At 41.7% G+C, this 58,174-nt stretch overlaps 3 protein-coding genes and 1 long non-coding RNA gene across 7 annotated transcripts; 2 read left to right on the top strand and 2 right to left on the bottom strand.

Annotated features, from left to right (window-relative positions):
- Positions 1 to 13,336: 13,336 nt before the first annotated feature.
- GCR1 (G-protein-coupled receptor 1) lies at positions 13,337 to 17,715 on the top strand. 4 transcript variants are annotated; one of them, XM_078588659.1, is made up of 11 exons: positions 13,423 to 13,559; positions 13,691 to 13,812; positions 14,686 to 14,737; positions 14,901 to 14,932; positions 15,360 to 15,529; positions 15,853 to 15,947; positions 16,438 to 16,539; positions 16,646 to 16,702; positions 16,888 to 17,031; positions 17,145 to 17,215; positions 17,399 to 17,715. In XM_078588659.1, exons 4-11 carry the CDS (start codon positions 14,904 to 14,906, stop codon positions 17,505 to 17,507), a joined length of 777 nt encoding a protein of 258 aa, XP_078444785.1. In that variant the 5' UTR covers positions 13,423 to 13,559; positions 13,691 to 13,812; positions 14,686 to 14,737; positions 14,901 to 14,903; the 3' UTR covers positions 17,508 to 17,715. The 4 variants fall into 4 exon arrangements, with proteins under 4 accessions (XP_078444782.1, XP_078444784.1, XP_078444785.1 ...); XM_078588658.1 differs by lacking the exon at positions 14,686 to 14,737 and having other exon boundaries at positions 13,420 to 13,559; positions 13,714 to 13,812; XM_078588657.1 differs by lacking the exon at positions 14,686 to 14,737.
- Positions 17,716 to 19,259: 1,544 nt separating this feature from the next.
- LOC144713687 (subtilisin-like protease SBT1.8) lies at positions 19,260 to 23,442 on the top strand. Its single transcript, XM_078588353.1, has 2 exons — positions 19,260 to 20,896; positions 22,566 to 23,442. Exons 1-2 carry the CDS (start codon positions 19,291 to 19,293, stop codon positions 23,225 to 23,227), a joined length of 2,268 nt encoding a protein of 755 aa, XP_078444479.1. The 5' UTR covers positions 19,260 to 19,290; the 3' UTR covers positions 23,228 to 23,442.
- Positions 23,443 to 23,983: 541 nt separating this feature from the next.
- LOC144713686 (Subtilase family protein) lies at positions 23,984 to 26,479 on the bottom strand. The gene has a single exon (XM_078588352.1). The coding sequence runs from the start codon at positions 26,439 to 26,441 to the stop codon at positions 24,102 to 24,104; it is 2,340 nt and encodes a 779-aa protein (XP_078444478.1). The 5' UTR covers positions 26,442 to 26,479; the 3' UTR covers positions 23,984 to 24,101.
- A 28,930-nt stretch (positions 26,480 to 55,409) lies between these two features.
- LOC144713721 (uncharacterized) lies at positions 55,410 to 57,558 on the bottom strand. Its single transcript, XR_013584132.1, has 2 exons — positions 56,374 to 57,558; positions 55,410 to 56,295 (listed from the first exon to the last, which is right to left on the bottom strand). It is a non-coding gene; the product is annotated as an uncharacterized LOC144713721 (long non-coding RNA).
- Positions 57,559 to 58,174: the final 616 nt, after the last annotated feature.

A 58,174-nucleotide genomic window follows, 5' to 3' on the forward strand; every position in this document is an offset into this window, starting at 1 on the left:
CTAAACGACAATAGCTTTGTAATACCATTAATGGTTGGTTCTTTGTATTATTTATAAATATTAATGAATCATGGGAAGCAATATATTTTAACTTATATGAAACAAATTAGAGAAAAATTTTAACTAGGCAAAGTAAAATTCCTGATTCACATGTATATGTGAATGAGTGAAGCTCTACCACGCCAGAGATTTTGATTCTGTGTTACAGATAAATCAATAGAATATGTGCTTTTTCAACAGTTAATATTTTTAGCTAGGAAACTTATGGAGATCAATTCAACAAAAAAGAACCTTGAGATCCCTTTTTTAAAAATGTGCGAAGGACATGAATTCTAAGACCTCATACACTGTTCTTAAATCTCACAAACAAGGCAGTTGTTTGATATTTATGTAACCAGATAAATCAAGGTAATATAAAGTGAAGATATGAGGTAAACAATGGTCTCAATATTCTTTAAGAAGGTAGCCCTCTTTTTCAATGACTGTACAACGACCAGAAATTATGACTGGATTGAACCATTAGATGGGATTTTTCAGGACCCACGTAAAGAAAAAATGGTGGTAAAATATTTCCACTCGATACAAGAAGGGTAATATTAATAAATTTAAAATGGATTTTAACATTATCTGCCAAACTAATAAGAAAACTAATAGAAGCGATTTTACTACTATTTTTCTTGCAGAATAACCATAGGTTCCATCGACAAATCCATAAATTGTTTTCCTTTCATTTCCATGCACAATAATTTATTATTAATTTAATGCTCAGAATAAGCAGAGGTTTTATCAACAAATCCATCAATGACTATAGCTCCATTTGTTTCTTAATTTCTATGTACCATAATTCTCTCTTGAAGGAAGATGTACTTTAAGAACCATAAAATTATTGTTACTGGTGATTCAAATGAGTTGACAGCTTATTTTATCTTAACACTCCTCAATACATGACATAGTTTTTTCATAAAGATGTTTTTTTTGTAAAACATTTTTCTACAGATACGAAGCGCATATCAGCATAATCCAATTTATTAACAAACTTTCTAGGCTAATCCAAGTTATTGATGATTGTTGCGCGTATCAAAATTGTTGAGTTGAATGAGCCATTAAATCTGTTTAATTGGGCTCTAATTAAAACACAAAGTCTCAACTTTTAGATCTTTGCAGGAAGACTTACAGAAAATATCACAATAAAAATTTTAATTTTAAGTTTGACGATTCTTTTCCAAATCTGTTTTACAAAAACTGACAGAAGGAGTAGGGTATATTCATAAGCAATGACTATTTTGCAATTCAATTTAGTGTCTTCAACACATATAAAGGAGTATAGTTTTATACTTCTATTATTTTCCCTACACATGAAAATCAACTGGTAATTAAGCACCATGTGCTTAGAATAACGACAAGCATAAGTAGCCATACAAATTATAACAATTTAAATAGAAGAAAGAGACACAAAAACATGATTGGATGACATGAGGGAAGAAAACAAATAGAATTGGACCAATTTGTAAGAAGAAATCCAACCAGAGTTCACGGAATAAGGGTCAGACTAGAGGAAAAATAAAAGAATCTAACCAATCTTATGGAAAAATGGTGAGATAAGGAGAGTGCTCGGAGGATTCAAAAAAAAGTTTATAAAATAAGCAAACAGATAAGAAGAAAAAACTACGTAAACTTACCCTGATCCTTATCCTGAAGTCGAGGTGAAGCAAGACCTGGCCAGCTTACAGCACCGCCGGTCGGGGGAGCGGAATTCGATGATGAGAATGGGGGAAGGGGGCCAGCAGCAGTGCAATGGAGGGTGTGGAGGGGGGTAGGGCCAGGGAGAGAAAGTAGTATTGACCTGACACAGAAGGCAGGGATCCACAGCCCCACAGGGAGACGAAGTAGTCAATACCATGACCTATTTTTTCATCTCGAACGGGGGACGGGACGAGTAAAACTCAGATGGGACAGATCGGGTTGAGTCAATATGGGGATGAAAAGTATTAACCATGGACAAAGCCTTGGATGGGACGAGTCGGACAAAGCTCAAAAATATGGTATGTCAAACGGGATGATCTTCATCCCGTCCGCTATCCATGTCCTGGATGATCCAGACCTATAGTTGTTGGGCTCCAAGAAGCATCAAATTTCCCCACCAAATACCTAAGTACAGTGTACGGCCCTCTCGAATATCGTGGCTCAATTCATCTGGCTGTGTTCCCTGCCAAATCAACATCACTTTCTCCTCTATGGGCATCCATTTAATAGTGAGAGAATATCCAAATAATGTTGCAATAGTTAAAGAGGGATCAAGGCCATGTCAGTATCGTCATCGACCAATACGATTTTAAATAGCAGTAGACTAGTAAGAATCGAACACATATCTATACTCTTTATGAGAAATAGTCAGTCAGGATTGAATATAATAAAACATAGACAGGAAAAATCTAGTGGATAGGATTAAATCTAGATAAGCTAACATAACCATTACATAATCCAATGGTTAATATTAAATCTATCAGGTAGTTATAAATCTCGATTTATGAATATCTTTTACTAGCCATTAATATTAATATATGACATATAAATGCAAACCCATCTGTTATTAATGAGATTAAAGTGGATAACAACAATCTTCCTCATTACTATGTTTGGCTCTTGTCACCTCTCCTTTTCATTTATCTCTATTCTTCTTCTTTTTCTTCTTCTTCTACTACTTCTACTTTTCCTGAGAGATCTTTTCAATAATGAGGTATCCTAGTGGCAGATAATAAAATTATGAGGCAAATTATTGATGAGATCGATAAAGATCAACAAGGGAGAGCACGATCCTGAGCCTCTAGACATGTTGTTGTGAAAGGTTTGGGCGCCATGTATGATTGTGTCCAGCATGGAGTTGTGGACTAGAAATGTACCTAGGCACACGATGCTAACAGAAAAGATCTCCATCTCTATGAATCAAAGCTCACACCTGTGTGTATAATCTATCAAGACAAGATGTGCCCTTTATGGATCAGCGACCTGGAGGACCAAGTAACCACTATATCTAGAGAGCCCAAAGTTGAACGCAGTCAAACATAGTCAAATCTTAGGTATAGTTATCCAAAGTTAATGAGAAACCATCGCTAATAGAGCACATAACTCCCACTTATAATATTTGTTTGGTCCAAAATGGTTAAAAACAATGTGGTCAATGACAGCCAATATCCCTCACAATGAGTTCTGAAACATGTAAAGATCCTTGATTGAAATTTAGATTAGTTATTCCCAGCTCAATCCCAACCCTTTACATAGCTAACCCCAATATTTTCCAACACGATTATTTGCATATGTAGTTCTTTCATGTAACACATAGATTGAAGAGCATAGTTTCTATACCACATCAGCTCCCTCTGCAAGTTGAAACTGTACTTGATACTTCTTTGATGGGTCACATGTTAATAAAACGCCCAACACTTTCTGAAATCCATGGCATTCAGGTAATAGCAATGATCAAATTTTGATGAATTTTGATTTTAGTATTTTATTTCGCACCTTTGTGACCATCAAAATAACATTTGATCAATTGAGGTGAACAAATATTCAACTCAGGGGTGAAATATTGATGGCCTCTTATATTCATACATGATGACTTTATCCATTGAAGTAGACAGAGTATAAGTTCTCTTGGTATTCATATTCATGAGAGTATATGGTTCTTACCTTTTTTACTGTGTGGAAAATGGTTCTAGCCTACCATTTTTTATTGGCTAATGTACTATAATCGCTTATATTGTAACCCTAGTTGTTTAAATTTTGTTTCTATTTGACTTTATTTGATAAATTCTATTAGAAATTCAGTGATCAATTTTCTAATTAACAATTTTTAGGAATTTTTTGTTAAATAAAATATGTTGAAAATAGATACCATATTTAATTAAATATTTTATTATGATGGAATGGAATTTTTTAATGATATGAATTTTTTTTATTATTTCATCAATGCATTGAATATAAAAGAAAGATCAAAGTTTTAAATGAATTTCAATTTTTAAATATAATCTCATGTACTTTTGCAAGTGTTCTTGATAAATATTGTGCATGTGATGGGTCTTCTTCATTATTTACAATTTCAGAGGTTCCACCTGATGATATGCGATCCAGGCTACTTGGAGGATAAGTGTGGTTTCCTTCTGAATAGGTACATGTGGTTATCCGAGGGGTCAAATTTAAGATTGATAAACTCAAAGATTGGGGTTTCCACACGTCATTGGTACTTTTGAGTTTAGTAAATGAAAATATAAACCTGTATTCACATAAGTGAATCTAGGTAGTGATTAGTACAGATCGCCTCCATAGGGAACGATATTCAAGGATGTAATATTCTTTAAATAGTGATTAAGGAGATTAGGGGATATTCATAAAAAATATGAGTAGAGAGTGATGAACCCAAAATTAGGCATGAAGTTCAACATTTTTAAGGTAATGTTTGCATCATTTTACTCATATTGTCTTGATTTTGATATGCATTCATATTCAATGCACTAAAGAGGCCATTTTAATTAAAAAACTAGTTTTAATATAATTTTTACATAACTTTGAGGCCCGATAACTTTCATTGAAAGTATGTTCCAAAAAATTTACTTTTAATGGGTTTAATTATTCTCACCAGTATATTATTTTACATTATGTATGGATAAAGTTAAATATAAAGTACTAATTAAAAGATAAGAGAGCGAGAACAAAGAAAAAAGGGGTTATAGTGAAGCACCAATGGCTAGGCCAGGTGAAAAAGCATTCAAAATAGCCGTCAGCCGGCAAGCATTAAAAACTCAAGCCCAGCCTCAGTAGGAAAATGCCACCATGCAAGCAGAGGCACATAGTGACAACACTGCAAGGAGCACACAAAATGCCACCACAGAACACCCAAGAAAGCCCAAAGGGAAGGCCAGCACAGATGTCAGCCCATGCAACCACGCGGAAGGGAGATTAATAACTTTGTGTGTATTCATTAATAACCCCTTTTATTCATGACATCCAAGTTCATGGATTAATATCACACATTTCATAAGTTTATTTTCAATAATAAATCATATACTTGCGAGAATTCACTTTTATCATGTTATCCTTATTGTTATATAATTTTAGTAGTTTTAATTTTTTTCTAAAATCATATGCATCAAGAAATCAATTTTACACGTCACAGTTTTTTATCATATTTATTGTTGTGCTTTATGAATTTAAATCACTTTTATCGGTATTAATTCCATGTATCCACATGTCACGTATGTTTTTGCCCAATTTAACCTATGATGGGACAGATCAATGATTTGAAAATTCATCAGCGTGGAATCGTGATATACAATGTCACTATGAGACAATCATAGGAGGGATGACATTAATTTTAGTGGCCCAAGACACACGTGAGAGCTAGAAAATCAGAGGTTTAAAATCACAATAAATGTGATGTAACACATGAATGATAAGCCAAGAATATGGGTGAATTATCCAAATAAAATCCCTTATTGTTGTCAATTTTAGCTTATACAATAAAATTTATAAAACCCTAAGTTAAGATGTGTAGTGCTATATTTAATTATTATCCAAGGGAAGCTGGTAAGCAATTCAATTACGTATCCAATTGAGTTATCTGGCCCTAATTACGGTTAATTTAATCTTCAATCAAGATCAAATTACCCTAATTATATGAAGAATTTAGAAAGAAGGGTAGAAAAGATGGGAAGAACAGAAAAATTTGGGATCTCTAAATTGACTTATTTGATCCAATAAAAAGGATCACAGGAGTCAAGTATCGGGGTTAAGAAGGAAATTTAATGTGAATTTGTTCTTTTGAGGGACTTGGCCATCCAAAATAACTCATTAATTTTACCATACTTATCTATTCTTACATAGAAATCAATCCATTTTTTATTCTTAGTGTGAAAATGGAACAGTTAGCTTAACTCAATAATCGCTCATGTCAATCCTATAAAGGGCTTGTACATGCCGCTCAAGCCAAGAGATTTAGAATTTCAGACAAAGATAAACAAGAGCAATCAGAAATTTCACTAACAAATAATCCAAATTACACTAAAATTCAAATCCAAATCCAATGAAATAAAAAATACCAAATGCAGTTGATACAGGCTGCTTCTCCTCTCTGTCTTGCAGTGTGAAAGAGCCCCTTCTAGAATGACCTCATCAACTTGAATTTCTGTTTTTATGCTTAGGTTAAATGGCAATAATTACCATTTACCCCCAATAATTAATTAATATTTAACCATTTATGTAGGCTTGATCTGAATGATCCAACTGTACAAATAGAAAACAAAAGTCAAGATGAGCAAGCCCATAAATTTTGAGCTCAATCTGACTTTCAGGTTAAGAGTAATTAATAAATGAATATTGGTTAATCTTAGCAATTGGATTAATATATCAATTTTTTAATTACACTTTGAATTATATGCAATTCCGTGTCTCTTCCTGATTGGCTGGAGAAATTTTAGACTCATTTTGGTGGGTTCTTTCTCGGCGCCCCACGTACCCCCCGGCGTGAAATAAGAGAAAATATAAAATGAACGAAATACATATCAATTTGCACTTACATGTGCGCTTTTACCTGCGACAACCAATCCGGTCGCCCCACATCAACTCCCCTGCATGCGTCTGTGTATGTGCCACATGAGTGGTGCACTGACCACCCTCAAGACACATCTCTACAAGCTGATAAGTCCAAATTTTGGGGTTTTATGTCATTGTTTTAATTCAGACTTAACAATAAAAAATTTTATGAAAATCTCCACTTAAATACTCTTAAATTAATATAGGGCAAGTGGGTCGATCCACAGCGAGTCAGAAATTTAATTTCAGAATTTTTACCAAACTTGGAATGAAGAAAACGAGTTTGCAATACACTTTCTCAGATTTTTTCTAGATTTTTAATTAATTTATACAATTTCATATGATTCAAATTGAAGCAGAGATACAAATAAAAACTCTAGAAATAGTATACAGTAATTTTACTATTTTTTATTAACAACATAAATAAAAAATAAATATTTTTAAAATTTTATGGAATTTAAGTTACACCAAAAACCACTTGAAATATGAAAAATGAGAGTTAGAGATTTTCGAATTTTTTTAGATGTTAAAATCACTGAAAATCAATTATATGAATTTATGGAAATTTCATATTTTTTGGAATTTTTAAATGCATAAAACATTTTTTCCTATTTTCCTGATTTTTCCTATTTTAAATAATTTTCAAATGCTAAAAAATAGAGAAATTACCTGCACCGGCGATCGTCGGCGGGCGTCGGAGCGGCGGCTGCGGCAGCAGACCGGTGGGCCTGGTCTGGCTTGTTTGTCTTTCTCTGTGCTGACCTACACGGGCCTTGTCTGGCCCGTTTAGACAACCTATTGGGTCAGCCCAATGGGGTCAGCACAATTGGGTGAGCTCAATTGGGCTTGGCCTAATGTGGTCAGGACTTGGCCAATTTGGCTAAGTCTTGAACAGGTACTCCTGTGCCCTGTGTTCGTGCGCTCTGCCTGTATGCGGAGTGGCGGGCAGAGGGGTATCCCTGCGGCATAAGCTCCGCACGATAGCGCACGAAAATGGGGGGAAAATTGAGTTTTTAAAAGGATAAAACTGACTTTTGAATGGGATTTTTTGGGTTTTGAAATGGAAATTATGGGGAATCTAGAAAGAGATAGGAATTTATTTTAGAGAGATAAATAAATGAGTTTAGATAGGGGAAATGACTGAAATGAAGAGATAGAGAGAGAAAATGAAGAGAGATTGTAGAAGGAGCTTGAGAGGGAATTTGAAGGTGCAAATGAAGGAGATTTTTTATGAAATTTTGAGGAGGTGAACTAGGGATATGGATGAAGGTCTACAGAGATATAGGGAAATATTTTAAAGAGATAAATAAATGGTTTAGAGAGAGAAAAGGTCAAAATGAGGAGATAGAGAGAAAATGAAGAAGAGGGTAGAGAGAGTTTGAGATGGAATTTGAAGGTGGAAATGTAGGATATTTTTTATGAAATTTTGAGGGGAGGAACTTGGGATATGGATGAAAGTATAGGGAGATAAAGGGCTAATTCTAGAGAAGCAAGTAGGGAAAATGAGTGTTTAGAGTGAGAAAGTGATGGATTTTAAGGGTAAATGGATAGATAATGATGGGAAAAGGGAAATCTAACTTCCTAAAATCTCAATGCAAGACTAATGAGCCCTCAATTCTTCATCTCAAGTCTGTATCATTAAAATCTTCTAGGATCAAACGTTTATCAATGCACACAAGAGTTGAGATTGAGTGAAAACTTCAATAACCTTATATCAAGCATGTTGAGCAACTTGGATTCTAAAATATGCCTTGTCCTGCTGTCCAGCCACTTTCTGGAACACTTCCAGAATGAGGTGAAATGAGGGAGGAAAATATTATTAATACATTTGAAGAATTACTCAAATACCCCTATGGATATTTTCTATTTTATTTTCTTTCCATTTTTGTCTCTTTTTCTCCTGGGGTTGAGACCTTCCCCTTTTGATCTTCAACTTCTTCCTTTGGAATGATTTTGAGAGCCCAATGGGTAGGACAGGTCATGTCCCATATCCTTCATATTTCTCTTTTGAAGGCCCACAACACCCTTTTCTCCTTTCAAGCCCCTTGAGAATCACTAAACTCTCAAAAATTCTCCAACTCTTTAAGAATTACCATCTTCTCATTCTTGTAAATTTATGCATATGTGAGACTATAGAATACTCATCAGTACAAAAACTACTTGACTTCAAAGAAGTCAAGGATTTTAGTAAAAAATAATCATAATGTGCAAAAATTAGAATTTATAGCTAGTGCATAAATATTTAGTTAATTCAAGTGATAACATGATAAATTCTAAATTAATAATACCAAAAACATCTAAAATATATGGAAATATACGTGCATTTATCATGTTATCACTAGCCATATTAAAGCTGTCAGATTCCCTTTTGGCGATCAAGATCTTGCCATGGAATCACTAATGGAATTTTGTGACATTTTGCGTCAAAGTCCCTGCTTTTATTCACGCCCACAAACTGGCGCCACCCAAAAGTAATTGTAAATATGGCACTCCACTTACTCTCTCCTCCATATTTTCCTAAAAACTATAGAAAATTCATATTAATTCAATCAGACCTTGCAACTATTTTTATACGATATTTATGCCTGCAATCACGCGACCGAGAGATGTTTTAAGGACATATTTGCAACCAAATTTAAAAATGGTCCCTCAGACTTGGTGTTTGTCCAACTGATATCCCTCTGATATCTGATATCGGACAACCGATATCCAATATCCGATATCGGCAATAAAATTGGGACGATGCCTGATATTGGATATCAGATATCAGTCGATATCCGTCTTTGAAGTGTGGAGGAATATCGGTGACAGAAACCGGTGATCCACGAACTAGACGGATCTCGGATATCGTATATCGGTTACCGATATCTGGATATCAGTTTCGATATCCGGATATCGGTAACTGGTAATCGGATATTTTTTCCGAATTTCTCGCAATCCCATATGGTAGATTTCTAAATTTTTTTAAGGTTTAAAGTCGGTCCTGTCGTTTTTCATATAAGACCCTGTATTACGTTGCGCACGCAAACAGATGCTGCATGTGACATTATTAGAGCAATGCCCCTCTGACTTTATATTATCCAAATTTGAGTAGGAGATCTTGTCCGCCATCCATGAAGGTGCCAAACAAAATTTTGTATTTTTGATTCAAAACTTCAAATCAAAGGAGATTCGAAAGTTTCAAATCAAAAATACATGAAATAATGTTTTAGATGTTGGATACCGGCATTCGATATCCAACATCGAAAACCGATGTTGTCATCTTCCCCCTAAGACGGAGGCGGATGATGACATCAAGATGGATATCGATATTGGATATCTTCACTATAGCAACCGATATCCGATATCGATATCCAAAATCCGAATATCGAAAAAAGCAGATACTGGAAATTCCCTTTCCGGTATCCAATACAGCTTCCGTCCTGGTACCGTCATCTGATACCGGTATCGGGACGGGCGACCACTACTCTGACTTTCCAAATTACTTTGAACTCCTATTTTTGTTATAATTGTATTCTTTTTCTATTTCAAAAGTTATTTCTTCCTCGAATAAATTCCCAAAGAATTGATAAAAATCTAGAAAATTTAGTAATTTATCCCCACATTAATGAACATTAAAATTAATTTTTAAACCTCAAATTTCCATTTGAATAGAGTTATTCCAAGCTTAAATAAATTTCATAAGTTAACTGAAAATTAGGATAAAATCAGAATTCACTTGGAATATTAATTAACATGCAAATATATGATAGCAACCCTATTTTAAACTCTTTAAATGGATAAAAGTGTAGTAATGATTTGAACTAAGCACAGAATTTAGGATTTTATCAATGGACACATGACATAGTGAAAATATCCCAAGACTTTCATTGAGATAAATTCATGCACACATTACTAATTTTTTTTTGGAAACTCATTAGGGGGCTTAAAAGCTTAAAAGATATTGATGACTCTATGTTGCTGAAATTAGTGGCATAAGGTGCCAAACTCTTTTTTTTTAATTAGTGTTCTTTATTTTTCTCAAAGGAATTATTTGGTAGCAATTAGATGCAGTTTTTATGCCAATAACGAATCACATATCCCATGTTTCAAAATCATCGACAATAACCATCAAGACATATAGAGGAATTAAATTAGATCAAACAAGAGGGTTTGAAACCAAATTTTGACAGCTTCTTTATATCTTTCTTGTCTATTAATCTATAGGACATACATATATATTGTGTGTGTGTGTCCTAGTATTATGTAAAAACATTTTGGATTTTGCCCCTAAGATTGGTGATTTAGAAGGACATAAATTTATTTCATAACTTCATTATTCATATTGGTTTCAAAAATGTGTACCATCAGGATAATATAAACGTTTTTAAACTAACGGATATCTATGAATCATTAATACATTTTTTAACCATAAAAATCCATAAATTATTTTAGATTTTTTCCTTATTATATCTGATAGTCAGCCCATTGCTCTTTGGCATCATACCGTTAATCATATTCGTAGATCTTAACAATCCTGATCTTTACAAGAAAATCAGGATACTCTAGATTATCTATCTTCACTTCATCTGCTCACCTATTTCACTCTTATACCTAAATATATCCATCTTCATGGAAACTAAATTCCAGACTGATATATCATCCTTTTTTGTGTTTTGACCCATTTATTCACTCTATACATTTTACTTAGTGATTCAATAAATTGTATTGCATGTCTAAGGCCTAAAAAAGGACTGTTGGATTCTAGAGGCCTTGATTTAGATGAACACAAGGATTCCATGTAGCGGAAGACATAACATAATCATAATGGCATCAACAAAAATATTGAAACACATCATCTATGCATGGATTGCATCTGTGATTTCTTGGCTCTTGGTGAGAAACAAGCTGAGCTGCTCATGTGTATCATCTCTAGAGGTATCCACATTGTTCATGACATGTTTAATCTCCTCCTTTGCCTTGACGAATTTTGTTGACCCTCAATCGTCTTTGTTACATCGTCCCAATTGCATTAGGATTCAAGTGGAGGTGTAGGGAGAAGGGAGAAGAAGGGAAGCCTCCTGAACAATTCTGACCTGGGTGAATTTTGTTCAAGGCCTTCCCCTATTTATACTAAGTGGGTATTTTTCATAAAAACCCCCAAAACATAAGAGTAACTTCTAAGTCCAAATGACCATTTGCTTGTGACCCTCTAGGCCCATGCATCAGTCTAGTTAATGACTCTAGTTCCCTAATAAACTTTGTTGGCCTTATAAATTAATTAACTATATCATCATATAAGTTAATTAATCTCACATCAATTTAACCAAATTGATAGGTTATGGTCAACTATCAAACCCTAATTGATCATTTGAGTTAGTACTAATGTGTTTGCAATTCATTAGAGAACTCTTCTTTGATATTTCACTACCTTGGCCAAGGAATTCATGGCATCGTCTTACTTGAGTTGTCTCCTCTTACATTGAGGGTGGACGATCTTTTCTTGACCGCGCAATCGTCTTCATGAACTTCATGGTGCACCCGAACTAAGACTATTTAGAATCCTATGATTGGAGACTTGTAGATCAATGTCAAAGTGCAACTGTCTCTCCACAATATATCTTTGGTGTCTCAGGTCTAAGGACCACTTACGCAACTTTGACACAAATCAACATGATTGAAAGTTCTTTTTTAACATGATTGAGAGTTGGTATAACAAACTTTAGGGATTCGTACGAATCAATTAATTGAACTCTTTCCACTAAAGAGCAACCAGCTCAACCACCCGAATACTTTAATGACGGGTCTGTCACGAGCCCATTGACTTGACCCATTGTCTCCATATTAATGGATGTGGGACCAGCCATACTCATCGTATGAGTGCTGCTATATAGTGTTATTCTATCTAGATACTTCAATGTCCTTCTCAAGTATATGTAGTATAGGAATATTTAGAACACATGCTTAAAGAGTAATGAACTCCATGTTATGATCTATTCATAATTAACTAAGTTCGATTGTGTATTCATGGACTTCATTATAAGCATTACACATGCACCGTTATGAATATATTCTACTAATGAACATGGAATGAGATATGGAATATGCGATTAGCTTGCCAGCCACATATATTTCCATTAAGGACATAATCAATCATCATTTTTGGATTTATCAGGCGCTTAAGCATTCCATCTTCTAAACATAGCACTAAGATTTTGAACTTTATCGAACTGCTAAGTTATTAAAATCTATAACTTAACATATATGAATATTAATTATTTTTTATATTTATGAAAAACTGAAAACTTGAGTAGCCGTCAACAAAGTTTTATTCGATGAAAATCTTCGCAAATCATTTTATAATCAAAGATGACATTTTGATGTAACATAAAAAATTTTTGCTAAATAGAATCATAGATTTTTATTAAATAAATGTGGAGGTCCATACAACTCTATATTCAAGTTCAAGCAAATTGATCTCCCCAAAAATCAAATGAATAACTCCTATTCTAGAAAAATAATCAGAGAACTTCAAGCCAGTTTCCAAATCATATGCCTAATGGTGGTTTGAAATATCCATAGTAAAAATGAGGGGACCAGTTCAGGATGTGTTAATTCTAGAACAGTTGAATGAATATGAAAAAGGACCAAGCAGGAGTTGTAAGAAAATTCTTATTGGGCCAACAAATACGATAGATTTGAGGCCCATCTAAAACGACTACAACTGGCGAGCGTACTATAAATAGCGCGTGAGAACGAGACCTGAAGGTTCTGAAAGCATTCAAGAAGCGGGGTGAAGTGGGGAGAGATTCGAGCAGATCTCTTGCAGAGGAGCAATGGCGGCTGCCTCGGTAGACCGCAGATTTCTCTCAGCGGTGAACGTGAGCGCGTCGTCGTTGTCCCTCGTTGGCTCGGCATTCGTCGTGCTCTGCTACCTTCTTTTTAAAGAACTCCGGAAATTCTCCTTCACGTTAATCTTCTTCCTCGCTCTCTCGGTGAGTTGTGCACAGCACTGCATTTTTTTTTTTTTTTGATTCTCAGTTGGAGTTCAACCTGCTCTTCAAAGGGCGTGCAGATCGTCAGTAAATTTGGAAGAAAAATGATAAATTGAATGTAATGTTTTCAGCATCGTCTTGAAAATTAACTCAGGAAATAGTTGCTTCAAGAAGAATTTTGATCTCGCGTTGGATGGTCGTTTCGGGGACGAAGTGTCGATATGTGGAAACTTCCTTTTTGCGTTCATGAAAGGTGAGGTTAGTGGGTATCTGAATACCTGCTTGATTACCGTAGAATGAAACATATGTGTGGGATAATGAAATCCCAAAGTCGGTTCTTTGGTGATGTGAGACACATGTTCAGCAGAAGTTAAGGCTCTGTCTTCAACTTCTGCAAAAGCTATGAATGTAGGGGATTGTTTGGTAGCATTGCAATTTCCAAGACACTAAGGGAATCACCCAAATAAATTCCATACCTGTCTCTGGTACCGCATTCCGCATTTAGACGAAAGGATAAAAAGGAGAATCAATCGATTTTCTGATTTTTCCTGAGATATTCATTCACTCTACGTTTAAATCAATCATCTGATCCTGAGTGATTCAAATTTATTCTCTCGTTGGACTGTAGGTCCCAAGTGGAATGAACCAATTTCGATTTCTTTCCTTGATTTTTCATCTCTACAAATGTTCTTTCTTAAAATTCGTCTGAAACTTCGTCCCATCCAATCATTTGGGTGTAAAATCAAGTATTTAATTCAATTAGGGTCTATTGTCTCTTTTGCGCCCGTCTTAATTGATGATAGTCGGCGCAACTGTGTTCTTTAGATTGGAATCCATTGAGTGATTTCTCTAATTTAGAGAGGCGTGATCTCAGCCAATATGTTATTTTGATATTTTTATGTTTATTTTTTACGAAATTTCGCTGGTGATCCATAACTTTTGCATGTTCTTTTGACTGGGATTAACCAAAGCTACTATTTTCTTGGAAAAAATAGTAGCTTTGGTAAAATAGTTGAGAATGAATTAAGCAACAATATATTTTTGGTATAAAAGTAACCAAAGCTATTATTTTACCAAAAATATAGTGTTGGTTAATTTAGTTTCTAATCTGCTCATTCTTTTGCAGAGTGATTCCCAGATTTTAGATCGTTGATTTTTAAGACCTTCTACTTCATCTGGTGGCAAATCTTACTCTTAAACTCTCATTCATGACAATTTTCATTATTATGCCTGATTTATTTTGACTTCTACTGTTTCTGCTCCTTTAATTTGTGCGTTCTATTTTTTGAAGCAAAGTTTATATTGTTAATCCGCTCTAATTTCCGTCTGTTTCTTGTGCAGGATATGCTCTACAGTTTCTTCACCATTGTCGGGTATGCCTTATGTTGTTGAAGTTTAATGATGGTTGTCGATAATTTGAGGTTAATCTTGCATTAAAATACTGAAAAATAAATATGATTTAACGTTTGTCATTTGTTAAAATTCTCGTTTTGTAATCAAACTTCCACTGTTTTGCGGAATAAGCCAGAACTTAACCAACTTCTCATAAAATGTCAAATACTGGCATTTTTTTTCTCACTGCTCGACCCCACATGGCGGCCCAGGTTGACCCAACACATCCAATAAACTTATGTTCTTACTATTCTAATTTGGTTAGCGTTTTAATAAGAGATATCGAATATTAGAGACTGATAATTTTATTCGGTAAGCAAGCATTGTATGATGCTTTCAATGGCCTTTGATGTTCAAATCACATCCTTGAAGTTTTAGGAGGTTAATTAGGGTTTTATCCTGTTTCAGGGATCCTTCAAATGGGTTCTTTTGCTATGCCCAGGACTACAGTGCGCATTTCTTCTGCGTAGCTTCTTTCCTGTGGACAACAACTATTGCTTTTACTCTTCACCGCACAGTTGTCAGACATAAAACTGACGTGGAAGATTTGGGATCATTTTTCCACTTGTATGTCTGGGGTACGCATTTTCTTAAGAAATTCTTTGGAATATTTTTTCACTCTCAAGCGTCATGAAACATGATACGACACAAGTAGCCTGATAGGGCATTGATTATCGCTGGATTTATTCTACTGTTATTCCCCATTTTGTCTGCATAAAAGGAAATATCTTGTCTAGATGATCATGGTGTTTTTAGTTGTAAGGTAATGTTGTTGACTACTTTAAGCGACACTGCTATTCCAAGTGTCTAACTTCCGTATTTGATTCTCTTGTAGGATAACATTCTTTATTCATAATTAATTTTTTTTTAAGTTGCCTAATTCGATTACTTATTTGCCTAGGCACATCTCTCGCTATGACTGTCATTCGGTCCATAGGCAATGATTACGGGCGCTTTGGAACCTGGTGTTTGACTGAAACGGCCCGCAGAGAGAAGGTATTAGTACCCTTTTCCTGATATTCGTACATTTAAGAATCCCTTGAAATCTTAGTACCGTTTTGCTGTGCTTTTTCTTGAAATTCTGCGGTGACTTAATTGCAACTCATTATCTCATTTTGCCAGCATTACAGGCTGTGGAGACTCTTGATGATTTCGTTTATCCAATGAAATTACAGAATTCTTAATTTTTTATCGATTATGTAGATCATATCTCATTTCTCTAAGTTCGTAAATCCTTCTGCAGCACAATCGTGAGGGCTCGTTGGTTAATATCATCTGCATATTTACAATGAGCCTTCACTAAACTTATTTCCAATGACGTCTAGACTAGCTCATGTTGCATATCAATTTGTCTGAAAATTCTGCTATTTTCTTTCTTGAAGTAAAATCTCTGAAAATTATCAAGCTTAACCCATGCCATAATATAGTTCAAAAGCGTTCATCTTGACCCGCTAACTCATGTTTCTTTGCATTAATCCTACTGCAGGCAATTCACTTTTTAACATTTTATATTCCGCTTTGGGGTGCAATTTTGTACAACGGAATCACTTACTTCCAAGTGATTCGTACCCTTAAGAATGTGACAAGGGTAAGGTGCAGTAATGTTATTCCTCGGACTTATGATTAATTTTAAGTCGGTCCATTAATCAGTTCCTGATTTATTTAAACTACTGTTGATTCTTTTTTTCTGGTAGCTTGCTGTTGGGATGTCCGATCAATCTTATCAACTCGGCTCGCGGTCTGACATGAAGGTCTGGGGTGCAACTTTCTATAAACTTTTATATGAAGAGATTTCATCATTACTAGAATTAAAAGTTTATTTACGTAATTTTTCTCATCCTTGTTTCGAACTAAAAGACCTTGTTTCGAACTAAAAAAAAACTTTTATTTTTGCATCATTTTTCTCATCCTTTATCTTTTTTTTCTCTACTCATAGGCATTACACCGGTGGGGCTATTATCCTTTGATATTGATCGGATCATGGGCATTCGGTACAATTAACCGTGTGCATGATTTCATCAACCCGGGCAACAAGCTCTTTTGGCTTTCGTTCTTGGATGTCGGCTCGTCTGCGCTCATGGTACTATTGGCTAAAAAATAATTACGTAAAAAAGATGAAGATGGTCTATTTTAATTTATGAACTGATGTATGCGCTCTTTTTGAAAAAAAAAAATTGTGTGGTTTTATTCCAGGGCCTGTTCAACTCGATTGCTTACGGACTCAACTCCTCTGTTCGACGTGCCCTTGCAGAACGGTTCCAGCTGTAAGTGAACGCTGTACTTCTTAATTCCATCGAAAATATTGCTCATGAAAGTAGAAATATCAGAACCGTATATTTTCCGTAATTTAGCTCATTGGATGGTATTATATTCTAAAGTATTTAAACGTTAATAAGGAATATATCGATATTTTATTTGGCTATGGTCTGAAGAAATTTGGTCAACAGATGCTTCCAAGGGAACTGCTCACCTCTGTGGTTATCGAATCTGCTCAGCCGTCGAAGTCAACAGCAGGTCAGTGAGTTGACATCGCTGAAATCCGAAGCTCAGCCGTGAGGTCAACGATGTGCCCCCCATTGTAAAAACAGTAAACGAAAAGTCAATGCCAACGGAAGAGATCGTGACCGTCAAAGTCGTGATCTTTGATTATTTTTCGTGGTCCCCCTCGTTGACCGTGTAGGTAGTGGCTGCTGGTTGTGGGGTCTGAGCATTGCCCATTTTATTAATGTATGTTGTAATTCTAAATATTCCATTTTAGTGTCAACGCCTCTCTCACCATCTTGCGGTTCCTAAATTCGTGCATGCCTTACTGCGGGTTAAGAGAGAGAGATAGAGACAGAGATAGACAGAGAAACTTATAAAGATAGACACAGAGAGGCAGAGGGAGAGAGAGAGAGAGCCAGAGAGAGCTATGGACAGAAAGAGAGAATGAGAGAGAGATCGACAGAAAGAGAGAAAGGCACAGAGAGAGATACATAGACAAGGAGAGAGATTGACATAGAGATATATAGACAAAAAGAGAGAAAGAGAGAGAGATTGACTGAGAGATGGAGGGAGAGAAAGACAGAGAGAGAGAGACTGAGAGGGAGGCAGAGAGAGAGAGAGGGAGAGAGAGACTGAGAGGGAGGCAGAGAGAGAGATAGACAGAAAACAGAGAAAGAGAAAGAAAGAGAGAGAGAGAGAGAGAGAAAACAGAGAGAGATAGAGAAAGAAAGAGAGACAGACAGAGAGATAGAGAAAGAAAGAGAGACAGAGAGAGAGACAGACAGAGAGAGATAGAGAAAGAAAGAGAGACAGAGAGAGAAAAACAGAGACAGACAGAGAGAGATAGAGAAAGAAAGAGTGACAGAGAGAGAAAAAAAGACAGAAGAGACACAGACAGAGAGAGAGAAAAAACAAAGAGACAGAGAGACAGACACACAGAGAAAAACAAAGAGACAGAGAGATAGACAGAGAGAGAAAAACAAAAAGACAGATAGACACAGAGAGAGAAAAACAAAAAGAGAGACAAACAGAGAGAGATACAGACAGACAGAAAGAGAGAGAGAGAGAGAGAGAGAGAGAGAGGGGAGAGAGAGAGAGGGGAGAGAGAGAGAGAGAGAGAGAGAGAGAGAGAGAGGCAAATAGAGAGAAAGGGGCAAGAGAGAGAGACTGTGAGAGTCAAATGGACGGCATGACAGAAGGAAATAGGCAATAGGGAAGTAGAGAGAGAGATAGTCATCCGGATGAGAGAAAAAAGCAGCGAGATAGAGCTGGAGGATCGTCATCCATCCCCGGTCGAAACGGCATCCGTCATCGTTCGGAGCGCATGACGAAACCCGGAGGAATAACGAAACCCGGACGAGCCAAAATGTCCCGGACGGATAACTGAACGGAACTCCGTTCAGTCCCGTTCCGTCCGTCCAAGATCGTCATCCGTTTATGTCTTACAGCTCCAGAGATAGACAAACAGATTAACAGAGACACAGAGAGAGAAAGAGAAAGTGTTAGACAGAGAGAGAGAGAACTAGCCGTTGTGTCGGGAATAAGCGCAGACGACCCACGTGGGAAGAATGGATTTTTCTCCGCTACGGAACAAGGACGGACGTTGCCCTCATCAAACTTTTCATAAACCCAACGTCCCAAAATCTTACACTTCCACACCCACAAACTTCAAAAATAACACACTCTCCAATTCTATCACCCAACCTGCAGCATACTCAAAACAGAAATTCTGGGCACAAACGTAAATCCCAAACTTGCCAATTCTACAGGCGAATATCGCGTGATCCATCTCATCCTCCCTCGACGACAGTTCAAATACTTGGTCGTTTCTTCTCCGAGTAGATCAACTCCGGCGATGGCGCTCGGCGGCGCTCTTCTTCCTCTTCTGCTCCTCCAATGGCTGGTCGGGGGGGGGACGTCGGGGGGGACGGACGACGGACCTCTGGAGGGCTTCATCGTCTTCCTGGACCCGTCTCAGAAGCCGGCGGCCCACGCCAGCCACGCGGTCTGGCACGCGGCTCATCTCCGGTCCCTCTCCATCGACCCAGCCCGGCACCTGCTCTACTCCTACTCCGTCGCCGCCCACGGCTACGCCGCCGCGCTCCGCCGCCGCCACCTCCCCCTCCTCCGCGCCTCCCCCGCCGTCCTCCGCCTCCTCCCCGACCCCCTCCTCCGCCTGCACACCACCCGTTCGGCGGATTTCCTCGGCCTGAACCTCGACCTCTCCGCCGCCGCGTCGTCCGTCCTCCGCGCGGCGGAGGACGTCGTCATCGGCGTCCTCGACACCGGCGTGTGGCCGGAGAGCGCGAGCTTCTCCGACGCCGGCATGCCGCCTGTCCCGGCCCGCTGGCGCGGCGCGTGCGAGCCCGCCCCCGACTTCCCCGCCTCTCTCTGCAACCGCAAGCTCGTCGGCGCGCGCAGCTTCTCCCGCGGGCGGCGCGCCGCGGGCTCCGCCCGCGACCGCGACGGGCACGGCACCCACACCGCCTCGACCGCGGCCGGCGCGCGGGTGGCCAACGCCAGCCTCCTCGGCTACGCGCGCGGCACCGCGCGGGGGATGGCGGCGGCGGCGCGGGTCGCGGCCTACAAGGTCTGCGGCGCGGGCGGCTGCCTCGGCTCCGACATCCTCGCCGGCATGGAAAGCGCCATCGCCGACGGCGTCGACGTCCTGTCGCTCTCGCTGGGCGGCGCCGCCGGGCCGTACTTCCAAGACGTGATCGCCATCGGCGCGCTCGCCGCGGTCGAGCGGGGGGTCCTGGTGGCGTGCTCCGCCGGGAACAGCGGGCCCGCCGGGGGGTCGCTGGCGAACGCCGCGCCGTGGATTCTCACCGTCGGCGCCGGGACGCTGGACCGGGAGTTCCCCGCCGTCGCCGTGGTCGGCGGCGGCGCGCGGTTCTCCGGCGTGTCCCTGTACAGCGGGCCGGGGACGGGAACGGTGGGCCTGGTGTACGAGCCGCCGGCCCGGAACGGATCCGGGGGGGGCGGCGGTGGTCTGTGCCTGGCCGGGACGCTGGCGCCGGCGCGGGTGCGGGGGAAGGTGGTGGTCTGCGACCGGGGCGTGAACGCGCGGGTCGAGAAGGGCGAGCTGGTGAGGGCCGCCGGCGGGGTGGGGATGATACTGGCGAACTCGGCGGCGAACGGGGAGGAGCTCGTCGCTGATAGCCACCTGCTGCCGGCGGTGGCGGTGGGCCTCAAGACTGGGAATTTGATAAGGAGCTACGCGATGAAGGAAAGAGGCAGGGCGAAGGTCCGGCTGGAGTTCGACGGAACGGTGCTTGGGGTGAGGCCGTCGCCGGTGGCGGCCGCGTTCAGCTCGAGAGGTCCTAACGTGGTCACGCCGGAGATTCTCAAGCCGGACCTCATCGGACCAGGGGTCAACATTCTCGCCGCCTGGTCCGGCGCTGTGGGTCCGACTGGGCTCGCCTCCGACCCCCGCCGGTCTCAGTTCAACATCATGTCCGGTGATCGCCTTCTCCTCCTCTTTCAATCCTCTCTTCTGCATCATCATCATCGTTATCGGCATTGTCATCATCATCATCATTGTTATTGTCATCATCATCATTGCTATCGTCATCATCATCATCATTGTTATTGTCATCGTCATCATCATTATTATTGTTATTGTCATCGCCATCATCATCATTATTGTTATCGTCATTATTGTGATCACCTTCTCCTCCTCTTTCAATCCTCTCTTCTGCATCATCATCATCATTGTAATTGGCATTGTCATCATCATCATCATTGTTATTGTCATCGTCATCATCATCATTAGTTATCGTCATCGTCATCATCATCATTATTGTTATCATCATCATTGCCAAAGTCATCATCATTGTCATCATCATCGTCGTCGTCATCATTGTCATCTTCATTGTCATCATCTTCGTCATCATCATCATCATAGTAATTGAAAGCGTCATAGGGATCGGCAAATGTCATCTGTCACGTCACACGTCACGTGACGGGCACGTGACGGTGACGGTGACCGAATGCATGAGGTGTGACGGTGACGGTGATGCGTGACGGGCTGTATGTGACGGTGATGGGATACCCCGGACGCGTCACGTGACGACAGGCCCGTCACGGATGACGGCCGTGACGGATTAGCATAAAAAAAAATATTATAGATAATAACATAGTAAAATAAATAATATTTTGCTTCGACTATTTTTATTAACATAATAAAAATAAATATTATTATTTCCGTCACCGCGACGGTGACGTGATGGAACGAGGATGCATGGACGCATGATGGGTATGTGACGGATTTTTTTGAAAATACTCGGACGCATGATGTGTCGGTGACGTGAAGAACATTTCGTCACGTTACCATTCGTCACGGGTTGTCATCCGTCCCGTCACGTCATGGGTGTCACGTCCCGGACGTGCCGTTCCCTATCAACATTGTTATTGTCAGCATCATCATCATCATCATAGTAATTGTAATCGTCATCATCATTGTCATTGTCATCGTCATCATCGTTGTCATATTCATCGTCATCATCATTGTTATCTTCATCTTCGTCATCATCATCATAGTAATCGTAATCGTAATCGTCATCGTCATCATCGTTGTCATAGTCATCGTCATCATCATTGTTATCTTCATCGTCATCATCATCATAGTAATCGTAATTCTAATAGTCATCGTCATCATCATTGTCATCGTAATCATCATCGTCATCGTCATTGTCATCATCATTGTCATCGTCATCATCATCATCATTGTCATTGTCATCGTCATCATCATCATCATTGTCATTGTCATCGTCATCATCATCATCATTGTCATTGTCATCATCATCGTCATCGTCATCATCATTGTCATCATCATCATCGTCATCATCATTGTCATCGTCATCGTCATCGTCATCATCATTGTTATTTTCATCGTCATCATCATCATAGTAATCTCAATCGTCATCTTCATTGTTATTGTCATTGTCATCATTATTGTTATCTTCATGGTCGTCGTCGTCATCATCATAGTAATCGTAATCGTAATTGTCATCATCATTGTTATTGTCATCATCATCATCATCATCATCATCATCATTGTCATCATTGTCATCATCATTGCTATTGTCATTGTCATCATCATTATCGTCATTGTTATGGTCATGGCAGGAACATCTATGGCTTGCCCGCATGTTAGTGGGATAGTGGCTCTGGTGAAGGCAGCGCACCCGGAGTGGAGCCCCGCTGCTGTAAGGTCGGCGCTCATGACTACCGCCTACACAGAGGACAACACAGGAGCTCCGCTGCGCGATGCTGCCGGCGGCGGTGCCGCCAACCCCTTCGTTTATGGCTCGGGTCATGTCGATCCGACGGCAGCTATTGCTCCCGGCCTGGTCTACGACATCTCAGCCGATGATTACGCCACCTTCCTCTGCTCCCTCAACTACGGACCTCGCCAGATCCAGGCCATCACCAGGCGATCCAACTGTTCGCGGCGGCTGACGTCTCCCGGTGATCTCAACTATCCCTCCTTCTCCGTTCTCTTCGACGTTGACCGGGGAAAAAGGGTGAAGTACTCCAGGGAGTTGACTAACGTCGGCGACGGTGCCGCCGTGTATGAGGTAGAGGTCAGAGCTCCTCCGATTGTCGCCGTCTCCGTGACGCCGAAGAAATTAGTCTTTACCCGGACTGGGCAGAAGCTCAAGTTCGGTGTCTCCTTCTCCCATGCGGAGAAGGGCCGTCACCCGGCGGTGCCATCGTTCGGGTGGATCACCTGGAGTAGTGCCCAGCGCCGCCACCCTGTGAGGAGCCCTGTCACATGCTCTTGGTAATGGGACCAAACTTTAGGTAAGGTTTAGGTCCTTGCTAAAAACTGACATACCATCAAGATGATGGTGGCCATATTTTCCTTCTGAGAATTTGCAAGAAGAGGTAGGAGTTGGTAGGGAGAAAGATTTTCTGATGTGCTCATTCACATGCTCTTGGACCCAGGACTTTAGCTCTGATGATTATTATGATAATGATGATGATGGTGATATCTTCTTTTTGAGAATTTGAAGAGATAGGAGTTGATAGAGAGAAAGATTATCTGATGTGAACATTATCATGCGCTCCAACCGAGGATGTAAATTATGATAGTGATGATGATGATGATGATATGATGGTGATGGTGATATCTTCCTTAGAATTTGAAGAGATAGGAGTTGGAAGAGAAAGATTATCTGATGTGAACATTATGATGCGTTCCAACCAAGGATGTAAATTATGATAATGATGATGACGACGATGACGACAAGGTGATGATGATGGTGATATCTTCCTTCTGAGAATTTGAAGAGATAGGAGTTGGAAGAGAGAAAGATTATCTGACGTGAACATTATCATGTGCTCCAATCGAGAATGTAAATTATGATGATGATGACGATGACCAAGATGATATGGTGATGATGCGAAATCAATTTTTATTTAGCGGGATACTGCAGGAGGAGGTAGAAGTTGAAGGGAAACAGGACAAACTGACAAGCCAAGGATTAAAAACCAATGATCATGATGATGATGATCATAATCATGATGGTGGTGATGAAGAGTAGGCTAAAGATAATATTATAACTGATGATAAAGTCCCAATACACAACGCACAGATGGGCAGAGAGGGACGGCGGAAAGAAGCGATCTTTCAGAGGGGTTGCTCCGCCGAGCGAGAGCTCACATGGCGGCGTCCATGGCGTCGTCCATGGCGTCGTCCATGGCGTCGTCCACGGCGGCGACGGAGGTCCAGCGGAAGGCAAGCGGGCTCCGGACGACGTGCACTCCGTCCTTCCAAGCGAGATAGCCAAACGCCCGCAACGGATACGCCTTGAACGGATCGACCGTGGTCGAGAAGGTGACGGAGTAGGCCAACGTCTGGTTCGGCCCGGCGAACTCGAGCCGGCTCGGGCTGACGCTCACCTCCACCCCCGCCGGCGGCGCCGCCTCAACCTCGTACGCCGCCGGCCCGCCGCCGACGTTCCTCACCTTCCTGCAGTACGTCACCGCCGTCTTCCCCGGCTTGAACACGACGGAGAAGGACGGGTAGTTGAGGTCTCCCGGGCTGGCCAGCGGCGCCGACGAGCAGTCCGCCGTCAGATCCCGGGTGAAGACGGCGATCTCCAGCGGGCCGTATCCGATGGCGCAGAGGAAGGCCACGTAGTCGTCCCGGCCGATGTCGTAGACCAGCCCGGGGTCGAGGGCGCGGTTCGGGTTCACGTGGCCGGCCCCGCGGACCAGCGGCGTGGTCTCCGCGCCGGTGGCCAGGTCGAGGATGGCGCCGCCGGAGTTGTCTTCGTTATCGGCGGTGGTCATGAGCGCGGACTTGACGGCGGCGGGGGTCCACTCCGGGTGGGCCCTCCGCAGCAGCGCCGCCAGGCCGCTGACGTGGGGGCACGACATGGACGTGCCGGAGATGATGTTGAAGTCAACGCGGCGCGGGTCAACAGCGAGGTCGGTGGGGCTGGCGGCGCCGGTCCACGCGGCCAGGATGTTCACGCCCGGCGCGATGACGTCGGGCTTGAGGATCTCCTCCGTGCGGATGTTCGGGCCGCGGGACGAGAACGCGGCGACGGCCGGCGCGCGCAGCGCCGGCCCCGCGACGGTGCCGCGGAAGAGGACGGCAGCGGTAGCGGAGGCGTTGGCGGCGGAGGTGGCGTAGGTCCGGATGACGTTGCCGGCTTTCTCGCCGACCATGGTGGCGGGGACGAGGTGGGCGTCGGCGACGAGCTCCTCGCCGCTGTCGGCGGTGTTGGCGAGGATCATGGCGGCGCCGCCGGCGAGCTTGACAGCGCTGCCCTTCTCGACCCGGGCGGTGGAGCCGCGGTCGCAGAGGACGACCTTGCCGCGGACCTTGGCGGGGTCCAGCCGGCCGCGGATGCAGAGCCGGCTGCCGCAGTCGCCGGCGTAGACCAGCGGGAGCTGCGCGTCGCCGGGGTGGTCGCCGGCGTAGAGGGAGACGCCGCTGTAGGCGGCGCCGTCGCCGAGCACGGCGTCGGCGGGGAAATCTCGGTCGATGGATGACGCGCCGACGGTCAGGATCCACGGCGCGATGTTCACGGCGGTGTAGGCCCCCGGGCCGGAGTTGCCGGCGGAGCAGGACACCACCACGCCGTGGCTGGCGGCGCCGAAGGCGCCCACCGCGATGGAGTCGCGGTAGTACTGCGGGGCGTAGCCGTTGGCGCCGACGGAGAGGGAGATGACGTGGACGCCGTCGGCGACGGCGGCGTCCATGGCGGCGAGGATGTCGGAGTCGAAGCAGCCGAGGGACCAGCAGATCTTGTAGGCCGCGATCCGGGCTTGGGTGGCCATGCCGCGGGCCACCCCGGCGGCGTAGCCGAAGAGCCCGGCGCCGGCCACGGCCGCGCCGGCCGCGGTCGAGGCCGTGTGCGTGCCGTGCCCCTCCGTGTCTCGCGCGGACTTGGACTCGACCGACTCGTCGATGGGCGAGCCGCGGGCCGCCTCGTACCCTTTGTAGAAGGCCCTCGCGCCGATGATCTTGCGGTTGCAGGCCGCGGCGGGGAAGTCCGCCGCCGCCTCGCACCGCCCGCGCCACGACTCGGGCACGGCGGCGAGCCCCTCGTCGGAGAAGCTCGCGCTCTCCGGCCAGATGCCCGTGTCCAGCACGCCCACGATCACGTCCTCGGCGAACCGGGAGGTGGGCCAGAGCCCGTCCGTCTCGGACAGGCCCAGGAAGAGGGGGGTGCGCGTGGTGTGGAGCTCCCGGGCTCGGTCCGGCTCGACGGCGAGCACGCCGGCGGTCTGGCGGAGCGCCGCCGCCTGCGCCGGGGAGAGCACGGCGGCGAACCCGGCGGCGGCGCGGTCGTAGGTGTAGAGGATGCGCGCCGCCGGTACCGCGGCGGAGTACCAGTGGCGGAGCGTGGGGAAGGCCCGGGGCTTGTGGGATGGCGCCACGTGGACGATGTAGGTCTGGGCTCCGTCGTCCGCCGCTGAAGCCAGGCCGAGGAAGAAGACGACGACGGCGAGGAAGCGGAGCAAGGAGGAAGAAGGATCGGCCATGGCTGGATCTAGAGGAGGATTCTACCGCCGAGTCTGGATAAATCGCCAGGCCTCTCTCTTATTGGTGGCTGGGGAGTGGGGCCAGGTGGCAGATTCTTAGTGGGTGTGTGGCTTTTTGGTAGATAGTCTGAAAGCCAAGGGGAGTTATGATGGTTGGCTTGTGGCCCAGTCAGCTGTGGTCTGTGGATAGAAATCCTCACTATTGGGAGGGGATAAAATTTGTGTCTGTTTCCTTGGCTCATGATCAAAATTTGATATTGTCATCTTTAGAGTAAACAACACATGGGGGTGGCAAGGAGAGAGAGATAGAATTATGGGGTTATGTGTGGGCATTAAATAGTTTCACTTTTAGCATTAAAATTTTCAATTTCTGTTACAAGTTTACTGGGTCCCGCTCAAGATCATCCAGAATCATTCTGGAATCACGTCTACGTTCAGGGATTATGGACGGGACGGGATAGGATGGGACGGGATGAGATGGGATAAAGCCATCTGCATATGGGATGAACCTGGAACAAGGCAATCCTAGACGCCAAGATGAGTCATTCCCAGACGCCAAGATTGGACAAATTTGGTTCTCATTTTTAATAAATAAGAGATATGGTGATGGTAGATTTTTTGCGCATGTAAGATCATATATTTATCATTTAAATAATTACAATATATTAAGGAATTTCTTTGCGGCATAACAATACCATAAAATATATTCGATAGTTCAAGAGGAAAAAATAAATTTACTTTGAGGCATAAAAATAGCATAAAGTATCATTTTTAATGCATGCAAATTCCATGTGTTTAACTTACCCAGAAGTCATATTCAAATATTTAAAATTCTCTTTTTTCAAGAAATTTGGATGCCATTTGATAGGTTTTCAGTTTTCCAAATTAATTGAGTATTTTCTAGATTTTTGGAAAATCAAAAATCAAAAATATAAAATATGGAGAGTTTTGATTGCCCTCTGATCAATGCTCAATTTTCTAGTCTATGGGAAATGATTAGAAGACAATTAGGCCCACCAAAACCATCCCCCACAACATGAAAGACCAATAGACTAGGCTGAGGTCCACCATAGTGGAACCAAAAGGGTGACAATGCCTTGTATTTGTCCCAAGTAGAGACCTTGTGCCTTCCCCACGCCTTTCATGCAACCAGAAAATGTTGTGCACATTGGGCAGTAGACCCCATTTTCTAAACACAAAGGGATTGATAAGCTTTTTAGCCAATCCTTCGTATTTCCTCAGTAATTTCTCACAGATTCATGGAAATGTTTGTTTATGCCGCTAAGCTAAAACCTAAAAAGAGGATTATCTGCAAAGTAGTTATATGCATGTGTAGGAATGAACTACATGACAGGAATGGCTTGTGTATTAATTATACAAGTTAGGGCTGATTTTCTGAGAACATTATGAAAATTAAGATAATATTATGATCAAGTTACCTAGATTTTAATCCAAATTCCAATTCAGTACAGTTCAATAAAATGTGTGGAGTTTTATGTACAAAATATACATTGAAGGCCCAAATTCATCTGTAGGCCCTAATTCCTTGATTAAGTTAAATAACATGATTATTATGATATTTTAGAATTCATTTTCATGATAATCCGAGAATTATTAGGAATGAATTATTTTTGGACCACACATTTATCTTATTTTTATACCACTATTACTTTCACTTGCTTACTGACATCTTCCCACTGGTCAAGTAACTCTTGAAGGTCTTTTATGTACCAAATATACATTGAAGGCCCAAATTCATCTGTAGGCCCTAATTCCTTGATTAAGTTAAATAACATGACTATTATGATATTTTAGAATTCATTTTCATGATAATCCAAGAATTATTAGGAATGAATTATTTTTGGACCACACATTTATCTTATTTTTATACCACTATTACTTTCACTTGCTTACTGACATCTTCCCACTGGTCAAGTAACTCTTGAAGGTCTTTTATCCTTGATATATCATGATCTTTGTATGTTTTTTAAAGGAGGAACTGTCCAATGTTATTCTTCCAAAATTTATACTTTTGCTTACCTTCAATTTTTGCATAACATTTAATAATATTGGATAAAATTTATTCGTTGCATAGTCAATGAAATTTTAAAACATTAAATATCCTTTTTTTGGCATGCCTCACTTTAGAAAACTTATTTCTTTCTTTCAAAAAATAACAATAATTATTTTTTAAAAGATTGCTCAATCCACAAGTTTGTCAGAGGGTGTTTTAGTCCTCATTCCTATTTATATAGAAATCATGGCACTTCCCCAGATGAGACAGAGTGGTCGATAATCTCAATTTTAGGGTAAAAATTCGTCGTTGGTGATTGAGATTATTCAATAAAAATATATCAAACCCTACTTAAAAATATGTAGTTAGTGATGAGTACGGATCATCTCCACAAAGAATGATGATTAAGGAATTACTTTCTTAGAATAGTGGTGATCCATGAGAGGATCGACGGAAACAAGATTCAAGGACTGAGCTAGTGATAGTTATTAAAAATACGTAATTTATAAGTTAATTTTAACTAAAATAAAAGAGTAAATGTTCGGGATGGACATGATGATGGACGATGGTATGAACGATGATAATGAGTGAATTTGGAGTGGTACAGTGGCGAGGATGAAGGGACAAGAAAAGAGAGTAAAATGAGAGTGCAAGTACGATTATAAACCCTAATTATGTTAACTATCGTGATGGGAAAGAGACAACGTAAGGCGAAGACGCTTACCTTAGATCCTAACGTTCCGCTAGGCTCACGGTGATTTAGGAGTGTTGGTAAGCTCCTCCTCTTCTCCAATGCTTCCTCCCACACGCTCAGGACACCAAGAACACTCTTGATGGATCTCAAAACTCACTATCTTTCAATCAGCCCACAAAAGTAGGAAGCAAGTTCAAGATGAATTTTACAATGATCCAGGCCTCTATTTATATATCAGATTGTATAGATAGAAAGAGGAGGGGAAGAAGAAGCAGTGCTGGAAATTTCAGCTAAATCGGAGATGTAGATCAAAAGTTATGGCCGTTTGAAGTTGGAGAAATCCTAGCCATTGAAATTTTCTCTCCTCATCATCGCCATCGATTTCCGCTTCCGTTGAATATTCCAATTGCTATGGCTTCCATGCCACTTTGTATTCCACATGCACTCGTCATTTCCTGCGCCACGTACATCTAGGAGAACGAAAAGACAAAAAGGAGAAAAAGACAAAAGACAAAAGAAAAAAACAAATAAAGAAAAAAAAAGAACATTCGTGCTAACATGGCGGCGCGTAGCGCGCGCCACGTTATCACCATCAGAATTGAATGAGAGAGAGCAAAAATGCATTTTTTGTCTTTTGCTCCTCGGTCCACGTAAAATTTATTGCAAAAAAAGGCGTCCTTTTTTTTCATTCGTCCACGTCATCCTGTGCATTAAAAAAACAAAGAATTTTTCGTTAGGCATAAATGCAATCATCGTTTCGCAAATCGCAAAGCGATGATTGCCTAGTTAATGATTGGCTGACACCAATCATTAACTCAGCTAATGATTGGCTGGCGCAATCATCATAAAGCACTATGATTCGTCACCGTTTGAAAAACATTTAAAATCCATAGTAATTAAAATATATATTTTAACAAAAATACATATTAATATATATTTTGACTCAAAACAAAATCATATCTTTCCAAATATAATGTTGAAAAATTCCAGAAAAATCATATTATGTCTTAAAAAATTATATGTTTTAGAATATATGGTTCGAAAAATCCCAACAAATGCATAAAATTCAGAAATTTATTGTAAAAACAGATTAAATCATTTAAAGCTTGATAACATGCAAATATGAGTAATTTAATGCAGATAAACTTGTAAATATGAAAATACAAGGTAGTAAAAATGCATGTTATCAGTGGTCGAGCAATCAAAAGCAACACACAACAAACACATAGAAGCTGATGTAAAACGCGATGGTGTCGTCAAATTTAATTATATCATGGAAAATAGTCGAACTTAAATGACGTAAATGATTGATGCAATATATATATATATATATATATATATATATATATATATATATATATTTATTTAAAAATAACAACGAAGCATAATAAATTGTTGCCGAATAGATCGATGGACAGGAGATGACTCGAGAAGTCTAGGGTCGGGGCAGGCTCCGAATGACCCAACAAATTGGTTCAAACACCGACAAAGATGGAGAGGCAAACACTGCCCGTAAATGACCAAACTGTCGTAGTTGACAAAACTACCCTGACAACAAGAAAAAAAATGACCCAACCACACATTTATTTATTTTTATACAACTATTACTTTCACTTGCTTACTGACGTCTTCCAACTTGTCAAGTAACTCTTGAAGGTCTTTTATCCTCAATATATCATGATATTTTCAGGTTTTTTAATTGAGGAAATGGCCAATGTTATTCTTCCAAAATTTAAGCTTTTGATTACAATTTTTAGCAGAACATTTAATAATCTTGGATAAAAGTTATTCGCTGCATAGTCAATGAAAATTTAAAACATTTACATATCCATCTTTTCTCTGGCATGCCTCACTTAAGGAAACTTATTTATTTCTTTCAAAAAATAACAATATTTATTTAAAAAAATTGCTTAATCCACAAGTTTTTCGAAAGGTGTTTTACTCATTCCTATTTTTGTAGAAATCTTGGGACTTCGCCCAGATGAGACAAGTTGGTCGAGCTATCAAAAGCAACAGACAACAAACACATAGAAGCCTTTTATTAAAATATGAAAATTCATAAATTACAGCCTCTGTAATTAAACAGGGTAAGCGAGTAATAAAATTATAAATGCATCAATAATACTTTGTGTTTCATATGATTTAGTGTCCTATAATCATGTTAATAACATATCATTGTAAAAAATTAGGAACGCTAATATCATGCTTCATATTTTATCTAATTTCATTGCCTATGGACTTTTAGAAAAAACCCAAATTTTCTAACTTGCATACCTACCCAATTTTTTTTCCTTATCTTCATCCTCTTCCATTCAAATATAATTATCTCTCCTAGAAGGATGATCAGATCAATCTTATTCTACATGAACCATAGAGTAGTTAAATTAACTCTTATATATATTTATCTAGAATGTCACGATAAAATGACTAAATAAACCTTAAAATTGGAGCCATCAGAAGGGGGCGCAGATGGAAGAATATTTATGTTGCACCTTGCTTTGAAAGAAGTATATCTTACATTCAAAAAATAAGGTAGTTTTTTAAAAATAAAAATGTTCTTCACTCTTGATTTCTCCTTAATATGAGGCCAAAATCGCTTGCTCCTCATGCCTTATTGATAAACCATGGAGCTTGGCCCAATATGATGTGATGATGTGAGCCAATACACACTCCTTGTATCTTCTAGAGCAAAGGTATAGTTTGACCCCTCGCGAGCTGGATACTCCATTTATATATTGGGTTAAATAAATCAGATATTAATTAATCAATATGATTATACATTTAATTAATTTTTAAGGCCCATAATGGTTATTGGGCCACTAGAGTTGTTAACTAGACTAATACATGGTCTTAATGGGTGATACGCAAATTGGGCATTGTATGATATACTTAAAGTTTGGGGGTTTGTATGAAAGATACCCGCTCAATAAAATGGGGAAGGCCTTGAATGAAATTAACCCAAGCCAGAATTTGGGAAGGCCTTGAATGATCTGTACTCTTTTGAGAAAGAGTTCACTAAGTGATCCATATGATTCCCTTAATGGTATCAGACCTAAGCATCAATGAAGTCGGTTCATGCCATGGTTGTGTAAGTGGTTTATTGACCTGAGACTCAAAGGGCATCTTGCATATGAATGGCCATGATTTTACAAGGATGTATGAATCCTTAACCATGTGATTTAACTATGTCTTACCTCAAACATATCAAGCAAGATATGAGAGTGATTGAGTGATCAAGAGGATATCATCTACCTTTAGTATAAGAGGAGATTGACTTGAGAAAGAAGATACATCAAAATCCCTAGCCAAGATAGTGAGGATTTTAGAGAATGTGTCCTCCAATAATCCTTGCTATGCATCAGCACTAACTGAATGATGGATTAGGGTTTGACGTCTAACCATAATCCAAGTCATTCGAGAGCCTCATACAGAAAAAATGATTATACATATATGCTGATTGATCATGGTAAAGGTTCCATGACTGAGTTTGAATAGTACTCTATATCTAGAGCACGAGCTCTAGATTGGTACCTTTAGGGATGGAAACTTAACCTGTATATTGGGTTAAATCAATCATTGGTTAATTAATATATTTATGGATATCGTTTAATTTATTTACTAGATAACCTAAATTTTATTTGAATACTTTACTATGTTTTTTTGTTTGGTTGGATCTTTCCTAAATAAAAATTATTTATTTTTAAAAAAATATTTATTTTTTATTATGTTGAATGTTCCTCAATCCCTGCCTAAAAGTCCTTGCTCCTCATACCGTCTCATTCAGAAACCATGGGACTCAACCCACATGGGAGAGTGGCAGAGTGATCAAAAGTGAAAAACTTCAAATATGAAGGAGCTTTTCATGAGCCTTTGAAGTTTCATAAATAAATTATAATCTTAAAAAAAGGGAAGGTGATTCATAAAAAAATAAATGCGTCATCAATTCCATGTATTTTTTATGATCTCATTCCATACAATCATTCTAATATCATGTTTTTATAACTTGATTTTAAAAATGTAATGTATCTTTTCAAGCTTTAATGATATGCATGTATAATTATTTAGATGTAAATATGCACACAAAATGATATGCATGTATCTCTCTTACTTGTTTTTGAAGGAGGTGTTCATCCTCCATGCGCGCCAGCAACGACCAGCGTAAATTTAGGCACACGACTTGGTAATGCCAGTTATGCTGCCATATGCACACCACGGGTCACGTCGAGTGCCCCAAATCCATCCCCAAAGTTCTGTCATACTGGGTGACTCATCAGGGGAACCATCCAGTGCAGTTTTTGTATTTCATGGATCAATTCTTGTGTGTTTTTCGTGTCGCTTCCTTTTATGCTCTTGTGACTATAAAAGCCAGAACTTTCTATGTGTTTTGTAACCCATTTTTCCTTACGAGAGTTAAGAGTATTGTATTGTTTCTCATCTCCTCCCTCTAGAGTGTTGTGAGTGTGATAAGAGGAGTTCTTGGCTAATCCCTTGAACATACTCTCGTCCACTGAGTAGGGATTTTTTATTCCCAACAGTTTTCTCTCATGCTCTCTCTGTATCTCTTGTTCTCTCTTGCATGCTCTCTTCACTCTCTCACGTTCTCTCTCTCTCTCACATGCTCTCTTCTCTCTCTCTCACACACTCTCTTCTCTACCTCTCGTTCTCTCTCTCTCTCTCTCTCTCTCTCTATCTATCTATCTATCTCTATCGCTCTCTCTCTCTCTCTCACACACACTCCCTTCTCTATCGCCCGATCTCTCTCGAGAATGCTCTCTCCCGTTGTATGTTCTCTTCTCTCCCTCCCGTTCTTTCTCTCTTGTGTGCTCTCTCTCTCCCTTTCTCTCTCTCGCGCACTCTCTCTTCTCTCTCTCCCGTTCTCCCTCTCTCATGCTTTCTTCTCTCTCAAACGCTCTCTCCCGTTCTTGCTCTCTCTTATGCTCCCTCTCTCCTCTCCTGTTCTCGCTCTCTCGCATGCTCTCTTCTCTGTATCCCCCTTCTCTCTCTTGCACACTCTCTTCTCTCTCGAACTCTCTCTCCCATTCTTTCTCTCGAGCATGCTCTCTCACCCATTCTCGCCCTCTCGCAAGCTCTCTTCTCTCTCTCTCCCATTCTCTCTCTCTCTCTCTCCCGTTCTCTCTCTCTCTTGCACGCTCTCTTCTCTCTCTTTCCCATTCTCTCTCTCTCTCTCCCATTTGATAAAAGACGTAGTCTCTGCAGAGCGGGGAGAAATAGAGGAGAAGAGATAGGGATAGAAGGAGATAATCCCATAAAACCCAACAGCGTATTGTCCATGCCTTATATAGGCTTCAGAGGAGATCGAAGTGGATCTCTGTTATAAATGGAACACGACACGGCCTGAGAACCATCATGACCAACGGCATGATGGCCTGTATGGGGCAGTGTGGCATGTTCTGACACGTTGGTGGCTCACAGTTCTGAGGACATGTTGTTGGCGGCGTACGTACAGTGAGGTGAGAGGACTGTGCTCCGAATGTCGAGAGGAGACGGCGCAGCACGTTGGTCTTGAAGACTGTGACATACAGAGGAAGAAGCTTCGAGAGTCATCCATACACTGTCACGCCATTGTTCAGGGTGACGCACTCTGATCAATGGGCGTGAACCTGATTTGGAATGATGACAAAGTGCATTGTCTGATTTAACATCATTCTCTCTCTCTCTCTCTCTCTCTCTCTCTCTCTCTCTCTCTCTCTCTTGCACACGCTCTCTATATCCAATCCAAGCAACAAGCAAGATATGGAGAAAGGGTAAGAGAAGAAGTGATTTTCATGCCTCATGTTTTGAAACCCTCAAATGAAGAAGCAAAAAAATAAGAAAGGGGGAGATAGAAAGATATACACATTATTTTATAGGCAATAATTTTGTTCATTTGCCTCTTCTTGAATAGAGCGTGTGATATTTTGCATGCTTAGATGAATGGAGAGAACAATGGGTGTATGATAGTATGAAAAGGAAAGAACATAAATGGAAGTTGCTGTGAGTGATGGGAAGTTCTTAGAGGACTTGGCCCATAAGTATCCCAAATGACCAAGAGACTGATGCATGATGAGAAAATACTCCAGACTCTTCCTGATGTTTAAGGGAGTTAACCCACTTCAAGAAAAAATAGACCTTAAGGTCACCCTACATCATCTTGAGATAATTCAAGGCTTGTTTAGGCATCATTGCGGAGGGACAAGAAATGCTTAATTACAGGGCATTTGACCAATCAAATTTTCTACATTCAATTGTACATATTTTACGACTATTTTGGGATAATTTTGTTCCCTAATTATTTATTTTCAGTGGAAAATTAAGTTTTATGCATTTATTGGTTCATAATATTATTTGTACAATTTCCTCCCTTGTTTACGCAATTTAAAAACATGTCATAATGAGAAGAAAGAAAAAAAGTATTATGACCGTAATAGACATAGCACCATGAGAAGGAAGAAAATTATGAAAAAGCAAAATAGGGGAAGCTACATAGTGACCCTTGGACAATGGGCATAACTGCACCTAATTCAGTTGCCCTGTACAAGCAACCATAGTTAATTAGTCGTGGTGCTCAAGCAGGTGCAACGCGCCAATGCAGTGGCAGAAAATAAGGGCTCAATTACCCCAAATGGTGGTGAAGATGGGTCCAATGGAAGGGAGCCCAATATAAGTGTGCAGAGCCTGCATGTGTGAATAGAAAATGTTTAATTGAACTTCAGTCTTATTTCATTTTAAATTTTATTGAAGTGTTTGATACTTTCATTTCTTTTAAGACTAATCCTTTCCTCCCTTAAGTTTAGTGTGGGTTGAATCAGTGGAGACAAGAAGAAGTGATCATAATTAAATCAATCATAAAGAAATAACAAGAAGAAACAGCGGAGACAAGAGAGGACTTTAAGTCGACCCAGCCCAAACCATCTGTCTTAACAAACCATTCTCTAGTATCATGATAATCTTAACCATCTGAGCTTGTTAAAGAAGATTGGAAAAAGAAATTAAAATACATTATATTACTTGTGCCTTCTCTTTATGAAGGTTGTGATTGGTTGACCACCACCAATGTTGATGATGAGGTCCACTCCAAAAAAAAATTTCATTTCAGATAGAATATGAAAATGATGAGGCTTTTAACAGTGTATTCACAACATGTAGAAGGCTCTACCTGTCGGTAAAGAGGGTCCATGGCTGTGACTTAATCGCAGCCATTTAACCTCATAATTCAGGCAATCTGATGGCAAGAGGTAGATAAGCAATTCCTCCCCGCCATTGCTCCGGTTTCTAGATCTTGGATTCCACCAATGGGAAGGTCATTTGTGATCTTACAGTACAGGAAAAGGCATTGTGAAGTGGACCACAACATCCACAATAAATGGAGGTTGTTCCTAGCCCGATAAAATGGTTTTTCCTGTCATCTAGGAGGCATCTTTCATCGTAGAGAACTATAATGGTGAATGACCCATCTTGATGCAGCGATAAGCATCCCCTATCAGCGACGACTTAGAAATGGCTCAACAAGCTCAAGATGGCACTCTAAAAGCTCTAGGAAGGCGTCAAAAGGTTCACATTGAAGTTAGGCGATGGTCACCGGCCCCCCTGCTCTTTGATTTTATGAATGGTGGAAAGTATGGTAATTTTATGAGTTCCATCTGGTTCCTATTATGTAGTTAATTATCATTGAGTACATAGAATTTAATCAAACTGAGTCCAAGCTTGAATTTTGAAATGAATTTCATAAGAAAAGAATGTCTAATTACAACAGAGTTTTATGAACACATTGTGCATCTCTAAATTTCCAGTGATATTTACTTTATTTTTTCTTTTTTATAATAATAAATACCAAAAATGATTTTTATAAAATAATTTAGTATACTAAGATAATCTAAATCCTCACCTTCCATTAAAATATAATTAATTATCACTCCAATCTAATTTATTCCTATTATCATCAAATCTCTAATTTTTCTTACATTTTTATTTAAAAATCTTTCGAATTGTCAATTAATATTTATATTTATTTAAATACTATCATCAGTTCTTATCTCACACATGCGCTATCTCCTAATTAAAAAATAGGAAAGAGGAATAATAATTTCCCTACTAAAAGTAGTAACTCTCTTATTATTTCTCTATCTTTGTTTTCCCTTGTATCTATTATAAATAGATATACCTTTTCTAGTAACTATCGTGATCCTTACCCATAATATAATGCCCTAAATATATTTTCCTTTTTAAGTATCCACTAGCTCTCATCTCTTAAAAAGTAGAATAATAACATAGAATATATATTGTCTCCTATAAATTATATTCCAATTTAGAGGAGATAATATAGTTTAAAATTTATTTGTTATCCTTCATCATTAAATCATATTGTATTTTACCTTTAACCATCTTATTTAAATATAATTCTTGTCATATTCAACATAACTAGGATTTAAATCAGATAATCATATAGTGGATAGCTCTTCACTCTTATCAGTTTATTTCTTGTTCATGACTCAATCATTATATCCAACTCTAAGTACCAGTCCCCATGATTATGACCTAATTTCATTTTTGTCATCATCTTGATCACTCAACCATTATTCTAGACCTGTTTTTGCATTTGATGTAAGAACATTTTGAATAACATTGTTAGGGATTCATAGATCATAGTCACAACACAATAGGGTACAACCGTTCAGACTATAGATACAAAACTGGGCATCGTATACAAATGACAGATTGTGTTTCGTACCCATTTTGCACTCTGTCTAAATTTATGTAGTTGACGTCCAATATCCTTCATCAGATAAAAATAACAGATAACATGCAAGTTTCCGCACATTATATATGACGTGTCTGTTAGAGAGAAAACATAACCAGGCTTTGAGCCGATCTGGCTGAAGCCCTTATCATGTTGGATCGCTTAACAGACCCGACACGTGATCTCAGCTGGCCAATCTTTTTAAGGAAAATTGGACGTTGAGATCTGATTTGTAGTATTTAATTTTCTTTCTTTTGCAGGATGTTTTATTGGCTACAACGAATGACGAGGGCAGAGGGACCCCTAAATGGACGAATCACAAGGGCAAATAATAATGGACCATGCTGGTTGGGCATGCTGATGAGGTAAAGAAGGCTACACTAGTAAAGATTGGTCCACAGCTGTAATTTAATCGCAGTTGTTGACCTGTGGTTACAGAGATTGAACAATCGAGGGGCAAAGACACCTTCACCACCTCGACCGTCAATCCACATTGGTTGGCGGAAGGTGGCCGGCGACGGGGGGGGGAACCGTTTAGTGATCCAACAACTTGGAGATGCTTGGAACCACTAAGGGAAGGGTCGAGAGATCTTCTCTATTGATCCTATAAATATGATTTTCTAGGCTTAACGAAGCCATCTCTTGAAGCAAGAAGGAAGTATGACGGCGGAGGTTCCTTTCAGAGTTTGAAGTGCTTGTTGAGGTCGTGACAACTCCACCATCCGGGCGCGAGCGGCTGAGCGTGCGGCGGGTGCAGGCGGCCGAGCGCGCGGTGGGTGCGGGCTGCCAGGCCACAGGGCGAGGGTGGTGGTCAGTCAATGGGTTGGTGGCAGGAGTGGTCCTTCCTCGATGGCAGCGGCGGTGACTGCAAGAGGAGGTAGTGGCGGCGGCTCGGGAGGGGACCACTAGAGCAAACTTTCTTTTTGAAGAAGAAGAATTAAATTCAAAATAAAATTCACTAAGTGTTTCTTACAACTTTGGCCTACATATAGGCCTTGGAGGAAAGAGAAAATATGAGAAATAAAATAAAGTAAATGACGTGTTATCTTGTCACATCAAAGGGCAGTTCTGGATCTGGCGTTGACAATGGGTCATGATGTGGGACGTGTCGTGTATAAGTGGAGATACATCTGATGCCAACGCGTCTAATGCTAGTGCGTTGACTTGGTCGTTATCAAGGCGGTTCTTCAGTTGATGTTGGCAACAAGTCCAGATGCGGGGCGTCTCAGATGACGGTGGCGGCGCATCCAACGATGATGCGTTGACGTTGTCGCCACCACCTCCTATGTCCTATTGATAGTATTTTACTATTCTATCTATCTCATTAATGTTTCCTACTTATTCCACGACCTAAACTTACGTCACTCATAACTATAATACTATTAATCCATTTCAAATACCTTACTTCTTTATTATCTCCAGTATCCATAAAAAGATATAAATAATATATTATATTCTCTCTCTTTCTCTGGTTCTCTTTCACATCATTCACTATTCATTAATATTAAATATTGTCTTAATTCTCTCATCCCTTAGAATCTACCTCCCACCTACGTATTACTTATCTTCTGCTATATTCACTATCTTTAATATTATTATTACTAGTCCTTAAGTACAACTCAACTATTAAATGCACCTCTAAAGGCCAGACCTTGTGGAGATAACCTCGCTCCTACAATATATCTCAGTGAGTTTCTATTTATATCAAATGTATTTGGTTTTAGCCAAATTACAATGACACTAAAATTAAATACATAATTTGCCTTCATCAGATTATGCATGCCTGGTGGGGTAGTAAGGGTGTTCGTGTCTAACACTACCGAAGATTGCACATAAATTTCAATTAATGTCTACAACATGTGCTCCGTTAGAACGGTTATTTTTGGTTGTCAAGCAGTTTTCACTTAAGAGCAATTCCAAGTGGAGGGCCCAAGATTGAGGCACTTAGTTGCATAAAGGGTTAGTGTTGAGGGGAAAAACAAAATTGTATGATGTTTGTCTTGATGGTGATATTGACACCCAACCAGAAACATCAGGTATTATGGAGACGCTACTCAAGTCATTTTTTTTTTTTTTCAATCGCCCCCTACGACATTGTAAAACATTATCTTGAACTCCATTCGGTTATTGGATATTTGTTAAAGGGAAAAATATTTTAAAATTTTCACTTCCAAACAAAGTCTTAGATCAAATCTTACTAGTACCATGGAGTACATTAGAGGTTACATGCCTCCCCTTGGGGAACAGAAGCCCAATCTCGAAATATTTTATGTTAGAGTGTGTGACTGCTCCTACAACACCTCATGAAGCAACTACAAGAATCAAGTGTGCACATACTTAACTTGGACTCAGAACTTGCAAAGACGCCACAACTAATGGTCTTCCATTCTCATCGGAGCAAATTGAACTGATTCAGGCTATTAACCTTTACCTCACTCAAGTTAACCCCACAATCGAGCCACACATACCGATTAGCCATGATACATACTTTGGCCCATGGACTGATCACAATATATTGGAGCCGCTGAAACTTTTCCCTAGCGATGATTAACTTTATCCAGTATTAGGTTGCATGTAGCCTCTATCAAAAGACTACCTCCATCAACTGAACCAGCCTTTGATGAAAACATATGGTTTGTGGACTGAAACACTATGAGGCCTTAACCACACTAACGATCCCTAGTATCTTTACTTATCATTTTTGCTTTTATACTCTACGTTTGGTTAAGTTTTCTAGATAGACTTGGAGAAGCCACATTGGCTTCCAGAAGTACCTCACGAATGGAACATTGTGATCAGGAAGGAAAGACGGAGATGCATCAGACCTCCTCTCGTGAATGCGATTTGCGTCCATGGGAATGCGGTGTATGGGTCTTAGCTCAAAAAGGATGGCTATCACCATCTCAGCCGTGGGGTCAATAACGCGCAAAAACTTCTACAGTGATCTGGAATCATCCATAAACTCTCTCAGGATATAAATGTGAAGGATGGCTAAATGCAGGTTTAAGTCTAGATCGGTACTAAATCCAAGCTGCAACATCGCCAATGGTAGAGGCTCTTCCGGAGGCCCTACCGGGAATCAATAACTAAAGGTAACCAACAGTTCAACTAACTCTAGAACTATAGGAACCGTATACTGTAGTCTCTAAAGTGATAGAGGCTCTTCCGGCTGCTCGTCCGGGAATCCATCACTAGACTTAGCTACAAGTTCAGCTAGCTCGAGCATATCGGAAGAGGTAAACTGAAGTTTCCCAAGTAGAAGAAACTCCTCTAAACGGTATTTTGGGAAACCGTAACATCGATCTCTACTAGCTCCGAATCAGTGGGTAAACTACCCTGAATGGTCTGCTATGGCAGAGTCTCTACTGGAGTTTCTACCGGGAGGTCATCACTAGGTGTGGCATTGAGCACATCTACATCTAGCTTAGTAACAAAACTAACTTGTAGCCTCAATAGTGACGGAGGCCCTTCCGAGGGGTCTACCAGGAAAGTAACACTATGGGCAATCTTGAGCTCAGCTAGCTCATGTGCGGCAAAGATATGAGCAATTGGTGGGGACTCAATAGCAGTTGTGAACGTAAGCGCATCTGGTGTGTTACGAGCACTTCTCCTAGTCCTCCTCGTGGTCCAAGCACGATGGGGACTATGAGGAGGCTCTCTGTAGCATCATCGTAATACTCGTCGTCGAACAGTCACGGATAAGAATCATCATATTGTGGAACGTAGTAGTCCTCATGGTTTCTGGGGGCTCATCATATCAAGCGTCATACTTTGAAGCAATGTGAGAAGGCTGGTATGTGGTCGGGGGGGGCATAAGTCGCCCGAGGCACATGCGGTGCCAGTGGAGCATACTGTTTGAAGGGTGTCTGCAGCGTGAAGGACGCATATGGCACAGACGCAACAGGTGGTGGTAAGGGCGCCAAGGTCTGGTAATACCCTGAAGGTGGCATAGAGTGTGCAGCCAGCGCACAAGGTGCGAGCAGCGCTGGTGGGTCATTCTCCCCATAGGGAACCGGCTGTGCATGTGAGACATATGGAGTATGGGGGGTCACTAGGTAGACATGCGGTGGCGGCATGTCGCGCGCAACATAGGGTGTAGGTTGCGCGTAGGGCACGACATGCATGAAAGACGTATGCTGGGCGGGAGGCGCGAATGGAGCCCCATAGGTGTGCACTGCAAGAGGTGTCTTCGGAGCGTAAGGCATCGACGGCGCATTGGGATATCCTTGCCCATGCGGGGCTGGGGCAACATTAGGGGTCGGTGTTGGGTATGGTCCAACCCGAAGCTGGGTTCTAGACAGGAATTCGCTTGCGATGTAGGCCTTGGTGGTCGAAGAGTGGTCCTTCTGTCTGTCTTGTTGCTGGCGGCGATCATCCTATGGCCGAGGACGGGCATCTGGATATCCATAGTAATCGTCATGTGGGCGATAGGGATCGTCCATGCGGTGATTGTCCAGGTAGCGATTGTTCGGATGTCGGTAGCAATCGTCCTGGTAGTGATCGCCTTGGTCGCGATCGTCCCGGTAGCAATCTTAATTTCCCTGATGGCGATCGACCTGGTAATGATTATCTTAGTAGTTGTCGTGATCATCTTGATGGCGATCACCCTGGTAATGATTGTCTTTCTTGCGATAACGATCATCTAGCTGGCGATAATGATTGTCTCGTTGTCGATAACGGTTGTCTGGCTATCTCGGTGGCTGTTTGGGCTGAGGAGATGGTGGCGAAAAGATCGTCCCACCTGTCGGGCTCGCTCCATAAGCACTAGTGGTAACCAGCTCGAGAGAGTGATACTGCCAGGATGGTCATCGGCATAGCTATCTCCACCTTTGAGGTGTGCTCTAATTGCAGAAACATGATTCCCTATCCTCCGGATAGGTGTTTAGACCATCATCATCAGGGTACGTGCCCAGGCGATGAGTGTAAACCTGGTCTTCTTAAGGAAGATCGTAAGTGTAGGGTAGGGGACTCCTACTAAATGATGAGATGACGAGTATATGTATGAATGCACGTGCTATGAAATGAGATGAATCAAATTATGGACTAACAGTGCCAAGCACGGAGGTTAGCACGATCGGCTATGATATCAATCTACTCTTACGATACCTTAGTACGAGTGGCACAGATGATGAGTATTATAAAATTATTTTCTTACCATACCTCAGTATGACTTTTGAGGAAATCATAAGCATAATAAAAAAACACAAATAAAATATGTGAAGGTTCTACCAAAGCATGGATCACCTAAACCACTTGAAGTTTATGTCATCACCATTGGAGTTTCCTCTGGATCTTATCAGTAAAAGTTATTCATATACTTTCTAATATTTTTAAGTGTGACATGTTGGGTCTTTCTCAAGGCTTGATTGATCATTCAAGCATATAAATGGAGCAAAAATTAAAAATCAAACATGATTAGACTACAACTGAAATGGTTATCACATCACAATATGTCAAAATTGTTCCACCCATGACTCACTCATTGAGATAGTCTCTTCAAGATATCCATGTGCCTGGCTTCTAGACACATCCACACAATCTATGAGAAAATGGATCTCATGTTCTTCTTATCCAACTCTTGTTCAAGATCTTGTTGATCTCCTCACCATCAAGTCTCATTCAACAAAGTGTGTAGAAGGGACGAAGGTGGGTTGGGGTACTGGGGAAGGAGGAGATGCCCAGGTTTGGCTGTCATGGGCACCTAAAATGGTTCCCCCATCTATTTATACTTTTTAAATATTTTTTTCAAAAAATTCCTTTTAATTTAATTATGTCCACCAACATCTTGTGAGTATGATCCTCCAAACACATGTATCTATCTAGTCAGTTACTCTAATGGCCCTATAGTATTATTGCCTAATACTATAATTAACTTTATAGACATATATATTAATTAATTCATGATCAATTTCAACCAATCGATAGGTTAAGTTTTGAATCAATCGGGTGCCAAGATACACCCAATGATCTAGAAGATACTGTTAAACAAGGCCTGACCCTACCTATTTTGCAAACGGATTTTTGGCTCATATTCATCTATCTCTCTCTTCTCTCTCTCTCTTCCGTCTCTCTCACTCTGTTTCTCTTTATGTAAGGGAATGTGGTCACATCAAATGGAAGTAACACGTTTCATTTCGTTCTAATTCACATGGTACCATACTAGGGTTCTTCCTCTCCGGCGGCGAAACCTCCTCACCACCATCTCCTCCGGCGGAGTCCTCTCCGACGAATCCTCTCCAGCGGCTCCTCCTTGCCACCATTTTCTTCTCCGGCAGAAAATCCTCCTCACCACCATCTCCTTCGGCTGAATACTCTCCGGAGATGAATCTTTCTCGTGGTCTTTCTTGCCACTATCTTCTTCGGCGAATTCTCTCCGGCGGAAAATTCTCCTCGCCGATTATTCTCGCCAGCAATTCTTTCTTGCCAACAATTCTTGCCAGCAATTCTCTCTAGCAATTGCCCATTTTCTCGCCAGCAATTCCTTCTTGGATGGCCACATTTCTTGGCTTCACCTGAGAGATCTTGCCAGTGGTTCCTCTCTGGTGTTTCTCGTGATCCTTACGGGTACCACCTCCTTTAGACGTCACCAGTGCCGCCATATCTCCTCGCAGCAGCTGTTTTCCTAGCGGCGATCATCTTCTCTCCTTGCTGACCAGCGCTGCCAGCTTTCTCTCACGATGATCGTAGGTCTCTTACTTGCGTCAAGGAGCCTTCCTCGCAACAAGAGATCTTCTCGGCGTTCCATATCCTCAAAGTTCCGAGTGCTGCCCTCTTCGATGCCATTCATAGAGTGGCTTCTCGGTGCTGCTCTTCTCTAGGGGCATCTCCTCGCCGACAGCTACGCAGCCTAGGTGACACTATCTCCTTGGCACCGTCCTCCGTTGGCGTCACCCTAGGACTGCCCGTCCAGTCATCCGGCTCGACCAGCATTGCATCTTGAGATATGGACAACACGAGCAACTCAAATCCCTTAACAGTGATTATTTCTCCACTTGAGTCTCCACTTGCACGAGCTACCCAGAGACACTCCATCACGCCGCAAATGCATCGACCGGCATATATCTTCACCGGGAACAACTGTGGGTCATGGGCGTCAGGGTTCGAACACTTTGTGATGTCTCACAACCTAATTCACCATTTGATGATGGAGCCTTCCTAGGCTGACATCACCCAAATATGCAGCGTGGAAGTCGTTGTATTCAGCTATTATATCATGGATGATCTAGAGTATTGAGCAGCCAATTGCTGAACCCCTCGCTCAAATCCACCCCGCCAAATGACTATGGGCTACGCTGGAGAGTATGTACGCAAATTGGAGTAACTTCGGTTGCATGGTGGAGATCTTTGAAGAACTCATATCGTGCAAGCAGGGTGATTCGATGCTCCAGAACCACTTTGGACGCATTCAGACGATAATCCAGGAATCGGCTATCTATCAGCCCATCACGACAAACATATGAACACTAGAGCATTATCATCCATAATTGATCGCAGGTGCGTACGTTGGTGGATTAAATCCGTCCATCTCCTCACATATCAGGGGAGCTATTCTCTATGAAGAGAGCACTCCCGACATCACTTAGATCTTCTCAGCTGCACTTAGAGTGTCTACTAGAGCACCATAGGTCTCACAGTCGACTTCTCTTGCCCCATCAACTTTGGCCGCGTCTACATTGCCCGCCCCGCGTACAGACAGTGGTCGACCACCTTGTGGGAAAGGATGGAACTCCTTCCCACCATGCTCATATTGCGGCAAACAGAATCCTTCCAACAAGTTCTGGAAACAATTTGGGTGACCTCGATTTGCCCAGGCAGTAGTGGAGACTATAACCTCTCCGGTCACTCCAATCGCACCTCCACCATCTAGCTTCCCATCACCTGTTTTTTAGGTGACACTCACACCAGGCGAGATGGACGTAGTATGACAGTATCGCGGACTCTCTGAATCTTACTTCCACTCAGTGACATTTGCACCATCCACGTCACGTACACATGCCTTTCTTGCATCTTCATTTTTGTCATGGATTATTGACTCAAGGGCCTCCAAACACATGACTAGTACACCTTCTACCCTCTCCTCCTATACTCCTACCTCTCTCCCTTCTTCCGTCACCATTGCTAGCGGTCTGACTTGTCCGATCAAAGGTCACGGTGATACCATGGCCTCATTCCGTCTACCTCTCAGCCACGTACTTCATGTTCCCAGTTTTTTGACCAATCTCCTCTTCGTTAGCACCATCACCCCTGTTCTCCAGTGCTCTGTCACATTTTATCCTACATATTGTACTTTCTAGGATTGGCTTGGGCGGTGAGAATGGACTGGGGATGTACGCGCTCATCACCGATGACTTCCACTCTAGCCCTCGGGCATTCCTGTCTACCCCTTCCTCAAAGTTATCTTCTCTTTTGTGGCATCAATGTTTGGGACATCCATCCTTTGAAAAGTTACAGAAAATATTTCCTTCTCTTATTAAATTTGTGTTCGAGTCATGTCAACTAGGGAAGCATCATTGTTCTTCCTATCCACGTCATGAAAGATCACCTAACTCCTCTCCATTCAATCTCGTCCACTATGATGTCTGGGGTCCTTCCCGCACTCCCTCTATGAATCACCACCAATACTATATCAGCTTTATTGATGACCATACTCGAGTCAGCTGGACCTATCTTCTCCACGACCGTACCAAAGTCTCCACTACAATAATTCAGTTTTTCAATGAGGTACAAACACAATACCTCACTACCCCAAAAGTCTTTTGCAACGATAATGCCTTGGAGTTAGTTCAGTCCTTAATTCAAAGCTTCTTTGCTGATCGTGGTACCACTCATCAGACGTCATGTCCTCATACCTCGCAATAGAACAATATAGCTGAACAAAAACATTGTTCCCTTCTTGACATAGCTCGCACCCTCCTCATTGAGATGCATCTCCCTTCGTATCTATGGTCAGATGCCATTCTCACTGCCACATATCTTCAAAATCGCCTTCCCTCTTCAGCACTCAATGGCGACATTCCACTTCATCGTTTTCATCCCACCGCCACTCTTTTCCCTCTACCTCTACGAGTGTCTGGATGTGTTGCCTTTGTCCAAGATCACTCACCCTCTCTTTCTAAACTTTCCCCTCGTGCAAAAAAGGGGATTTTCATCGGCTACTCCCGGACGCAAAAGGGTATCGAGTTCTCTTTCTAGATACTCGAACTTCTGTCATATCAATTGATGTGACATTTCATGAGGAGTCTCCCTTCTTTTCTCCAGAAATGGCTCCTCCACTAGGCCTCTCTAGCCCTAGCACCCACCTCTATAACCTCGGAACCATCTCCTCCTCCTGATGACCTTCACCTCCCCATTGCCCTACGCAAAGGTACATGATCGTGCACTCATCACCCCATCTCTAATTTTGTTGCATATGATCGTCTTTCCCCTTCCTTTTGCACCTTTGCCCTGGCCGTGGCCGCTAAGTCATTACTCAAGATGTATGATGAAGCCACATAGGTACATTAGTGGAAAGGCGCCATGGATCTTGAAGTTCATGCACCCGTCTCTCAGGGTACTTGGACCTTCGTCCCTCACCCTCGTGATGCCAATATTGTCACATGCAAATGGGTTTTCATGGTGAAACATAATCCCGATGGATCCATTGCCAGACACAAAGCTCGTTTGGTCGCTCGTGTCTTTACCCAGGTCTATGAGATTGACTACACTAATACTTTCTCTCTAGTGGTCTGGTTGAATTTTGTTCGTGTGATCCTCTCTAAGGCATGGAGTATGCGTCAGCTAGATGTCTCTAATGCTTTCCTATATGGTGATGGAGGAGCAGGTTTTCATGGAGCAACCTCCGGGATATGTTGCTCCGGGGGAGTTATCCAAGGTGTGTCATCTTCAGAAAGCCATCTATTGTCTCAAGCAGAGTTCCCGGGCGTGGTTCACCAAGTTTGGTGGTCTTCTCAAGACATTTGGCTTCACTTCGTGTCAGGCCGATCCCACCATGCTCACCAAACACACACCTACATGTATTATTGTTCTTGCCATTTATGTGGATGACATGCTTATTGCAGGCAGCGACACTACAGATATTCAGACCACCAAGGCCTATCTCCACCAGCACCTTAGTCTATGTGACTTGGGAACTCCTCGATATTTCCTTGGCATTGAGTTCGCTTATCAGGGTGATAAACTCTCACTCTCCCAGCACAAGTATGCTCTAGATATACTCCCAGCACCTTAGTCTACAAGCCTGCATCCTCCTGGATGGAGGCCCATCCCCCATTCTGGGACACGTCTTCACCAATCCTACCTCATGTGGAACAATATCGACGACTAGTTGGAAAGCTTATCTATCTGACAGTGATGCGTCCCGACATTGCAGATGGGGTTAGTGTTCTTAGCCAGTTTATGCAAGAACCACATCAAGTTCATTAGGCAGGAGCTTTGCGGGTACTTGCTTACATCAAGATTTCACTTGGATGGGCACTTCTTTATCGAAGACATCATCACCTTCGCATAGAAGCTTGTTCAAATGCATCATATGCAGCTGACCCAAGGGATCACAAGTCCACGACTGGCTATTGCACTTATGTCGATGGTAATCTGGTTACATGGCGATATAGGAAGCAGAAGGTGGTCACCTACTCTAGTGCGGAATCCGTGTCTCGCGCCATGGCCTCCATAGTGCAAGAGATGGTATGGCTTCATTCTTTGTTACAGGAACTCGGTGCAAAGACTTTGACACCTATGCGGAACTTGATAAGCCTAAAAATGATGTGTAAATACGTCGTTGATTTTGCGTTTAGACTTATAGAATAAAACTTATAAATACCCTTAATCACTAAGTACAGTGTATAGAGCAAGCAAGGGGTCGAACCACAGGGAGGCAGCAAACAAGAATATATCCAAATTATAATAAATTAATTCAAGAATGAATTAATTTTGCAATTAATAGACCTTAATTATAATTAATGATGTTTTTAATTAATCAAAATTAAGAAAAAACCTAATTTTGATTTTAAATATTTTCGGTCAAAAATCTCAAGATCGGAGAATTTTAATTATAAGATCAGATTAATTCAAATTATTAATTTCCCAATTATTATAAAATTGTAAGACAATTTTTATGAATTAAAATTCGGAATTTAATAATCAAGAAGGGGGTTTTTAAATTGGACTTCAAGATGTACAAATTTTTGGATAAAAATTTATATTTAGGTTTTTTATATATTGAATTAAATTTCCAAACAATCAATTTTGAAATCTAGAGAGAGAAAATAGACGAATTAACCTAGAGAGAGAAAGTGAAGAATTGGGGAAAAATTGAAATCCGACCCTAAATTAAAAATTGAAAAATGCAGAATTGTTCTAAATCTATTTAAAAATAAAGATTAAAAATCAAATTTCAAATCAGACTCAAATTGCAATGCTAATTTCATTCAAAACAACTTCTAAGGCATGTACATTTCGCTCATGCCATGGCGTTTTAGAATCTCTCAAGAAGAAGTTCAAAATACAAATCAGAAACTTACGACTTTGAATGCAGAATCAAGATCTAGCAACTTCCAAAGCAAGTCCTGTCCTTCATGGCCAAATCCTTAGGGAGAGCTTCAAAAAGTGAATTTCACCCTTTTCCAGACCTCTATTAAAAGATCCAACGGTCTGGATTGTAGAGGGGGAAAAGACAAACATGCCCTCAAAATTTCAGCCCAATCGGACATCTAGATCTCAAGACATCGTTGTTTTACTGAGGATTAATCCTAGCTGTTGGATTAATTTATCTCTCCTCCAAGAAGCTAGGAAATTGCATTTTCTGATTGGTTGCTGCATTTTTTCTCATTTTCCCTCTTCTTGGATCGCGTTCTGACACGTCGTTGTCCGCATCCACAACGCGCAATCATTGAAGAAATCATGCTCTCTTTATAATACATTTAAATGGCTCAAAATGCGCCACGTCGCCTGTATTTAAGAAAAAACAAAAAGAGGTAACTTTACCGTGCATTAACTGTACAAGGTATCTTCTTAAAATTTATTAATATATGCAAAATCAATTTCCGCGTGCATTTAATGCACGCTGCTAACCGACGAGGAATAATCATATGTTATAAATGCACGCAGAGATCGATTCTCTGTGTGCATTTAATATACGAAAGTTAAAAGTAACAAACAAAACATACCTTTTTCTCGTCGCCTGCGCCTTGCACTGTCCTTGTATCATGATTCGCTCATTATGGCATGCGATACGCGATGCCCTGATGAACCTATCATTGACTAATCTTGGCGCATCCAATCATTCGCCCAAATTTTCGGGCGAATGACGTGGACGCCACCTATTTAATACAAAAATCATATTTAAATATTAAATAAATTAATAAATATCAATTATTTTAATTCTAAATTCATTTCTTGACTAAATAATGGTCAGAAAATTATACAAAAATATAGAAAAATTAGGAAAGCCCTTACCAACCTTTAACCAAATTTTTAAGGCCTTGTAAAAAATATTTCTTCAATTAAATGAGGTTAAATACCATGTAAAGAAAATAAAAAATTAGAAACAATAATAAAATCAGAGTGTAAGTCATTTATCGTCATTTATATATCATAGAATGCAAATATGGTCATTAAAACATATAAATATAATGTAATATTCATTAATTAAACATCATAATTTGCAAGTCATCAGACGTCTTCATCAAGAGCTTGCCGGGCATCTCCTATGACGGGATCATCAACAAGCTGGGCATGTTTGATTTGTATGCTCCAACTTGCGGGGGAGTGTAATATAGGGCCTAGCCCAACCTATTTAGTAAATGGGTTTTTGACCCATATTCATCTATCGCTCTCTTCTCTCTATCTCTCTCTCTTCTGTCTCTCTCACTCTGTTTCTCTTTATGTAACGGAATGTGGTCACATCACACGGAAGTAACGCGATTCATTTCTTTCTAATTCACAGATACAAAGTATTAATTGAACTCTCCCGTGTAAGCTTTACTTTCATTTGTTACATAAATGTACCTTCTTCTGCGTGAGACTCCCAAATGACTTAAGGTATGGTTATTTGTCAAACCCTAATCTGTCATATCCCTGCTACTCTCACAAAAATTCAATAATATTCTTCCTTGATTTGATCTTCTCATATACTAAGGGCAGATGATTCCATCTTGACTACTCAATTAACTTCGTATACTTCTTTCTATATCCAAGATAAGGTATGTTTGAATCCATTATTACAGATTCATTTGTCTTAGTCAACATATCAAATTATCGTCATCCACACACATGATGTCCTTGGTGTCTTAGGTTAATGGACCACTTATATGGCTGTGAGATGAATGAACCCGATTAACTCTTATGTATAATACCATTCAACAATTCATACATATTAATTATGTGGATTCTTTCTCTCCACACAACCACAAGGTTGATCATACTAATCATATAAGTAGGACCAGATAGTGTTGTTCTATATGCATAGTTTGATGTTGTCTTGAGTATCAACCGAATAAGAATATTTCTAATACACCCTTAAAAACTAGTGATCAATGTGTTATCATCTCATCATAATTAAGAAATTCATTGAAACTACTTACGGACATCATTATAAATGTCACATGAGAGTAATAATGAAAAAGTATTTATTTCAAGTCACCACCATAAAATATCCTTCATAACATTCAAGTCACCTTTCTTCACTGATCACAACTAGTTAGACCTTTATGATCTCTCTTTAACTACCACTAGGCTCAAGACAAATGTTTATGGAGATGTCACATAGCTTTCAACATATGCGACAGATTTAGGCACATTTTCAAAGATTATATTTGATTATATCATTAATGAACATAGACCTCAGACCATGGAAAATTAAAAACTTTACGGGTGAGGCCCAAGTATATACGCAGCTGGTATATTTTATATTCCAGGTTGATATATAATTATTCATGTAATGGAAATTGAAAAATCAATATATATATATATATATATATATATATATATAAAGTTATTGGATGATCTATTGACCTTATTCACGATCAAATATGGAATCAAATGGTTCCATGACTGAGTCTCTTTAAGACATTCACATGTATGGTCTTAAGAAGTACCCACATGGTCCTCATCATGTTGAATCACTTCATCTGCTTTCTAAGTTAAGATTTTCTTACCATACAGCTCACACAAAGATAGGGCAGAGCACTCTAGAAGAGAGGGAATATGGATAAGTGTTGAAAGACTTATTTCTCCTATTTTGAATAAATTTTACATATTGGCAAATCTACCAATCCAGTTAATATATGTATGATAAGCTTAAAAATGATGTGTAATACATCGTTGTTTGGGCTTTTAGACTTATGCAATAAAATTTATAATAACCCTTAATCACTAAATACGGTGTACAGAGCAAGCAAGGAGTCGAACCACAGGGAGGCACTTAGCAAGATTTCTTATCCGATTTTAAATAATTTAATTCAAGAATGAAGTAATTTTGCACTTAATAGAGTTTAGTTATGTTTATAATTAATCAAAAATAAGTCCAAACTTAATTTTGATTTTTATTATTTTCGGTCAACACACTTAATTTCCCAATCAAAATAACTTTTATGAGTCAATTTATGTATATTTGAAATTGGGAATTAATAAGCACAAAAGGGGGTTTTAAAATTGGACTTAAAGATGGACGATTTTTTTATTAAATTTTAGTTTTAGGTATTTTAGATGTTTAATTGAATTTCTAAACAATCAAATATGCCATTTTACTGGCGTATTTGACAAATATGCCCTCAAAATTTCAGCTCAATCGGATGGCTAGATCTCAAGATATTGCCATTTTACTGGCGTTTAATCTCAACCGTTGGATCTTTTATCTCTCTTCAAAATATCTCATAAAATGGCATTGTCTGATTGATTGGTGCTTTTTTTTCTCATTTTCCCCATTCTCGGATCGCGTTCTGACACGTACTTGCACGCTTCCACCAGTCGTAATCATTGGAGAATGATGCTTCATTTAAATGGTTGAGAAAATGCCACGTCACCATTTTTGTTTCATTTTTTTCTAAAAAAACAGAAAAAGACAAAATAAGGTGAGCTTACCATTTTTTAAAAAAAAACATGCATCGTCGACTTCCGCATGCATTTAATGCACACGGAGAATCGACGCCGCATGTATTAAATATAACAGACGTCCTTTTATGAATATAACGCACATATGTCGGTTAGCCACGTGCAATGAATGCACGCGGCTAATAGACTACGTATGAGGATTATATTTTAATAAATGCACAAAAAGAATCAACTAAAAAAAACGTATCTTTTTCTTCGCCTTCTGCACCACGTTGTTCCATGCGATCTAATGATTTGCTCATTATGGCATCGCGAGTTGCAATGCCGTAATGAGCCAATAATGCTCCTTCTCTCTCTCATTGTTATTAAAAAATGCATCCACTTATTCGCCCAAATTTTGGGCGAATGACGTGGATGCCATATGATATATATATGTACACACACACACACACATATATATATATCATAAAATGCTTTATAAAATGCCAAATAAAAAAAATATGTATTCTTTAAATTTGTAAAATCATTTCTTGGCTAAATCTTGGTCAGAAAATTATAAAACAAATATGGAAATTTCCATAAAATTAGTAAAACCCTTACCAACCTTTAGTCAAGTATTCTAAGCCCGGTAAAAAATACTTATTCAATGCAAAGAAGTCAAATACCATGTAAACAATACTAAAAATTTTGAAGCAATAATAAAATCAAAGTGTAAGTCATTTATCTCTATTTTTATATGATAACATGCAAATATGGCCATTAAAACATATAGATGTACTGAAATATTCATCAATTAAACATTTTAATTTGCAAGTTATCAAAGTATAACTCAACAAACATTTTATTTTCTAACCTTAATGAATGAAATACATCTAACACATACATGAATCTATCATGAATTAATTTAAGCGAATCAATAGGTTAAATTTTTAGGACGTGGGGTGCCAAGTTTCACCTCATGCTCTATGACGTAAAAAAGAGTAAACTCTGTAATATAACATTACTATCATCAATTACCCATGTAAGTATAATCCTTCATCTATGTGATGATGTCGGACGTCATCTAGGACGTCGTCCGGTCAACACCGAATATGATTGTTCGGTGCCGATAAGGGATGTGTATCGGATAACGGCAGTGTCGTCGTCTGACGTTTACCCTCACGGGTATGTAACTACGTGATGCAGAGTGCCCTACGTGTCGTACGTGCAGGCTCCGACTCGAGGGAGGTGCCGAGCTCCAAGCTTGGACGAGAGTCGCCGAGCGGCGATGGTGACCTCTCGAACATCGTCAAAGCGACCGGGACATCTACGGCCGAACGGACTCAATCCATTGGGCTCGCACGTAACAGACGTACTCGTCCATACTGGTAAGACACTCACAATCGTAGCTATCTCTCGTTTAACCTCTCTCACCTACCTAGCCCGAGCGCGATGGATACGGGACGAAAAAATACTGCAAGAGAATAATTAAACGAGTGACCGGAGAGGACGAAGTACCTCGTCGATGGTGGCTCATAGTGCAGGATCTCGTCTTCGTTGGTGGCGTTTCGGAGCGGGTGGGGTGGAGAGATGGAGTAGACACGGCGGCTCGACGTGCAGCGGATGATGCCAGAGCTTCGTAAAGGTTGGCGGAAGACTCGTGGGGACGTCCTGCGTTCGAGGCGATGACCTCCTCGTGGCAGTGAGGAAAGGCGCCCCGGAGCGTCGTTCATTGAAACGTCATTGATCGGCGACGATCGGTGGGGCGCAGGGCGTGGTGGAGGAGTCTGGGGATGGTGCCCAGTGAGGTGGCGGCGCGGGCCAACGGCGTGCCCAGTGGTGGCGTCCCGCGACAACGGTTGCAGCTGCCCTAGCGGATGCGGCTGCTCCGGTGATTGCGGCGGCACCCGGCGCTGGCGGTCGGCTGGGGCGACAGCGGCCTCTCTAGCGGTTGCAGCCGGTTCTGCGGCTGCGGCGGCGCCCGCGTCTGGCAGCGACACCCGCCTCTGGCGGCGGCACCAGTGGCTGGGACAACGCCCGCGGTTGGGGGGCGGCGCCCACTGGTCACGACAACATCCTTTGGGGCAGCGGTGCCCGCGGCTAGGGGGTGGCGCCCGCTGGTCGCGGCAACGCTCTCTGGGGCGGCGCCCGCTGGTCGTGGTGACACCCTCTGGGGCGGCAGCGCCCGCGGCTGAGGGGCGGCGCCCGCGGCTGGGGGCCGGCGACCTCTGGGGCAACGGCGCCACGGCTGGTGGGGGCTGCCTCTGGCGGCGCCCGCGGGTCTTGGGCAGCCCGGCGGCTGTGCGATGGCAGCGCGCCCGTGGCGGCGGCCGCAAAGGGCTCCAAACAAAGCCCTAGAACGGGCGCGCGGGCGGGACAGAACGGACATGAATCTGGCCCCGTTCCATTCCGCCCATTCTCTCTCCTCTCTTTCCTTCTTTTTTTCTTCCTTTTTTCTCCTTTTTTTGTATTTTTCTAAACGTGAGATCAAAGATAGGCTAAAAATCAAACATTCTCTTCATTGGTCTCATTTTTAGGGGGCCTCCCTCTTCCTTTATATAGGGGAGAGGTTTGGGCCCCCTAAATGGATCAAAAGAAAGGGGAGACGAGTCCATTAGGGGCCCTTATATAATGGGCCCCCCATTACACATAGGAGGGGAAAAATAAAATAAAAAGAAAGGAAGGGGAAGGGGACGGTCCATTCCCTTGGCGATGAAAACGTGGATACGGGTCGCAATGCAGTGCGACAAAAACAAGACGATGAACTTGACCAAAACACAAAACATGACAAGAGACGATGAAAATCAAAAACGATAATCAAGCAATTCTTTCACCCGGTCTTTGATGACGGTGGCGGGTAGCATGAACGACATCGTTGACGATCCATGATGGCATGCGCCATCAATCCTCCTGGGGTCGGAAGAACTCGGCTCTGTAGAGTTGGGATAGCTGGCGGCGGCTTCTGGCGAGGGCCTGGTCATCGCTGGCGTGCGTCGCGCTCCGTGGTGTCAGACGTCGTCTAGGACATCGTCCGGTTGACACCGAATATGATTGTTCGGTGCCGATAAGGGATACGTATCGAATTACGGCGGTGTCGTCGTCCGACAGATCAAACCCTAACAGGTCGACGTAACTACGATGCAATGAATGGGTGTCCTACATGTCGTACGTGCAGGCTCCGACTCGAGGGAGACGCCGAGCTCCAAGCTTGGACGGGTCGCCGGGGGCGGCGACGGAGGCCTCTCGAACCTCGTTGGAGCGATGAAGGCGTCTACGGCCGAACGGAATCTATCCATAGGGCTCGCACGTAACAGACGTACTCGTCCATATCGATAAGGCACTCGATGATCGTAGTTCTCTCAATTCGTCCTATCTCACCTACCTAGCCCCAGCGCAGTGGAGTCAAGATGAAAATATACAGCAAGTGATAATTAAACGAGCAACGGAGAGGATGGCGTACCTCGTCAGTATGCTCATGGTGCAGGGTTTGTCGACGTCAGCGGCAATTCGGAGAGGGTGGGGCGGAGAGATGCCGGAGAGCGATCGGCGGCTTGACGAGCAAGATGATGTCGGAGCTTTGATAAAGGTCGGAGGAGGAGAGTGCGAAGGAGCGGCAATGAGCCGGCTCAAACGTGGGGCAGTCGTGGGCGCTCCTATTTACAGCGGAGCAGCGCGCGCAGGTGTAGGTAATTGGAAGACGCGAGCAGCAGCGCTCGGTGAGTCGGCAGTCCTCCAGTTAGTCCACGGGCGTTCGGCCAGAACAGCGGCGAGTACCAAAAGACAGGGGATTCGCAGCACCAACGAGCACCAGCCAAACGCTTGATGCACGCACTGGTCAATGGTCCTCGATGGTCCTCCTGTGGAGCATTTCCACGAGCAGGCACTGGGACACTAGCGGGTCGGTCGGCCTGGTCCCCCTAGTCAATCTTCCCCTCCGTGTAGTGCACGCGTTCAACGGAATGCGGAGGTAGCTCGCCCACACAGCAGAAGGGAGTGTATTGTGCACTCTCGTAGCGGCAAGCCGTTCAGAAGGATGCTCACCCGGTGACAAAACCACTCAAAGGTCTTCCCTCGGCGAAGACTTTCCCGGTCGAGCAGAATACCGCCCGATTAACGGCAGTAGTTTCAACACCCGCCCGTAGTCGAGGATTTGCCGTGGCCCTGCATGGACAGAGCGATCGATCCAGTCACCGGTCGAGGGAACGGGACTCTCATTCTCGGATGCACGGGCAATTAACACGTGATTCCTCCGCATGGGATTGATGAGGCAGATGTTCCGCCGGGAGCTGCAATTTGCAATTCGCAAGGCGGAAAGGGCGGTTACAATTCGCCGTGGATTGCCGAGCCTACAATTTGCCCAATTCGCCGTGGGTTGGGCTGATGTTCCACGGATTGCCGAGGCGGAAAGGGTAGCTACAATTCGCAAGTGTATGCCCACCCCGATAGGGGAGACATCAACCTCGAATTTTGGCTGAGGAAGGGTCGTCGGGAAGCACCCCGTCTGCCCAGTTTTCCTCCCCTTCTTCTCCTTTGATCTCTCTTCCTCCTTCCTCTCTTCTATCTTCACTAGTTGAGACCAAGAAGAATGCACAACACAACTTCATCGATATTTTCTGGTCTAAGGACTTAGGGCGCCCGTCTCCTCCCTTATATAAAGGGGGGAAATGGGGGGCCTTAAAAGGGTCCATTTGGGGAGCCCTTATAAATGGGCTCCCCCTTACAATAAAGAAAAAAAAAGGCATTAAAAAGGGGAAATTGAGGGGGAAATGGGAGAGAAAAAAAAGAAGCAAGGGGGGAAGGGTTAGAGAAAGGCCCATCCCCCTCGACAACGAAACGACGGTCGGACGAGCGTCGCGAACGTGACAAAACACGATGAAAATGAGACGGACGAGAATGGAAAAAAGAGACAAAACACGAGAGAGAGAGAGAGAGAGAGAGAGGAGAAAACGGAAAACATAGCTGGAGCAGCTTCACCCGGTCTTCAACGTTGAGGGGGCACGGCGCGGATGATGTCGATGACGATCTTCGATGGTGTGCGCCATCATGTGAGATTCCATAAATGACTTAGGGTATGGTAAACTATCTGTTGGGCATCTCATCCAATATTCATTGACATAATATATTCATTATAATGCATCTATCATGCTTATAATTGAAGTCCAAGAATACATGCATTAATTGAGTGATATATGACGAGATCGTGATATGGTGATCATTATTCTTTAAATATGTGTTCTAATAATTTCTATTCAAATTATACT

This window comes from Wolffia australiana, chromosome 16, assembly GCF_029677425.1.
Source record: "Wolffia australiana isolate 7733 chromosome 16, ASM2967742v1".
Classification (NCBI taxonomy): Eukaryota; Viridiplantae; Streptophyta; class Magnoliopsida; order Alismatales; family Araceae; genus Wolffia; species Wolffia australiana.

Coding starts and splice junctions, on each gene's coding strand:
- GCR1 (XM_078588656.1), top strand. CDS start 13,401: ATGGCGGCTGCCTCGGTAGACCGCAGATTTCTCTCAGCGGTGAACGTG. Junction 15,948..16,437: donor AAACGGCCCGCAGAGAGAAG/GTATTAGTACCC, acceptor ATCCTACTGCAG/GCAATTCACTTTTTAACATT. Junction 16,540..16,645: donor CCCTTAAGAATGTGACAAGG/GTAAGGTGCAGT, acceptor TTTTTCTGGTAG/CTTGCTGTTGGGATGTCCGA.
- LOC144713687 (XM_078588353.1), top strand. CDS start 19,291: ATGGCGCTCGGCGGCGCTCTTCTTCCTCTTCTGCTCCTCCAATGGCTG. Junction 20,897..22,565: donor TCAGTTCAACATCATGTCCG/GTGATCGCCTTC, acceptor TGGTCATGGCAG/GAACATCTATGGCTTGCCCG.
- LOC144713686 (XM_078588352.1), bottom strand. CDS start 26,441: ATGGCCGATCCTTCTTCCTCCTTGCTCCGCTTCCTCGCCGTCGTCGTC.